Raw genomic sequence first — 71,731 nt, forward strand, 5'->3', positions numbered from 1 at the left:
TTCAGTCCCTTAACGTTTAGAGAGGTGACCTTGACTGAGTCTGCCATCGCTCCTCGGGGAGGGGGAGGGGGACGTTAGAGAAAAGCAAAGAAAGTTGAACCAAGGTAGGTTTTGGGTAGGTAATGGATGGCGGGAACTAAAGGGGGGAAAAAGGAAGGGCAAATGGAAGGAAAGGTAAGGGGAAAAAGAGGCCGGGCACCTCAACCCCAGGGGGAGAGGGAAATTAAGGGTTGTCCGCACTCAACAGTACAGGAAGGGTATACTAAAACAGCACAATTATGCTATAGCGCTTCCCAGATGTACACTGGGTTTAAAGCGCCATCCTACTTGGGTTGGTGGGTAGACAGGTCGGAGAGGGAGCCCCCGAATCCTAGTCTCCCCAGTCCCGGCAGTGGTAAATGTCACGTCTGATACCAGTATGCAAATAAAAGACAATCAGCAACATCATAGAACCAAAAAACAATAGTATAATCAAAACAGAGGTAGAGCATATAACTGTCAGCACTGAGGGGTCTCCTTAGCTCGCCCTAAACGTAGACATGCACGACGGAGCCCGTCACAACAGAAAAGGCATCACAGAATGGGATCCACCACCCCCTGTCCCATACCCCAAAAGTACATGCAGCCCCCGAACAAATACATTTCTCCCTTTGGCAGATTGTCCTCTCCTTAGGGGAAGGGGGGAAAAGGGGGGGAGGGGGAGGGAAAGGGGGGAGTGAAGGGGGGAAAGGAGGGAGGGGAGGGGAGGGGGAAAGGGGGAGGGAAGGGGGGGCAGCAAGGGAGAGGGGACAAACATGCGGAAATGTCAAGTCCTTTAGCGCACTCACACCAGCAACCACCCGGATGCCATAAATTTCAACTCCTCCCCTCCATGGTCACCACATCAAGATGAAAGAGGAGCAGCCCTGGTCGGTGCATGGAGAATCCGGCAGGCAAGGGGCTGGGGCCACCATCCCTCCATCCAACGAGAGACTTCACCCGAGCAGCAGTCCTGGGGCCCGCCAATTAGTGTCTCTCCTGCATCGCCATCGGAGGCTGAGTAGAGCATCCAGAGGGAGTCTGGGACCGCTCAAACAGTAAGGGGTAAATCCTTCAGGGGGGTCATGAGTCACACTGGAGGGAAGCAGTGTCTCGTACCAATAGGCTCAATAAATAAGTCATCCAGGGTGTCCCCGAAAGCTGCAGAAGGCAATGTCGGCAAAGAGTAGGTGGGCGCCAGAGGGGGGGGACGAGGGGCGCAACCAGGGGATGTCAAGCCCTTCCAGTACAGCACACTCGGTATCACTTAGACCCCCAAAGTGCAACTCCCCACTCTAAGGTCAAGACTCCAGAAGGGAAGATGAGCCGCCCTGGTCTGTACATGAAAGAACCTGCTGCCAAGGGGTTGGGACCATCACCCCTTCCTCCAATGGGAGATGCCACCGGCATGACAGCCCTGTGTCCTGTCAAGTGGTGCCCCTCCAACAATGTCGTTGGGGTATATGTGGAGCATCCAGGGGGAGGCCGGGACCACCCAAACAGTGAGGGGTAAAGCCTCCAAGGGGGACCAGTGTCAGACAGGAGGATAGCGGTGTGTTGTACAAGTTGGTTAATTAGACAAGTCATCCAGTGTGTTCCTATGAGCAGCGGAAGGAAAGGTCGGTAAGGATTATGAATGGGTGGGCGCCAGGGAGTGCATAAAACTGCCACCAGATGACCGGGGCAGAGAGGGCAAGGGGATGAAAGCCAGATCTGGTAGGTGGGGGCGGGGATGAAGAGTGTCCCTCATATTACTAACGTTGGCCATCCCTTGAAGCTGAGCACTCTGCATACCCAGGACGTTCTTCTGTATAATATAGCCTATCTGTATACATTAGCCTGTCTTTTGTACACATTAGTCTGTCTGTATCAACTAGCTGGTCCTCTGTATACACTAGTCCATCTGTATACACTAGTGTATACAGATAGGCTAGATTATACAGAAGAACGTCCTGGGTATGCAGAGATGGAGGCTAGGGTATACAGAGAGAGAGGCTAGAGTATGCATACTTGCTAGTGTATACAGATGGACTAGTGTATACAGAAGACCGGCTAGTTTATATAAAGAGGCTAATGTGTGGAAAAGAAAGGCTAGTGTATACAAATAGGCTAGATTATAGAGAAGAACATCTTGGGTATGCAGAGATGGAGGCTAGGGTATACACACAGAGAGGCTGGGTTACACAGAGAGGCTGGTGTATGCAGACTTGCTAGTGTATACAGACGGATTAGTGTTTACAGAGAGGCTTGGGTATACAGAGAGCTAAAGTATAAAGAGCAGCTAGTGTATACAAAAGACATCCAAGAGTATACAGAGAGACTCGTGTATGCAGAAGACCGGCTAGTTTATACAGAGAGGCTAAAGTGTACAAAACACAGGCTAGTGTATATAGATAGGCTAGATTATATAGAAGAACGTCCTGGGTATGCAGAGATGGAGGCTAGGGTATACAGAAAGAGAGACTGTTACACAGAGAGGCTAGAGTATGCAGACTTGCTAGTGTATACAGACGGACTAGTGTATACAGAAGACCAGCTAGTTTATACAGAGAGGCTAATGTGTACAAAAGACAGGCTAGTGTATACAGATAGGCTAGATTATACAGAAGAAGGTCCTGGTTATGCAAGAGATGGAGGCTAGGGTATGCAGAGAGAGAGGCTTGGTTACACAGACTTGCTAGTGTATACAGACGGACTAGTGTATACAGAGGACCGGCTAGTTTATACAGAGAGGCAAATGTGTACAAAAGACAGGCTAGTGTATACATATAGGCTAGTGTATACAGATAGGCTAGATTATACAGAAGAACGTCCTGGGTATGCAGAGATCCAGGCTAAGGTATACAGAGAGAGAGGCTAGAGTACGCATACTTGCTAGTGTATACAGACGGACTAGTGTATACAGAGGACCGGCTAGTTTATACAGAGAGGCTAATGTGTACAAAAGACAGGCTAGTGTATACAAATATGCTAGATTATAGAGAAGAACGTCCTGGTTATGCAGAGATGGAGGGTAGGGTATAAAGAGAGAGAGGCAGGGTTACACAGAGAGGCTAGTGTATGCAGACTTGCTAGTGTATACAGACGGACTAGTGTATACAGTAGACCAGCTAGTTTATACAGGGAGGCTAATGTCTACAGAAGACCAGCTAGTGTATACAGATAGGCTAGGTTATGGAGAAGAACGTCCTGGGTATGCAGAGATGGAGGCTAGGGTATACAGAGAGAGAGGTTGGGTTACAAAGAGAGGCTAGTGAATGCAGACTTGCTAGTGTATACAGAGAGTTTTGGGTATACAGAGAGATAATGTATAAAGAGATGCTAGTGTATACAAAAGACAACCAAGAGTAGACAGTGAGGCTCGTGTATACAGAAGACCGGCTACAGAGAGGCTAATTTGTACAAAAGACAGGATAGTGAATACAGATAGGCTAGATTATACAGAGGAAGGCATACGCAGAGATGGAGGCTAGGGAATCCAGAGAGAGACTGTGTTACACAGAGAGGCTAGAGTATGCAGAAGACTGGCTAGTTTATACAGAGAGGCTAATGAGTACAAAAAGGCAAGCTATTTTTTACAGATAGGCTTGTGTATACAGAAGAGAGGCTGGGACACCGAGACAATTGTAAAAAGAAGGCAGGCTAGTGTATATAGATTACGGGCACGTGTATACAGAAGACAGAGAGGCGAGTCTATATAGAGTGGCTGGTGTACACAGAGAAATTTATGTATACGGAAAGGCTAGCGTGTAAAGAAGACATGACTTTATTTTTTGCTAATGCAACTACTTCTGAAACATGTAAAGTTACAGTGCTTTTTTCATATTTTGGTGCTGTTAAAAAGTGGTGTGTTGTCAGTGGTGATATCAATGTGACAGTTAATGTGGAGAACTACAACTATACAAAATAGAGCAAAAGAGTGCTAAATTTATTTTGTTAAGTCATTGACTGATAGACGTTAAGTAATTGACCGTTATTGGTTTGGCAGTACATGGTTTATTTTGATGTAAGATAGTTTTATTCTCTACTTATGGCTGAGTTTTAGACGACTTTAATATTAGCATGATTCGTATTATTCATATTTATTATGCAGAGTGTAAGCGTTGCAGTGAGACGATATTGCTTTTGAAAGATGTGTATTATTATACATAGCATTGGTACCAGACCAATAGGACAATTTACATGGCTTAATATTGCAGAGCGTAATTTAACAGGAAAGAGATCCAAAGCGTTAGTTGCAATAGCTTCTAAAACTGAGAAATCATTGCATTACTCTAAATTTAAAGTTGTTCCGGTAGCACTGAGAAGACGATATTAGATGCGTGATCTACACATTTCGTTTTACTATTGCAGAGAGAAACCGGCTAAATGTTAATATCTTAATATGTGCTGCGTGTAAGGTAGAAATATGATGGTTTTGTGTGAGTTGGTTTACCAGGATTTAGAGATAGTAATCTGTTTATTCTAATAATAAATATAGCAAAATAACTCAAATTAATATTGAGACAGTATATACAGGTCGGGTTTAAGTGGAAATACACTAAATAACAGCAACGACGTGTGTAGGTTTTTATCAATCAGCCCAAATATAGCATAATGATGAGAAAGGATAATAACTGGCAGAGGATAACATGGCAAAAAGACAAACTGCATTATAAATCTGAATATGAATTAGAGATGAAATGTCAATCCCCATTGGTTACTTACAGGTATTACAGGTTAACAGGACTACGTACAGCAAAGTGTGAGCTAAGCAGCTAAATATTCTGCAATAGCAGAGATTAAGTATTGCAGTAGAAAAGCGTTAACTTCAAAATGACTGAGAAATAATTTCATTACTCTAAATGTAAAAGTTATCCCGGTAGCACTGAGTGAACTGATATTAGATGAGTGATCGTTGTAGTACAGATTCAGTTTTCTATAGCAGAGAGAGACTAGCTAAATGTGAGAAGAGCAATTAAACTGTTCACGGTAGCATTGCATTACTCTTAATATGTGCAGCGTGTAAAGAAGCAATAAGATGGTTTTGTATTATCCTAAAATTTGCAGTATACGTAATAAAAGTGAGTAGGTAACCTGGATTTAGACATAGCAAACTCTACAATCTAATTTAGCAAAATTAGAACGGATAATATTGAGACAGTATATACAAGTCGAGTTTAAGTGGAAATACACAAAATATCTAGCTTACCTTTACATTGTTCTTTAGAGCGTTGCAAAGTAATACCAAGGCAGAATGTCGGAATAGCAATTAGATGAGATGATTGCTGTAATCATGAAATATCAGCAACGACGTGTCTTTAAGGATGAGAAAGTATAATAACTGGCAAAGTATGACATGGCAAAGAGACAAATTGCATTAGAGATGTGAGATAGACATGAAATACCCATTGTTATTTACATGTAACCATTAATATATTTAACGCGAATAATACAGCAAAGTGTGAGCTAAGCAGCTAAAGGGTATACATTATTTAAGAGTAAATTGACGTAGCTTGAAAATTCCAACGTGTAAATCGTTCCATTAATTTTGTTACGCACGAAGACGGCTTACACTGACAGTTTTCCGTTTCCACTGGAAAGAGAATCCTAGCAAGAGATGGTGGCATTACTCTTAATGTGTATACATTAGCCTGGTTTTGTGTGAATTTTGCTTTAACGTAAAACTAGCTGTAGACATTATAACTATGGTTAGGTTTACAATGATTTAGAGATAGTTATCTGTATAATATAATAATAAGTATAGCAAAACAAATTAGGAAAATATTCAGGCAGTATATATAGGTCGAGATAAAGTGAATAAACAAAAGAGATCAAGGGAGAGTTGCAAAGTAATATGCTCATTAAGGCAGAAAGTCGGAATAGCAATGAGATTCGATGGTTGTAACATAAAATGAAATATGAGCATGGCTAAAATACAGAACAACAGTACATAATTTAAGAATACAGTATACTATAGTATAAATTACTTAAGATTAAATAGACTTAGCTTGAAAAAATCGTTGAGTAAATCGTGAGTAAATCGTACATTTATCAGCTTAGTTAACTTTGAGATTATGATTAATTTCACAGTTCCATTACGCGGCCCTTTTCCAATGATATAGTCATAATGGAATACCAGTAATTGCTATCAGTAAATGTTAAAATTGTAAGACGGTTCACGATTATGTGGAATTGATATGGATTTAAAAGCGGTACATTAATTCTCTGAAGCATATGGCAGAAAGACGGTTTACACTGCTTTTCTCACATTTTGCTGCGGTAAAAAGAAATGTTTTGTCACTGTGTTTTAACTATGACAGTTAAGGTGGAGAAAAAGAACTAATACAGAAAATAGAGTCAAAAAGTGGAAACGTTCATTTGCTTATGTCATGACAGCTGATACTGGTTGAGCAATAAGACTGTTTTATTAAGATGTAAACTAGTTTTTTTTTTCTCTACATATATGCTTTTCAGTGAGTTGTATAATATAGGCGACCAATAGGACATTTAAATGGCTTAATATTGCAGGGAGGAAGGATCGTTGTAAATCGGTAACAGATTGAAAGCTTAGCTTGAAAATGGCCGAGAAATAGCAGCGTTAGTCTACATTTAAAGGATATGCCGGTACGAATGAGAAAGCTTATATTAGACTAGTTGATCTTTGCATTACACAATTTGATTATGATTATATGATTATTATTAAGATCATAGTGCAGAGAGATACTCAGTTAATGTCAGAGATACTCGGTTAATGTCAGAAAAGCAATAAAACTGTTTACATCGTTAGCGAGCGATATGTGCAGCATGCCTGGTAGCAAATGGATGGTTTTGTGAACATTTTGCATTACCGTACAATTAGCGGTAGAACTCATCGAAGTGAATATATTTAACCGGATTTTGAGATAGTACACTCTATTTCTAATAAGAAATAAAACAAAATAAGTCAGGATGGTGTGTCAGGACTGTCACATACTCAATGTGACAGTTGATGTGGAGAATTACAAATATGCAAAATAGAGCAAAAGAGTACATGGTTTATTTTTTTTGCATGCTTGATGTGGATGATTAAAATCGTGTAGTGAGTGTAATCTATATATCTATAAGAATAAAAAAGCATAACATTGCAATGAGACAAACGCCATTAGAGATGTGAGCTAGATGAAAGGATGAAATGTTTTTGTATAGCCCAGATTGTCTTCTGTTATCACTTAGCCCACCCTCTAAATTCACTGGCCTCTCTATATACACCAGCATGTTTACACTAGCCGTTCTTCTGCATACAATAGTCTGTCTTTGATATACACTAGCCTATGTTCTGAATACACTAGCCCGTCTTCTGTCTTCTGTATACATTAGTCTCTTTGTATAAACTAGCATCTCTGTATACCCCAAACTGTCTTCTGTAAACACTTGTCTCTCTTTATAGCCTGTCTAGCCTTTCTTCTGTACACACTAGCTTCTCTGTATACACTAACCAGGCTTCTATATACAATAGCTTCACTCTATGCACTAGCCTCTCTGTATAATCTAGCCTCTCTATATACCCTAGATAGTGTTCTGCTACACTAGCCTCTCCGTAGAAGCCAGCCTTTATTTTGTATTCACTAGCCTTTCTTCTGTATGCTGTAGTCTTCTATATATACTAGCTTCTCTGTACACCCTTGCATCTCTGTAATACACTAAACCCTCTGTATACCACAGCCTGTCTTCTGTATACGCTAGACTGTAAAAACTAGCTAGAATACACCAGCCTGTCTTCTGTACCCACTAGAATCTCTGTATACACTACCCAGTCTTCTGTATACACTGTCAGCTTGGAGGTATACCCAAGCCTGTCTTCGGTATACACTAGTCTCTCTAAATGCACTGTCCTATCTGTATATACTCGACTCTCTCTATACACTAACCCCTCTATATACACTAACATCTTTGAATATACTAGCCTCTCTTTAAAGTAGCCTCTCTGTGTACCCTAGCCTCACTGTTTACTCTAGCATCTCTGTATACTCAAGCCTATCTGCATACACGAGTCTGTATTCTGTATTCACTAGCCTTTCTTCTGTATGCTGTAGTCTTCTATATATACTAGCTTCTCTGTACACCCTTGCATCTCTGTAAACACTGTGTAAACTAGCCAATCTTATGTATACACTCGCCAACTGTATACACTAGACTCTCTGAATACACTAAACCCTCTGTATACCACAGCCTGTCTTCTGTATACATTAGAATGTAAAAACTAGCTAGAATACACCAACCTGTCTTCTGTACCTACTAGACTCTCTGTATACACTACCCAGTCTTCTGTATACACTGTCAGCTTGGAGGTATACCCAAGCCTGTCTTCGGTATACACTAGTCTCTCTATATGCACTGTCCTATCTGTATATACTCGACTCTCTCTATACACTAACCTCTCTATATTCACTAACATCTTTGAATATACTAGCCTCTCTTTAAAGTAGCCTCTCTGTGTACCCCAGCCTCACTGTTTACTCTAGCATCTCTGTATACTCAAGCCTATCTGCATACACGAGTCGGTATTCTGTATTCACTAGCCTTTCTTCTGTATGCTGTAGTCTTCTATATATACTAGCTTCTCTGTACACCCTTGCATCTCTGTAAACACTGTAAACTAGCCAGTCTTATGTATACACTCGCCGACTGTATACACTAGACTCTCTGAATACACTAAACCCTCTGTATACCACAGCCTGTCTTCTGTATACACTAGACTGTAAAAACTAGCTAGAATACACCAGCCTGTCTTCTGTACCCACTAGACTCTCTGTATACACTACAAATTCTTCTGTATACACTGTCAGCTTTGATGTATACCCAAGCCTGTCTTCTGTGTACACTAGTTTCTCTGTATGCACTGTCCTTTCTGTATACACTAACATCTTTGTATATACTAGCCTCTCTTTAAACTAGCCTCTCTGTGTACTCCAGCCTCACTGTTTACTCTAGCATCTCTGTATACTCAAGCCTATCTACATACACGAGTCTGTATTCTGTATTCACTAGCCTTTCTTCTGTATGCTGTAGTCTTCTATAGATACCAGCTTCTCTGTACACCTTAGCACTGTAACAGTGCTAGGTTCCTGTATTACAGAAACAAAACACCAGCAATAAGGTGTATACTGTGCAGGAGGCACACAACACCCACTCTAACTTCTGCACTGCAGATGCATGTATTGCAAAAATTGAACACCAGTAATAAAGGATAGCTTCAGGTGTGTACTGTGCAGGAGGCACATAACACACACTGTAAAAGTGCTAGGTTCCCAAGCAGTAAAGACACTGTCCCTGCCTATCGTCCTCTTTCCCTGACCGCCGCAACACACTATACAAGGCCGCCGCAGTGGCGACCTTATATAGTGTGGGGTGTGTACTAAACCCCCCTGAGCTATAATTGGCCACAGGAATCCTGTGGTCAATTGTGGCTCTTCTCTCAGAGGATGTCACATTTGTTCTTATTATATAGAACTTATTATGCTCCTCGTAAACTTTTTCAATTTGGCCGAATGGCCGGACGCAAGTTGCCCCGGTGCGGGAACATGGGGGGAGACATGATGCACATGTTTTGGAGATGCCCGAAGTTGATCCGCTACTGGACGGAGGTGACAGGAACCATTGATCGGGTGTTTGGAACCTCCACCAGGATGAAGGCGAAGTATTGTCTCCTGGGATTAGTTGAAGGAGTTGGAAACCCGGGAAGCAGCCAGATGGCAGTTCTGAGATGCCTATTTCAGGCAAGGAAACTGATTGCCCAACCCTGCTTAGCCTCCAATGTTGGCAATGACTTGGTTTTTTTCACTTGTTTCCCAAGATGACCATGTTGGCGTTTCTCAAGATGGTTGAGAGTGCCCGAAGATATCGCCTATGGCCCCATCACCTTGAAAGTGCCTGATCTTGTCTGATCTCAGAGGCTAAGCAGGGTCTGTCCTGGATAGTACCTAATTACAGGTGCCATAGGAATCTTTTTATATTGTTGGCTTTGACCTGTTTTATTGCCTTGTTTCCCAAGGTGACCATCTTAGCATTTGTCAAGAGGGTTGAGAGTGCACAAAGAAATTGCCTACGGGCACAACACCCTGAAAGCACCCGATCTTGTCTGATCTCGGAGTCTAAGCAGTGTCGGGCCTGGTTAGTACCAGGATGGGAGAACGTCTGGGAATACCAGGTGTCATAGGCTTCTTTTTATGTTGTTGGCTTTGATCTTTTTTTTTTTCGCTTGTTTCTCTTGGCGTTTGTCAAGAGGGTTGGGCGTGTCTTGAAGAGAACGCTTACGGCCACATCACCCTGAAACACCCGATCTTGATTGGCTCTGATATCCATGCAATATGATCGTTTGTTTGTACTATTTGTATCACACATTCTGTGAAGTTGCCTTTGCACTGTATGTCGCATACTACTAAATAAATAAAAAATTCCCAAGGTGACCATCTTGGCATTTGTCAAGAGGGTTGAGAGTGCCCAAAAAGATCGCTTACAGCAGCATCACCCTGAAAGAGCCCTATCTCTTCTCTTCTCTGAGGCTAAGAAGGGTTGGGCCTAGTTAGTACCTGGATGGGAGATGGCGTTGGAATACCAGGTGCCATATTCTTCTTTTTATGTTGTTGACATTGACCTGTTTTTTTTCGCTTGTATCTCAAGGTGAGTATCTTGGCATTTGTCAAGAGGGTTGAGAATGCCCAAAGAGATTGCTTATGGGCACATAACCCTGAAAGCGCCCAATCTCCTCTGATCTCAGAAGCTAAACAGGGTTGGGCCTTGCTAGTACCTGGATTGGAGACCACCTGGGAATACTAGGTGCTGTAGGCTTCTTTTTATGTTGTTGGCGTTGACCTGTTTATTTTCGCTTGTTTCCCAAGGTGACCATCTTGGCGTTTAACAAGAGGGTTGAGAGTGCCCAAAGAGATCACTTACGGCCACATCACCCTGAAAGCGCCCAATCTTGTCTGATCTTGGAGGGTAAACAGTGTCGGGCATGGTTAGTACCTGGATGGGAGAACGTCTGGGAATACCAGGTGTCATAGGCCTCTTTTTTTTTTAAATTTTTTATTTATTTAGTAGTATGCGACATACAGTGCAAAGGCAACTTCACAGAATGTGTGATACAAATAGTTACAAACAAACGATCATATTGCATGGATATCAGAGCCAATGGTAAGAAGCCTGAGGAGAATAGCACGTGTGCAGCTTTGCGGTCATATCAAGATGAGATTAAAGCTCCATCTTGTTGGGATCCTCTACCACTTAAAATATTATTGATACTAGCCCTGCTACCCTCGAAGAGTTTAGATATCCATAGATAGGGGAGGTATTGTGTAGTAGTCAAATGGGGTCGGAACATACCATTTTCTTTTCCCTTTTTTGAGTTAAGAAGGGAAATAGTAGAACTGAAAGGAGGGAGAAGGGGAAAGAAAAGATTGGGGAAGGAAATGGCAGAAAGGGAAAAGAAGGGGTAAGGGGGGTGTCGTGGGTAGAGTGGATAGGGTGGGGTCCCCTCCCAGGGAGCAAGAGACGCTCTCGGCTCACCAGCTCATCAGCTGTCCAACGTTTGGAACAGCGATCTCCAACGATCACCATGAGATTACTATGTCTCGCGGAGGTATTCATCCGAAAAGCGAAACTGGGTCCAGTAGAACCATCTGTTCCCATGCTCCTCCGTTTTATCCCTCATTGTGGCAGTCAGGTCTTCCATTTGTTCAATATCATTTACCCTTGCGAACCACTGGGTCACCGTTGGAGCAGATTGCTGTTTCCACTGACTTGGGATGCAGACCCTAGCGGCATTGAGGAGATGTTTAAGTAAGGACTTATGATAACGCTTTCTCGACATAGGAGTTAGATTAAGAAGAACTGCTGCGGGATCATTGGCTAAGGAAATGTCTGTGAACTTGTGGATGAGTCTAAGGACAGGCTGCCAGAATGTTTGTAATTTAGGGCATTCCCAGAAAATGTGGAGAATGGTGCCAGCCTGTTGCTCACAGCGTCAGCAGCGGTCAGATTGACCGAGGAATATTTTGGCCAACACCACCGGTGTACGATACCAGCGTGTGATCAGCCTATATGAGATCTCCTGATATTTACTGCAGAGTGACGACTTATGGGTGAAAAAGAGTATTCTCTCCTTCTGTGGTTTGGAGAATGTAGTTTGTAAGTCCCTTTTCCATTTAGCTAGGAAGGGCGGATCCGTGGAGGATTGTGCGTCTGTCAGGATTTGGTAGGACCTAGAGAGGGAACCACGAATTGGACCATCATCCAGGCAAAGTTCCTCGAAGGGGTGGAATTGTCTGGAATTGAGAATGGGCGCTTTCAGGGTGATGGGGCCGTAGGTGATCTCTTCGGGCACTCTCAACCCTCTTGACAAATGCTAAGATGGTCACATTGGGAAACAAGTGAAAAGAAAAACAGGTCAAGGCCAACAACATAAAAAGAAGCCTACGGCACCTGTTATTCCCAGACGTTCTCCCATCCTGGTACTAACCCGTGTCGGTGTCTGCTTAGCCTCCGAGTTCAGACAAGATCGGGTGCTTTCAGAGTGATTGGGCCATAGGTGATCTCTTTGGGCACTCTCAACCCTCTTTTTAAACGCCGAGATGGTCACCCTGGGAAACAAGCGAAAATAAACAGGTCAACGCCAACAACATAAAAAGAAGCCTACGGCACCTCGTATTCACAGATGGTCTCCCATACAGGTATTAACCAGGCCGAACACTTTAAGGCCTCCGAGATCAGATGAGATTGTGTGCTTTCAGGGTGTTGTGCCCGTAGGCAATTTCTTTGTGCACTCTCAACCCTCTTGACAAATGCCAAGATGGTCACCTTGGGAAACAAGGGAAAAAAAACAGGTCAAAGCCAACAACATAAAAAGAATCCTACGGCATCCGGTATTCCCAGGCGATCTCCCAATCAAGACACTAACCAGGCCAGATCCTTCTATGTCACCTGGTCTTCCCAGGCAGTCTCCCATCCAGGTACTAACCAGGCCTGACGCTGCTAAGCCTCTGAAATCAGACGAGATCGGGTGCTTTCAGGGTGATGTGACCGTAAGCGTTCTCTTCAAGACACGCCCAACCCTCTTGACAAATGCCAAGATGGTCGCCTTGAGAAACAAGCGAAAAAAACAGTTCAAAGCCAACAACATAAAAAGAAGCCTACGGCATCTGGTATTCACAGATGGTCTCCCATACAGGTATTAACCAGGCCGTACACTGCTAGGCCTCCGAGATCAGATGAGATTGTGCGCTTTCAGGGTGATGTGGCCATAGGTGTTCTATTTAGACACTCTCAACCCTCTTGACAAATACCAAGATGGTTATCTTGGGAAACAAGTGAAAAAAACAGGTCAACGCCAACAACATAGACCCTGGCGGTTTCCCATCTGACCCAGAACCTGCTTAGCCTCTGAGATCGGGCGCTTTCAGGGTGATGTGACCTCAGGCGAACGCTTTGGGACATACTCAAAACTCTTGACTGATGCTAAAATGGTCACCTTGGGAAACAAGCGAAAGAAAAACAGGTCAAAGCCAACAATATAAAAAGATTCCTACGGCACCTTTAATTAGGTACTATCCAGGCCGGACCCTGCTTAGCCTCTGAGATCAGATGAGATCGGGCGCTTTCAGGGGGATGTGGCCGTAGGAGATTTCTTTGGGCTCTCTCAGCCCTCTTGACAAATGCCAAGATGATCACCTTGGGAAACAAGCGAAAAAAAAAACCATGTCAACGCCAACAACATAAAAAGAATCCTACGGCACCTGGTATTCCCAGTTGGTCTCCCATCCAGTTACTAATCAGGCCCGACAATGCTTAGCCTCCGAGATCAGACAAGATCAGGCACTTTCAAGGTGATGGGGCCATAGGCGATCTCTTCGGGCACTCTCAACCATCTTGACAAACGCCAACATGGTAATCTTGGGAAACAAGCGAAAAAAAACAAGTCATTGCCAACATTGGAGGCCTAAGCAGGGTTGGGCAATTAGTTTCCTTGCCCGAAATAGGCATCTCAGAACTGCCATCTGGCTACTTCCCGGGTTTCCAACTCCTTCAACTAATCCCAGGAGACAATACTTCGCCTCCATCCTGGTGGAGGTTTCAAACACCCGATCAATGGTTCCTGTCACCTCTGTCCAGTAGCAGATCAACTTCGGGCATCTCCAAAATCTGTGCATCATGTCTCCCCCCATGTTCCCGCACCGGGGGCAACTTGCGTCCGGCCGTTCGGCCAAACTGAAAAAGTTTACGAGGAGCATAATAGGTTCTATATAATAAGAACATCCTCTGTGAGGAGAGCCACAATTCACCACAGGCAGGATTCCTGTGGCCAATTATAGCTCAGGGGGGTTTAGTACACACCCCACACGGTATAAGGATGCCAGCGCGGCGGCCTTGTATAGTGTGTTGCGGTGGTCAGGGAAAGAGGACGATAGGCAGGGACAGTGTCTTTACTGCTTGGGAACCTGGCACTGTTACAGTGGGTGTTATGTGCCTCCTGCACAGTACACACCTGAAGCTACCCTTTATTACTGGTGTTCAATTTCTGCAATACATGCATCTGCAGTGCAGAAGTTAGAGTGGGTGTTGTGTGCCTCCTGCACAGTATACACCTTATTGCTGGTGTTCTGTTTCTGTAATACAGGAACCTAGAACTGTTACAGTGCTAGGGTGTACAGAGAAGCTGGAATATATAGAAGACTACAGAATACAGAAGAAAGGCTAGTGAATACAGAATACAGACTCGTGTATGTAGATAGGCTTGAGTATACAGAGATGCTAGAGTAAACAGTGAGGCTGGGGTACACAGAGAGGCTAGTTTAAAGAGAGGCTAGTATATACAAAGATGTTAGTGTATGTAGAGAGGTTAGTGTATAGAGAGAGTCGAGTGTATACAGAAAGGACAGTGCATATAGAGAAGCTAGTGTATACAGAAGACAGGCTTGGGTATACATCAAAGCTGACATTCTATACAGAAGACTGGGTAGTGTATACAAAGAGTCTAGTGGGTACAGAAGACAGGCTGGTGTTTACTAGCTAGTTTTTACAGTCTAGTGTATACAGAAGACAGGCTGTGGTATACAGAGAGTTTAGTGTATTCAGAGAGTCTAGTGTATACAGTTGGCGAGTGTATACATAAGACTGGCTAGTTTACACAGTGTTTACAGAGATACAAGGGTGTACAGAGAAGCTGGTATATATAGAAGACTACAGCATACAGAAGAAAGGCTAGTGAATACAGAATACAGACTCGTGTATGCAGATAGGCTTGAGTATACAGAGATGCTAGAGTAAACAATGAGGCTGGGGTACACAGAGAGGCTAGCTTAAAGAGAAGCTAATATATACAAAGATGTTAGTGTATATAGAGAGGTTAGTGTATAGAGAGAGTCGAGTGTATACAGTTTGGAAAGTGCATATAGAGAGACTAGTGTATACAGAAGACAGGCTTGGGTATACATCCAAGCTGACAGTGTATACAGAAGACTGGGTAGTGTATACAGAGATTCTAGTGGGTACAGAAGACAGGCTGGTGTATTCTAGCTAGTTTTTACAGTCTAGCGTATACAGAAGACAGGCTGTGGTATACAGAGGGTTTAGTGTATTACAGAGATGCAAGGGTGTACAGAGAAGCTAGTATATATAGAAGACTACAGCATACAGAAGAAAGGCTAGTGAATACAAAATAAAGGCTGGCTTCTACGGAGAGGCTAGTGTAGCAGAACACTATCTAGGGTATATAGAGAGGCTAGATTATACAGAGAGGCTAGTGCATAGAGTGAAGCTATTGTATATAGAAGCCTGGTTAGTGTATACAGAGAAGCTAGTGTGTACAGAAGAAAGGCTAGACAGGCTATAAAGAGAGACACGTTTTTACAGAAGACAGTTTGGGGTATACAGAGATGCTAGTTTATACAGAGAGACTAAGGTATACAGAAGACAGGCTAGGGCATACAGAAGACAGAAGACGGGCTAGTGTATTCAGAACATAGGCTAGAGTATATCGAAGACAGGCTATTGTATGCAGAAGATCGGCTAGTGTAAACATGCTGGTGTATATAGAGAAGCTAGTGAATTTAGAGGGTAGGCTAAGTGATAACAGAAGACAATCTGGGCTATACAGAGACATTTCATCATTTCATCTAGCTCACATCTCTAATGGAGTTTGTCTCATTGCCATGTTATGCCTTTTCATTCTTATGCTAAATATAGATCACTACACGATTTTAATCATCCACATCAAGCATGCAATAAAACTATCATACATATAAATAAACCATGTACTCTTTTGCTCTATTTTGCATATTTGTAATTCTCCACATCAACTGTCACATTGAGTATGTGACAGTCCTGACACACCATCCTGACTTATTTTTCTTTATTTCTTATTAGAAATAGAGAGTACTATCTCAAAATCCGTTTACATCTATTCACTTCGATGAGTTCTACCGCTAATTGTACGGTAATGCAAAATGTTCACAAAACCATCCATTTGCTACCAGACATGCTGCACATACTAAGAGTAATGTAACTATCGCTCGCTAGCGATATAAACAGTTTTATTGCTTTTCTGACATTAACCGAGTATCTCTGACATTAACTGAGTATCTCTCTGCACTATGATCTTAATAATAATAATAATAATAGTCTAATATAAGCTTTCTCATTGGTACCGGCATATCCTTTATATTTAGACTAACTATTTCTCGGCCATTTTCAAGCTAAGCTTTCAATCTCTTACCTTAAAACAGCGATACTTCCTCCCTACAATATTAAGCCATTTAAATGTCCTATTGGTCGCCTACAACTCTCTGAAAAGCCTATATGTAGAGAATAAAACTAGTCTTAAATCTTAATAAAACAGTTTTATTGCTCAACCAGTATCAGCTCTCATGACAAATAAACGTTTCCACTGTTTGACTCTATTTTCTGTATTACTTCTTTTTCTCCACCTTAACTGTCGCAGTTAAAACACAGTGACAAAACATTTCTTTTTACCGCAGCAAAATGTGAGAAAAGCAGTGTAAGCCGTCTTTCTGCCATATGCTTCAGAAAATTAATGTACCGCTTTTAAATCCATATCAATTCCACATAACCGTGAACCGTCTTACAATTTTAATATTTACTGATAGCAATTACTGATATTAAATTATGACAATTATGGAAAAGGACCGCGTAATGGAACTGTGAAATTAATAATAATCTCAGCGTTAATTTAGCTGATAAATTTACGATTTACTCAACGATTTACTCAACGATTTAAACTTAGATTTTTTTCATTCTAAGTCTATTTAATCTTAAATAATTTATACTATATTCTACTGTACTCTTAAATTATGTACTGTTGTTCTGTATTTTAGCCGTTCTCATATTTCGTTTTATGTTGCAACCATCGAATCTCATTGCTATTCCGACATTCTGCCTTAATGAGGATATTACTTTGCAACTATCCCTTGATCCCTTTTGTGTATTCACTTTATCTCGACCTATATATACTGCCTCAATATTTTCCTAATTTGTTTTGCTATACTTATTATTATTATATTATAGAGATTACTAACTCTAAATCATTGTAAACCTAACCATAGTTATAATGTCTACAGCTAATTTTACGTTAAAGCAAAATTCACACAAAACCATCTTTTTAAAACCTTTACACATTAAGAGTAATGCAACCATCTCTCGCTACCTGTATGCAATAGGATTCTCTTTCCAGTGGAAACGGAAAACAGTCAGCGTAAGCCGTCTTCGTGCGCAACAAAATTAATGGAACGATTTACACTTTGGAATTTGCAAGCTACGTCAATTTACTCTTAAATAATGTACCTTTGCATTTATCCCTTGACTTTGCAACTATCCCTTGATCCCTTTTGTGTAGTCACTATATCTCGACCTATACATACTGCCTCAAAATTTTCCTAATTTGTTTTGCTATACTTATTATTATTATTTTATAGAGATTACTATCTCTAAATCATTGTAACAAGTTATAATGTCTACAGATAATTTTACGTTAAAGCAAAAGTCACACAAAACCATCTTTTTAAAACCTTTTACACACTGCACATTAGGAGTAATGCAACCATCTCTCGCTACCTCTATGCAATAGGATTCTCTTTCTGACTCTATTTTGTGTATTACTTCTTCTCCACATTAACTGTCACACTGATAACCATTTGTAACACATAACACTTGCAACACATTTTTTAACAGCAGCAAAATGTGAGAAAAGCAGTTGGACGGTTTACTTGATTGAGAAGCTTAGCAATACAGGTTGATTACATTAATAACACATAATGCAACTACATTCACATCATGCATACATCCTAATGAAAGCTGTCTATCACTATTAATGTTCATGGTTACTGATACATTATGCCGATAACCAGTGGAAACGGAAAACAGTCAGTGTAAGCCGTCTTCGTGCGTAACACTTTGCTGTATGTAGCCGCGTTTACATGTAAGTAACCAATGGGGATTGACATTTCATGTCCATCTCACATCTGTAATGCAATTTGTCTCTTTGCCATGTCATACTTTGCCAGTTATTATACTTACTCATCCGATAGAAACCTGGTCGTTGCTGATATTTCATGATCATCTCATCTAATTGCTATTCCGACATTCTGCCTTGGTATTACTTTGCAACGCTCTTTGAACAATGTAAAGGTAAGCTAGATATTTTGTGTATTTCCACTTAAACTCGACCAATATATACTGTCTCAATATTATCCTTTCTAATTTTGCTAAATTAGATTATAGAGTTTGCTATGTCTAAATCTAGGTTACCTTTATTACGTATACTGCTAATTTTAGGATAATACAAAACCATCTTGCCATTGCCATACTTTGCCAGTTATTATACTTATTCATCCTTAAAGACACGTAAGGATCCTGAAAAACGATAGAAACCTAGTCACGTCGTTGCTGATATTTCATGATTACAGCAATCATCTCATCTGATATTCCGACATTCTGCTTTGGTATTACTTTGTAACGCTCTATTGAACAATGTAAAGGTAAGCTAGATATTTTGTGTATTTCCACTTAAACTCGACTTTTATATACTGTCTCCGTTATCTGTTATCCGTTCTAATTTTTGCTAAATTAGATTGTAGAGTTTGCTATGTCTAAATCCAGGTTACCTACTGACCTTTATGACGTATACTGCTAATTTTAGGGTAATACAAAACCATCTTATTGCTTCTTTGCACGCTGCACATATTAAGAGTAATGCAATGCTACCGTGAACAGTTTAATTGCTCGTCTCACATTTAGCTGGTATCTCTCTGCTATGGGAAACTGAATTTGTACTACAACGATCACTCATCTAATATCAGTCCACTCAGTGCTACCGGGATAACTTTTACATTTAGAGTACTGAAATGATTTCTCAGTCATTTTGGAGCTACTGCAACTAAAGCTTCCGATCTCATTTCGACTGCAATACTTAATCTCTGCTATTGCAGAATATTTAGCTGCTTAGCTCACACTTTGCTGTACGTAGCCGTGGGGATTGGCATTTCATCTCTAATTCATATTCACATTTCTAATGCAGTTTGTCTTTTTGCCATGTCATCCTCTGTTAGTTAATATGCTTTCTCATCCTTGTGCTATATTTGGGGTATATTCACTACATGATTAAAGACACGTAATGAACCTGATTGATAAAAACCTACACACGTCGTTGCTGTTATTTCGTGTATTTCCACTTAAACCCGACCTGTATATACTGTCTCAATATTAATTTTAGAGTTATTTTGCTATATTTATTATTAGTATAAACAGATTACTATCTCTAAATCCTGGTAAACCAGCTCACACTAAATCATCTCATTTCTACCTTACACGCAGCACATATTAACATATTAACATTTAGCCGGTATCTCTCTGCAATAGTAAACGAAATGTGTAGATCACTCATCTAATATCGTCTTTTCAGTGCTACCGGAACAACTTTTAAATATAGAGTAATGCAACGATTTCTCAGTTTTATGAAGCTACTGCAACTAACGCTTTGGATCTCTTTCCTGATAAATTACGCTCTGCAATATTAAGCCATGTAAATTGTCCTATTGGTCTGCTAACAATGCTATGTATAATAATACAAATCTTTCAAAAGCAATATCGTCTCACTGCAATACTTTCACTCTGCATAATATATATGAATAATGCGAATAATGATAATAATGCTAATAATAAAGTCGTCTAAAACTCGGCTATAAGTAGAGAATAAAACTATCTTACATCAAAATAAACCATGTACTGCCAAACCATTAACGGCCAATTACTTAACGTCTATCAGTCAATGACTTAACAAAATAAACTTAGCACTCTTTTGCTCTATTTTGTATAGTTGTAGTTCTCCACATTAACTGTCACATTGATATCACCACTGACAACACACCACTTTTTAACAGCACTAAAATATGAAAAAAGCACTTTACATGTTCCAGAAGTAGTTGCATTAGCAAAAAATAAAGTCCTGTCTTCTTTACACGCTAGCTTTTCTGTATACATTAATCTCTCTGTGTACACCAGCCACTCTATATAGACTAGCCTCTCTGTCTTCTGTATACACGTGCCCGTAATCTATATACACTAGCATGCCTTCTTTTTACAATAGTCTCGGTGTCCCAGCCTCTCTGCATACACTAGCCTCACTGAATTCCCCAGACTGTCTTCTGTATACACTAGCCTATCTGTAAAAAAATTACTCTAGCCTCTCTGTGTAACACAGTCTCTCTATGGATTCCCTAGCCTCCATCTCTGCATACCCAGGACCTTCCTCTGTATAATCTAGCCTATCTGTATACACTAGCCTGTCTTTTGTACAAATTAGCTTCTCTGTAGCCGGTCTTCTGTATACACGAGCCTCACTGTCTACTCTTGGTTGTCTTTTGTATACACTAGCATCTCTTTATACATTAGCTCTCTGTATACCCAAGCCTCTCTGTATACACTAGTCCACCGGTATACACTAGCAAGTCTGCATACACTAGCCTCTCTTTGTAACCCAACTTCTCTCTCTGTATACCTTAGCCTCCATCTCTGCATACCCAGGACGTTCTTCTCTATAATCTAGCCTATGTGTATACACTAGCCGGTCTTCTGTAGACATTAGCCTCCCTGTATAAACTAGCTTGTCTACTGTATACACTAGTCCGTCTGTATACACTAGCAAGCCTGCATACACTAGCCTCTCTGTGTAACCCAGCCTCCATCTCTTCATACCCAGGACGTTCTTCTCTATAATCTAGCCTATTTGTATACACTAGCCTGTCTTTTGTACACATTAGCCTCTCTGTATAAACTAGCCGGTCCTCTGTATACACTAGTCCATCTGTATACACTAGCAAGTATGCGTACTCTAGCCTCTCTCTCTGTATACCTTAGCCTCCATCTCTGCATACCCAGGACGTTCTTCTGTATAATCTAGCCTATCTGTATAATCTAGCCTATCTGTATACACTAGCCTGTCTTTTGTACACATTTGCCTCTCTGTATAAACTAACCGGTCTTCTGTATACACTCGTCCGCCTGTATACACTAGCAAGTATGCATACCCTAGCCTCCATCTCTGCATACCCAGGACGTTCTTCTGTATAATCTAGCCTATCTGTATACACTAGTGACCATCTTGGCATGTGTCAAGAGGGTTGAGAGTGCACAAAGAAATTGCCTACGAGCACAACACCCTGAAAGCACCCAATCTCGTTTGGTCTCAGAGGCTAAGCAGGGTTGGGCCTGGTTTGTACCTGGATGGGAGACCGCCTGGGTTTTCCAGATGCCGCAGGCTTATTTTTATGTTGTTGGTGTTTACCTGTTTTTTTCGCTTGTTTCCCAAAGTGATCATCTTGGCATTTTTCAAGAGGGATGAGAGTGCCCAAAGAGATTGCCTATGGGCACATCACCATGAAAGCGCCCAATCTCCGCTGATCTCAGAGGCTAGAAAGGGTCGCGCCTTGTTAATACCTGGATGGGAGACCGCCTGGAAATACTAGGTGTGGTAGGCTTCTTTTTATGTTGTTGGCGTTGCCTTTTTTTTTTCTTTGTTTGTTTCCCAAGGTGACCATCTTGGCGTTTGTCAAGAGGGTTGACCGTGCCTAAAAAAAATCTACTATGGCTGCATCACCCTGAAAGAGCCAAATCTCATTTGATCTCAGAGGCTAAGCAGGGTTGGGACCTGGTTAGTACCTGGATGGGAGACCGCCTGGGATTTCTCGATGCCATAGGCTTTTTTTTTAAGTTGTTGGCATTGACTTATTTTTTTTTTGTTTTATTCTTTTATTAAGTATAAGTAGAACAACATAAATATAACAGTCCATACAGACCATACAGCATGACCCAGGGTCACAATTACATGGTAACAAAAAATAGGCAGCCAAATAACTCTGGGTTCTCAGAGGGGAGTCCTAGAGTTTCATGCAGAAAAGAGAGAAACCCCACCTCGGACATGTAGTACAGTATAACTAATGCAGCTCCGTTTGGACTTTAGCCAAAAATTTTATATCTGCTTGCAGCAGCGAGATGGGGCGATAGGAATCCGGGGAGTGGGGATCCTTTCCTGGCTTGGGTATCACTATAATAACTGCCTGCCGTAGAGTATCAGGTAGGGACCCGGAGTCAAATATGTGTGTATATAATCTCAACAATTCTGGCACTAGTGTCTCAGAGTAGTGGGCATAGAAATCCAGGGGAATACCATCCAGTCCAGGGGCCTTAGCCGTTGCAAGGGATGCCACCGCTAGCCTAATCTCATCTGCCGATATCGGGGCCTCAAGAGACTCAACCTGAGCCTCAGACAGGTAGGGAAGAGAGATATCTCGGAGGTACGCCCCCGTCTCAGTTCTCGGCCTTTGCACCTGCGACTCATAAAGGGCAGCATAGTAAGCACGAAACATGGTGGCCACTGTTGGCGGATCAGTCACCTCCTCACCCCCATTGTCATTCAACGAAACCACCACCGGGGGCTTGGAGTCCCGATGCGCCAAGTAGGCCAGCAACTTTTCCGCCCTCTCTCCTTGTTCAAACACCGTTGCTTAACAAAAAACAACTTTTGCTTAGCCTGTTCAATGTGGAGGTGACATAATACCTGGGCCTTAGCAGGTGTGGGGTCAGTAGTGAAGTCAGTGGTCACCGAGTCCAGCTCCCGTAGGGCATTAGATAGCAAAGTCTTGGAGGTACGCTTCAACGGGTTAATCCGGTGTGTTAAATTGGAGCGTACGTGCAGTTTAAAAGCCTCCCAGGTACAGTCAACCGGAGCCGTCCCCTGATTAGTAGTAAAGAAAAACCCCCATTCGTCCCCTAAGTCTTCGCTGGCCGGGTACAACATGGCATACTTGAGGTGATGTGCCCTAAGGCGCCTCTTGACTTCCACGAATCGGGAACGACGTTTTTGAACTTCTGCGGAGAAGTCAGGAAACTCTGAGATATGTCCGTTCTGAAACAGGATGTTGCCTTTTTCACGAGTAAGGCGAAGGATGGCATCCCTATCCCGGTAATTTAACAGTTTAGCAATGCACGTGCGAGGAGGTGCCCCCTCCGTCGGCGGGCGGGTAGGCATTCTGTGGGCCCTTTCAATAATAAATGAGGTAGAGAACTCTTCCCTACCGTAGGCCTTAATCAGGATAGATTCCAAAAATGTCGCCGGGTCAGCCCCCTCGGAGCCCTCCGGCAGGCCGATAAAGCGGAGGTTAGATCTGCGGGCCCTATTCTCAAGGTCGTCCTGTTTCTGGGCCAGCTGCTGGAGCTGCCTTTGCACATCCTCTTGGGCATGCTGCAGAGGGAACAGGACATCTTCGGCCTGACTGATCCGGGTTTCAGTTTCCTTCACTCTGTCACGCAGTTTAGCCATGTCCTGTCGGATAAGTGAGACATCCACCCTAACCTCCTCAAGTTTAGTTGTCAGTGTGGTCTGGCAGGTAGAAATCGCCTCAAGCACCTTCGCCGTGTCTGAGGTAGCAGGTTCTGCAGCCGGAGTGGACTGTCAGCCATGTTGGCCCTCATAGTCCCGCTGGAACTTTTCTAGAGATGCCGCCGCTGCAGACTGCTTCTTCGTCGGAGACATCGTCCCAATGTATACACAAGAAGGTAGCGGGTATTACACCGGTAAAATCGTAGGTAAAACAGTTAGTGGGCACCCAGGATCACTACAGGAGATCGCGGTAGGAGCGGAGCTCAGGTCACAAGCGTCCTACTCCATTGCTGTCCAGGCCACGCCCCGTGCCATAGGCTTCTTTTTATGTTGTTGGCTTTGAACTGTTTTTTTCCATTGATCCATTGATCCATCCTCAATCTCCATCTCCACCCACTGCTTGTGTGGGCCATTACAATGCCAATCAACGACTCTCGCTAGCAGAGTCGCTCTGTAGTATTGTCTCAGATCTGGGAGACCCAGACCCCCCTTGTCCTTTGGTCTGGCAAGCAATTGCAAACGGGCTCTGGGCGGTTTGCGCGCCCAAATAAAGTCCCGGAGCAGCACCTGCAGTTGTCTGAAAAAAATTGGGGGTAACCGGATCGGTAATATCTGGAACAAGTATAAGATCCGCGGGAGGGCCGTCATTTTGAATGCATTACAGCGCCCGAACCAGGTCAGTGTTAAAGCATGCCAGTTTCCCAAATCTGATTTCAGTCTATTCAGGAGAGGGACAAAATTAAGCGGGTACAATTGCGCCAAATCCGCTGCGATGTCAACGCCCAGGTAACGTATCGATTTTTCAGCTCAGTAGAATGGAAAAGCGGAGCGTAGCCTCTTGGCCTCACCATCCGGGACCGATATATTCAATACAGCCGACGGTGCAATTGATTTTATAGTTTGATAGGCTGCCGTATCGCCGGAGAGCCGCGAGTATATTGGGAAGCGAAATGTGTGGATTGGAGACGAAAAAAATTAGATCGTCAGCGTACGCCGCAATTTTGTGGTGTGCCGAGGGTTTGGATATGCCAGTAATATTCGGGTCATTCCGAACGTGACACATAAGTGGATCCAGTGTCAGAATAAAAATTAGGGGAGACAGAGGGCACCCCTGCCTCGTCCCATTAGTGATGGGGAAAGAGTCCGAGCACCACTCGTTCACCCGTACCGCTGCCGACGGCGTGGAGTAAAGCGACATTACCCAGCTCATCATGTTGGGGCCAAGACCTATATGTTCCAGGGTGGCCTGCATAAAGTGCCAGCCCACCCTGTCAAAGGCCTTCTCCGCGTCTTTTTATGTTGTTGGCGTTGATTCATTTTTTTTTTTTTCGCTTGTTTCCCAAGGTGACCATCTTGGCATTTGTCAAGAGGGTTGAGAGTGCCCAAAGAGTTCGCTTACAGCAGCATCACCCTGAAAGAGCCCTATCTCTTCTCATCTCTGAGGCTAAGAAGGGTTGGGCCTAGTTAGTCCCTGGATGGGACATGGCTTTGGAATACCAGGTGCCGTAGTCTTCTTTTTATGTTGTTGACATTGACCTGTTTTTTTTTCCGCTTTTTTCCCAAGGTGACTATCTTGGCATTTGTCAAGAGGGTTGAGAGTGCCTGAAGAGCTCGCCTATGGCCACATAACCCTGAAAGCACCAGATCTCGTCTGATCTCAGAGACTAAACAGGGTCGGGCCTTGTTAATACCTGGATGGGAGACCATCTGGGAATACTAGGTGCTGAAGGCTTCTTTTTATGTTGTTGGCGTTGACTTGTTTTTTTTTTTTGTTTGTTTACCAAGGTGACCATCTTGGTGTTTGTCAAGAGGGTTGAGAGTGCCTGAAGAGCTCGCCTATGGCCACATAACCCTGAAAGCACCAGATCTCGTCTGATCTCAGAGACTAAACAGGGTCGGGCCTTGTTAATACCTGGATGGGAGACCACCTGGGAATACTAGGTGCTGTAGACTTCTTCTCATGTTGTTGGCGTTGACTTGATTTTTTTGTTTGTTTCCCAAGGTGACCATATTGGCGTTAGTCAAGGTTGAGAGTGCCTGAAGAAATCTCCTATGGCCACACCACCCTGAAAGAGCCCAATCTCATCTGATCTCAGAGGCTAAGTAGGGTTGGGACCAGTTTAGTACCTGGATGGGAGACCGCCTGGGATTTCCAGATGCCGTAGGCTTCTTTTTATGTTGTTGCCGTTGACCTATTTTTTTCCGCTTGTTTCCAAGGTGACCATCTTGGTGTTTGTCAAGAGAGTTGAGAGTGCCTGAAGATATTGGCTACGGCCACATCACCCTAAATCTGTTCCATCTCATCTGATCTTGGAGGCTAAGCAGGGTCGGGCCTGGTTAATGCCTGGATGGGAGACCGCCTGGGTATACCAGGTGTCGTAGGCTTCTTTTTTTTTCAAATATAATTTTTTCTCCAAATAGGGGAAGACGGTCCCCCGAGTACATAATGCAACAGAGAATTACAGAGAAAAAAGCAGCTGAACAATACTTGATACAGGTATATTCGCAACTGTGAGTCTGCCTTCCATCAATCACAATGATTCGAGGCACGGATAAAGTACTGTACCAAGATCCAGGGTCACACAAACCCCAGGTCCCTCCGGCATAATCCATCCAGAGGGGGGTGTGGGGCCGTCATTCCCAATTTTCCACTCTTTCGAAAAGAGAGAGGGGGTGGAGGGGGTGAGAGATAGGGGAGGAAGGCAGAAAAGAGAAGGGTTGAAAGATCAGAAAAGGAGAAGAGGGGACGAGACACGATGGCAGCCACTGTCCAAGGGGCCAGTCAAGGAAAGCTCAGAGCACTAAGGCGATAGCAGGCGACATCCTTCCAGCGAGAATATAAAGGTATTCCAGATGTCTCAGGTTTGTTTAAAAAATTCTTGTTTACCTTGTGATGTGAGGATCAAGTCCTCCATTTTTTTTAATGTCCTCTATTTTCCTAAGCCAGTGAGTAATGAAAGGGGGGGGACATTTTTTCCAATAGAGAGGGATGCAGGATTTCGCCGCATTTATCACATGCCGCAAAATTGATTTTTTTGTACTTCTTAATGGGAATCTGTGAATGGTGCAAGAGAAAGAATGCAGCCTCTTCCTGGATGGAGAAGTCTGTGAATTTTTGTGTTATGCATCGGATCTCTGTCCAGAAGTCCACCAAGCTGGGGCAGGACCAAAAAATGTGCAGCAACGTGCCCTCTTCTTCTCCACACCTCCAGCATATGTTCGAGGAAGAGGGGAAACATTTCTGCAGCTTTGATGGTGTCAAATACCACCTGGTGAGAAGTTTAAAATTTGTCTCCTGTATCTTCGTGCACAGCGACATTTTGAGAGCCAAAGTGATAATGCGTTGTCTCTGTGCTGGGGAAAATGAGCAATTAAGGTCCTTTTCCCAGTTGGACAGACAGGTTAAGTGTGGGTAATCTGTTTGAGAGAGAATGTGGGCCAAAGGGCCTTCGCTCCTGCATAGAGTCTCAAACTCCGTCTGAGGGCGGGCGAACGTTTGAGGATTGGGGATGGAATGGAGAAAATTATGTCGTTGCGATGCTCTCCAAAAAGGCAGTTGGAAAAGCCCTGTCGGATCTGTTAGGGTTGAGAAAGAAGGCCATTTTCCATCAATGACGAATTTAGACGCATTGTCTAGGTTGGAATTTCTAAGTGGGTCCCCAGTTCAAAGGTTGGATGGCCACGTATAGGGAATAGGGGGGAAGTCAAAGACGTGAGTGTGTTTTGGGTAGCGATCAGGTGACTGACTTTCAACTAAGCCCCTATAGTGGGATGTGACATAAATTCTGTGGGTAAATACTTATAGCACCACATGGCGCTTCTTAGCGGAATTTGGGAGTGAGCTTAGAAAGTTTGTTTCGATTCCAGTCCAATACATGCCCCAGATGGGAGGCCAGGTAGTAGCGTCGCAAGTCAGGGAGAACCAACCCTCCCTGTTGTTTAGACAATGTCAGCTGTGACCGCTTAAGTCTGGGATTTTTGTGGGCCCAGTTAAATTGAGTGAGCAAGGATTGAGCTTGCTTAAAAAACAGGACTGGAATCTGGATCGGGAGAGCTTGGAAAAGATAAGTAAATTTAGGGAGTATGTTCATTTTAATGAGATTGCATCTCCTGAACCAGGAATGGAGGCCAGAATGCCACCCGTGAAGCAAACTGCGGATCTTAGTGACAAGGGGTGGGGGGAAGTTCAACATAAACGTACGCGCGATGTCCGGTGGAATGTAAGTACCTAAGTACTTAAGGGCTGTATGGGTCCATTTAAATCGAAAATTGGACTGCAAGTCTATTAACGTTTGCGGGGGGACTGCAAACCCCATGGCCTTTGATTTCAAGAAGTATCCCGTATATCTGGAATTCCCGAAGGAGATTTGGCAAGGAAACTCTGGGATTCGTCAGCGAGAACAGCATGTCATCCACGTAGGCAGATATCTTGCACTCAATAGTACCCATTTGGAGTCCCGTTATGTCTGAGTTTTGTCGAATTGTGGAGAGAAAGGGTTCCAATGACAGTGCGAATAATAGGGGCGACAGGGGGCCACCCTGTCTGGTCCCATTCCCGATGTCAAGGGGAGATGAGAGAACCCCATTCGCTTTGACTTGAGCTGAAGGGCGTGAGTATATCTTACTTATCCATGCCAGCATCCGTTCACTCAGACCTATATGGCAAAGGACCGAGAACATTAATGTCCATTTGACCCGATCAAAAGCCTTCTCGGCATCAGTACTCATGAAAAGACAAGGGGTCCCAGATGACTTTGCTTTATGGATCAGGGTAAGCACCTTAATGGTGTTGTCCCTATCTTCCCTGGTGGGAATAAAACCTAACTGGTCATTATGTATAAGGGACTGCAAGTGATGTGCCAATCACGTGGCGAGGATTTTAGAGAATAGTTTTAGGACCGAATTTAGGAGGGAAATGGGTCTGTAGCTCCCACATAGGCCCGGGTCTTTGCCCTCCTTAGGTATCAACGAGATGTGGGCTCTAAGGGTATCCTCAGGAAAATCCCCATTCGAGCTCAGAGTATTAAATAAATTCACCAAGCGCGGGCCGAGAATAGGGAGGAAGGTCTTAAAGTATTGTGCGGTATATCCGTCAGGGCCCAGAGCCTTACCCACCTTCGGAGGTCCCACGGCCGTCTGGACTTCTTCCAGTGTGATCGGGTCCTCCAAGTACTCCCGTGATTCCGATGAGAGGGTTGGTAGACCAGAACCGGTTACATATCTGTCTATATTGTCCTGTCCAGACTCTGAATCGGGCAGGTTGTAGAGATCAGAGTAACATTTTTCAAAGACTTCGGCTATTTGGGTTGGAGTAGAGGCCCTCTGGCCATTCTCATCTATCAACTGTGGTATGTAAGAGCCATATTTCAACTCCTTTACCGACCTGGCTAAGATTTTTCCGCATTTGTCCCCTGACTCCTACGTCAGTTTACGACAAAACTGGAGTGCCGCTTTCGCTTTATAATGGAGTAGGTCAGCAATATGGGTACGGAGTGTCCCCAATTCAATCTCTAAGGTCCGTGAGGGGGTATGTTTATGTTTCGCTTCCACAGAAGCAAGTTCACGAAATAGAGTAGCAAGCTGTTCCTTCCGTGTTCGTTTGATGCACGCCCCGTGCCTGATAAGTACCCTGCGGAGTACTGACTTGTGAGCCTCCCAAATTATCCCCGGGTCACAGTCCTGCGTTTAGTTTTCTTGGAAATAAAGGTCCAATTCCCTGGTCACATCTGCTAAAACTTCCGGTATCTGGAGGAGGCTCTCATTAAGGTGCCAGAATAGAGACCTAGGTGAGGGGTTCCTAGAGAGGGTGTAGGTAAGGGCTACAGGAGCGTGGTCGGACCAAGTAATATGGCCGATGGAGGAAGAGCTCACCAAGTGCAGTTGGTCATGTGGAATCAAGAAGAAGTCTATCCTCAAGTATGATTTGTGAGGAGAAGAGCAAAAAGAGGGTAGTATTTTTAAAATGTGTTTCTTGTATAAAGGCCACATCAGTACAGGAAGTCTTCAGTTCTCACAGGAGGATCCACCGTTTTTCAGGGGAGTTCAGTCCCTTAACGTTTAGAGAGGTGACCTTGACTGAGTCTGCCATCGCTCCTCGGGGAGGGGGAGGGGGACGTCAGAGAAAAGAAAGAAAGTTGAACCAAGGTAGGTTTTGGGTAGGTAATGCATGGCGGGAACTAAGGGGGAGAAAGGAAGGGCAAATGGAAGGAAAGGTAAAGGGAAAAAGAGGCCGGGCACCTCAACCCCAGGGGGAGAGGGAAATTAAGGGTTGTCCGCACTCAACAGTACAGGAAGGGTATACTAAAACAGCACAATTATGCTATAGCGCTTACCAGATGTACACTGGGTTTAAAGCGCTGTCCTACTTGGGTTGGTGGGTAGACAGGTCAGAGAGGGAGCCCCCGAATCCTAGTCCCCCCAGTCCCGGCAGTGGTAAATGTCACGTCTGATACCGGTATGCAAATAAAAGACAATCAGTAACATCATAGAACCAAAAAACAATAGTATAACCAAAACAGAGGTAGAGCATATAACTTTCAGCACTGAGGGGTCTCCTCGGCTCGCCCTAAATGTAGGCATGCACGAGGGAGCCCGTCACAACAGAAAAGGCATCACAGAATGGGATCCACCACCCCCTGTCCCATGCTCCTAAAGTACATGCAGTCCCCAAACAAATGCATTTCTCCCTTTGGCAGATTGTCCTCTCCTTACCCCTTCTCTCCCGTCCACGCCCCGGGGGGAAAAGGGGCAGGGAAGGGGGGAAAGGGGGCGTGGAAGGGGGGAAAGGGGGAGGGAAAGGAGGGAAGGGAAGGGTGGGAAGGGGGGAAGGGAGGGGGGAAACAGGGGAGAGGGGACAAAAATGCGGAAATTTCAAGTCCTTTAGCGCACTCCCACCAGCAAACACCCGGACCCCATAAATTTCAACTCCTCCCCTCCGTGGTCACCACATCAAGATGAAAGAGGAGCAGCCCTGGTCGGTGCATGGAAAATCCGGCAGGCAAGGGGCTGGGGCCACCATCCCTCCATCCAACGGGAGACTTCACCCGAGCAGCAGTCCTGGGGCACGCCAATTAGTGTCTCTCCTGCATCGCCATCGGGGGCTGTGTAGAGCATCCAGAGGGAGGCTTGGACCGCCCAAACAGTAAGGGATAAATCCTCCAGGGGGGTCCAGAGTCACCCTGGAGGGAAGCAGTGTCTCGTACCAATAGGCTCAATAAATAATTTATCCAGGGTCCCCGAAAGCTGCAGAAGGCAATGTCGGCAAAGAGTAGGTGGGAGCCAGAGGGGGGGACGAGGGGCGCAACCAGGGGGAGGGGACACATATGCGGGAATGTCAAGCCCTTCCAGTATAGCGCACTAGGTATCACTCAGAACCCCCAAAGTGGCACTCTCAACCCTCTTGACAAATGCCAAGATGGTCACCTTGGGAAACAAGCGAAAAAAAAAACCGAATCAACGCCAACAACATAAAAAGAAGCCTACAATAACTGGTATTCCCAGGTGGTCTCCCATCCAGGTACTAACCAGGCCTGACTCTTCTTAGCCTCCAAGATCAGACGAGATTGGGTGCTTTCAGAGTGCTCGGACTCTTTCCCCATCACTAATGGGACGAGGCAGGGGTGCCCTCTTTCTCCCCTAATTTTTATTCTGACACTGGAACCACTTATGTGTCACGTTCGGAATGACCCGAATATTACTGGCATATCCAAACCCTCGGCACACCACAAAATTGCGGCGTACACAGACGATCTAATGTTTTTTCGTCTCCAATCCACACATTTTGCTTCCCAATATACTCGTGGCTTTCCGGCGATACGGCAGCCTATCAAACTATAAAATCAATTGCACCGTCGGCTGTATTGAATATATCGGTCCCGGATGGTGAGGCCAAGAGGCTACGCTCCGCTTTTCCATTCTACTGAGCTGAAAAATCTATACGTTACCTGGGCGTTGACATCGCAGCGGATTTGGCACAATTGTACCCGCTTAATTTTGTCCCTCTCCTGAATAGACTGAAATCTGATTTGGGAAACTGGCATGCTTTAACACTGACCTGGTTCGGGCGCTGTAATGCATTCAAAATGACGGCCCTCCCGCGGATCTTATACTTGTTCCAGACATTACCGATCCGGTTACCCCCAATTTTTTTCAGACAACTGCAGGTGCTGCTCCGGGACTTTATTTGGGCGCGCAAACCGCCCAGAGCCCGTTTGCAATTGCTTGCCAGACCAAAGGACAAGGGGGGTCTGGGTCTCCCAGATCTGAGACAATACTACAGAATGACTCTGCTAGCGAGAGTCGTTGATTGGCATTGTAATGGCCCACACAAGCAGTGGGTGGAGATGGAGATTGAGGATGGATCCATTCCCCTATTGACCTCCCCGTGGCTCCTGTCCTCCCTACCAAAAGACCTCAGAGATCACCCCGTAGTGGGAGCTACGTTGGCTGTTGTGCGGAGGTTGTTCCGCTGCACACACATTGCTCCCCTGCCGTCACCAATGACTCCGGTTATAGGTAATCCAGACTTCCCACCGGGATTTACCAACAAGAAACTGCGACAGTTGACAGTGGTGGGGAAACAGCGTCTGGGAGAGGTGTGGCCCTCGGGAGGGCTCCCGACCACGCAAACTGTCGCCGAGCTTTCTAACCCTCCGCTTGACTTATTTAGTGCTTATCAACTTCGTCACTTTCTTCTGGCCATACAAAGGGCCCCCTACACTCCTAGAGACCTGACGCCCTATGAATCCATCTGTCACAAAAAGGAACCTATGCGACACACCCTCTCCCTCCTGTACAACCTATTAAGTAGTCAGGAGGAGGAGTCGACCCCACCATTTATCCACAAATGGGAGAGGGACTTTGGCATCACATTTACCCCACAACAGATAGGGAAGATCCTGACCTTAGTACATAAAGCTTCCATCGCAAACCAATATCAAGAATCAGGATACAAGATAGTCTCACGCTGGTATAGAGTCCCATACCTTCTGAATAAAATGAATAGATCGATCCCGGATGTTTGTTGGAGGTGCAATTCAGATACGGGGACCATGGGACACATTTTCTGGGCATGCCCGGCCTTGAGGAACTTTTGGGTGGAGGTGACCGGGACGATAAAAACTCTACGAAATGTAGATATCGCAGACAACCCAGCAGCGTGCCTTCTACACTTGTCCGAACAGCCTGTTCGAAAATACAAAAAAACCCTCACGATGCAACTCCTGAACGCCGCCCGGGCCTGCATTCCCACACTGTGGAGGCAGCCTCAGCCCCCATCCAAGGTGCTGTGGTATTCCAAAGTCAATCATCCATTCTCCGGATGGAAGAATTGACCGCCACCCTTCACAACACTGAAGAGGCATTTGGTGTTACATGGAGGCCCTGGAGGTATTTTACTGGTACTTGAGACTACATTCGGGAGGTGAGCAGCGCCCCTGTCCCAGAAAAAGACTGAACATCTAACGTTTACCTACGTAGGCCATGTCTGCCCTGGGTGGCATTCCCCCCCCTCCCTTTTTGTCTTTATTATTCTATTTTTCCCCGCCGCCATCCCCCCCCCCTCCTCTCTCTCCGTCTTTGCACTCTCTTCTTCCCCCGTCCTCCCTTTTGACTATGCCTTGTCTCCTTACTAGCCTTTGGGACCCAGAAGAACCCCAGGGTTCTGGACACGTCCGGCTCATTTTTTACTCTGGTTCACATAGGTCATGATAAGCTGGCTCGCTGTGGTCCCAGTTGTTCTCCATGATTACATTTGTCCCAACGGAGCTGCATTAGTTATACTGTACTACATGTCCGAGGTGGGGTTTCTCTCTTTTCTGCATGAAACTGTAGGACTCCCCTCTGAGAACCCAGAGTTATTTGGCTGTCTATTTTTTGTTACCATGTAATTGTGACCCTGGGTCATGCTGTATGGTTGACTGTTATATTTATGTTGTTCTACTTATACTTAATAAAATAATAAAACAAAAAAAAAAAAAATAAGTCAATGCCAACAACTTAAAAAAAAAGCCTATGGCATCGAGAAATCCCAGGCGGTCTCCCATCCAGGTACTAACCAGGTCCCAACCCTGCTTAGCCTCTGAGATCAAATGAGATTTGGCTCTTTCAGGGTGATGCAGCCATAGTAGATTTTTTCAGGCACGCTCAACCCTCTTGACAAACGCCAAGATGGTCACCTTGGGAAACAAACAAAAAAAACAAGTCAACGCCAACAACATAAAAAGAAGCCTACCGCACCTAGTATTTCCAGGCGGTCTCCCATCCAGGTATTAACTAGGCCCAACCCTTCTTAGCCTCTGAGATCAGAAGAGATAGGGTGCTTTCAGGGTGATGCGGCTGTAAGCGATCTCTTTAGGCACTCTCAACCCTCTTGACAAATGCCAAGATGATCACTTTGGGAAACAAGCGAAAAAAACAGGTCAACACCAACAACATAAAAAAAGGCCTGCGGCACCTGGAAAACCCAGGCGGTTTCCCATCCAGGTACAAACCAGGCCCAACCCTGCTTAGCCTCTGAGACCAAACGAGATTGGGCGCTTTCAGGGTGTTGTGCTCGTAGGCAATTTCTTTGTGCACTCTCAACCCTCTTGACACATGCCAAGATGGTCACCTTGGGAAACAAGGGAAAATAAAACAGGTCAACGCCGACAACATAATGAGAAGCCTACGGCACCTGGTATTCCCAAGCTGTCTCCCATCCAGGTACTAACCAGGCCCATCGCTGCTTAGCCTCCGAGATCAGATGAGATTGGGCTCTTTCAGGGTGATTTGGCCGTAGGCACTCTCTTTGGGCACTCTGAAGCCTCTTGACAAAGGCCAAGATGGTCACCTTGGGAAACAAGCTAAAAAAAACAGGTCAAAGCCAACAACATAAAAAGAAGTCTACGGCATCCAGTATTCCCAGGCGATCTCCCAATCAAGACACTAACCAGACCAGATCCTTCTATGGCACCTGGTCTTCCCAGGCAGTCTCCCATCCAGGTACTAACCAGGCCTGACGCTGCTTAGCCTCTGAAATCAGACGAGATCGGGTGCTTTCAGGTTGATGTGGCCGTAAGCGTTCTCTTCAAGACACACCCAACCCTCTTGACAAACGCCAAGATGGTCGCCTTGAGAAACAAGCAAAAAAAACAGGTCAAAGCCAACAACATAAAAAGAAGCCTATGGGCTTACAGCGGACCCTAAAAGATGGGACCCACTAGCTCTGTCATGGTTCGGACGCTGTAATGTGTTGAACGCGAAGATGAACGCGATGCCACGACTTCTGTATCTACTACAAGCCTTACCTATCAAAATACCCCAGACTTTCTTTCATGCGGTTCGCTCAATCTTTATCAAGTTCCTCTGGCGCGGAAAACATATGCGTATTGGTAGGGCAATGCTATTGCGACCGAAATTGCAGGGAGGTATTGGCTTCCCGGACCCTGCTCTATATTACACAGCGACGCACATGACACCGGTGGTTGACTGGTGCCGGTGTTCTGCCATATACTGTCCGGCCATGATATAGTGTCTGCGCCGTACTGCGCATTGCTCGGCAATTTTCGGAATCTGTGTTGCTGTGTACTGCGCATTTGGGACCATATGTGATAAGACACCGGCATGGGGAACTGAAGCTATGGGTTAAGCTAGAGCAGGAGATGGCGCGGGTTCCACTGGCTGGTCTGCCTTGGGCGGGGAGGCCATTGGAGCCCTGTGTGACTACTCACCCGTTAATTGGCCCCTCGCTCGTCGAGATGGATAGTTTTTTTCACCTTTCCCACCTGACTAACTTCCCTTCTCCTATGACCCCAATTATTGGACATCCTAGATTCCCTCCGGGCCTGTCTGACCAGGCCTTTACCAGGCAAGCCCCGAAAGGGCTTCTGAGAGCAGCCCTATTTCTTGGACGGGCTTGATTCCCATGGGGACCATACTGCTAGAGCAAGTACCTGTTGCATTGGATAGCTGGAGAGCTAGACAGCTAATCCATTTCCTCGGATCACTACCTAACCATTCGTTCTTCTCTAGACAATTCCACCCCTTCGAGGAACTTTGCCTGGATGATGGCCCAATTCGTGGTTCCCTCTCTAGGTCCTACCAAATCCTGACAGACGCACAATCCTCCACGGATCCACCCTTCCTAGCTAAATGGAAAAGGGACTTACAAACTACATTCTCCAAACCACAGAAGGACAGAATACTCTTTTTCGCCCATAAGTCGTCACTCTGCAGTAAATATCAGGAGATCTCATATAAGCTGATCACACGCTGGTATCGTACACCGGTGGTGTTGGCCAAAGTATTCCCCGGTCAATCTGACCGCTGCTGTCGCTGTGGGCAACAGGCTGGCACCATTCTCCACATTTTCTGGGAATGCCCTAAATTACAAACATTCTGGCAGCCTGTCCTGAGACTCATCCACAAGTTCACAGACATTTCCTTAGCCAATGATCCCGCAGCAGTTCTTCTCAATCTAACTCCTATGTCGAGAAAGCGTTATCATAAGTCCTTACTTAAACATCTCCTCAATGCAGCTAGGGCCTGCATCCCAAGTCAGTGGAAAGAGCAATCTACTCCAATGGTGACCCAGTGGTTCGCAAGGGTAAATGATATTGAACGAATGGAAGACCTGACTGCCACAATGAGGGATAAAACGGAGGAGCATGGGAACAGATGGTTCTACTGGACCCAGTTTCGCTTTTCGGAAGAATACCTCCGCGAGACATAGTAAGCTCATGGTGATCGTTGGAGATCGCTGTTCCAAACGTTAGACAGCTGATGAGCTAGTGAGCCGAGGGCGTCTCTTGCTCCCTGGGAGGGGACACCATCCTATTCACTCTACCCACGACACCCCCTTACCCCTTCTTTTCCTTTTCTGCCATTTCCTTCCCCAATCTTCTCTTTCCCCTTCTCCCTCCTTTCAGTTCTACTATTTCCCTTCTTAACTCAAAAAAGGGAAAAGAAAATGGTATGTTCCGACCCCATTTGACTACTACACAATACTCTTCCCCTATCTATGGATATCTAAACTCTTCGAGGGTAGCAGGGCTAGTATTAATAATATTTTAAGTGGTAGAGGATACCAACGAGATGGAGCTTTAATCTCATCTTGATATGACCGCAAAGCTGTACACGTGCTATTCTCCTCGGACTTCTTACCATTGGCTCTGATATCCATGCAATATGATCATTTGTTTGTAACTATTTGTATCACACATTCTGTGAAGTTGCCTTTGCATTGTATGTCGCATACTACTAAATAAAAAAAAAAAAATCCCATCCAGGTACTAACCAGGCCTGACACTTTTTAGCATCCGAGATCAGACGAGATTGGGTGCTTTCAGAGTGATGTGGCCATAGGCAATCTCTTCAGGCACTCTCAACCCTCTTGACAAACACCAAGATGGTCACTTTGGGAAACAAGTGAAAAAAAAACAGGTCAACGCCAACAACATAAAAAGAAGTCTACGACACCTGGTATTCCCTGGCGGTCTCCCATCCAGGTACTAACAAGGCCCGACTCTTCTTAGCCTCCAACATCAAACGAGATCGGGTGCTTTCAGGGTGATGTGCCCATAGGCAATCTCTTCAGGCACTTTCAACCCTCTTGACAAACGCCAAGATGGTCACCTTGGGAAACAAGTGAAAAAAAAACAGGTCAAGGCCAACAACATAAAAGGAAGCCTACAGCACCTAGTATTCCCAGGTGGTCTCCAATCCAGGTACTAGCAAGGCCCAACCCTGTTTAGCTTCTGAGATCAGAGGAGATCGGGCACTTTCAGAGTTATGTGCCCATAGGCAATCTCTTTGGGCATTCTCAACCCTCTTGACAAATGCCATGATAGTCACCTTGAGATACAAGTGAAAAAAAACAGGTCAATGTCAACAACATAAAAAGAAGAATACGGCACCTGGTATTCCAACGCCATCTCCCATCCAGGTACTAACTAGGCCCAACCCTTCTTAGCCTCAGAGAAGAGAAGAGATAGGGCTCTTTCAGGGTGATGCTGCTGTAAGCGATCTCTTTGGGCACTCTCAACCCTCTTGACAAATGCCAAGATGGTCACCTTGGGAAACAAGCAAAAAAAAAAACGAATCAACGCCAACAACATAAAAAGAAGCCTACAATAACTGGTATTCCCAGGTGGTCTCCCATCCAGGTACTAACCAGGCCCGACTCTTCTTAGCCTCCAACATCAAACGAGATCGGGTGCTTTCAGGGTGATGTGCCCGTAGGCCATCTCTTCAGGCACTTTCAACCCTCTTGACAAACGCCAAGATGGTCACCTTGGGAAACAAGCAAAAAAAAGTCGGAAGCTAGAGACAATACGGCCCGAGTCCTCAATTTAATCCATGCGGCGCATGTACAGGGAAGGCCCTTGCTTATGTTGTCAACGGACGCAGAGAAGGCCTTTGACAGGGTGGCCTGGCACTTTATGCAGCCTGGAAATTATAGGTCTTGGCCCCAACATGATGAGCTGGGTAATGTCGCTTTACTCCACGCCGTCGGCAGCGGTACGGGTGAACGAGTGATACTCGGACTCTTTCCCCATCACTAATGGGACGAGGCAGGGGTGCCCTCTGTCTCCCCTAATTTTTATTCTGACACTGGAACCACTTATGTGTCACGTTCAAAATGACCCGAATATTACTGGCATAGCCAAACCCTCGGCACACCACAAACTAAACTTAAAACTAAAGCCTATGGCATCGAGAAATCCCAGGCGGTCTCCCATCCAGGTACTAACCAGGTCCCAACCCTGCTTAGCCTCTGAGATCAAATGCACGCTCAACACTCTTGACAAACGCCAAGATGGTCACCTTGGGAAACAAACAAAAAAAACAAGTCAACGCCAACAACATAAAAAGAAGCCTGCGGCATTTGGAAAACCCAGGCGGTCTCCCATCCAGGTACAAACCAGGCCCAACCCTGCTTAGCCTCTGAGACCAAACGAGATTGGGCGCTTTCATGGTGTTGTGCCCGTAGGCACAAAACGTAGGCATGCACGAGGGAACCCGTCACAACAGAAAAGGCATCCCATACCCCTAAAGTACATGCAGTCCCCGAACAAATGCATTTCTCCCTTTGGCAGATTGTCCTCTCCTTACCCCCTCTCCCCCGTCCACGCCCCGGAGGAAAAAGGGGCAGGGAAGGGGGGAAAGGGGGAGTGGAAGGGGGGAAAGGGGGAGGTAAAGGAGGGAAGGGAAGGGTGGGAAGGGGGGGAAGGGAGGGGGGAAACAGGGGAGAGGGGACAAACATGCGGAAATGTCAAGTCCTTTAGCGCACTCCCACCAGCAAACACCCGGACCCCATAAATTTCAACTCCTCCCCTCCATGGTCACCACATCAAGATGAAAGAGGAGCAGCCCTGGTCGGTGCATGGAAAATCCGGCAGGCAAGGGGCTGTGGCCACCATCCCTCCATCCAACGGGAGACTTCACCCGAGCAGCAGTCCTGGGGCCCGCCAATTAGTGTCTCTCCTGCATCGCCATCGGGGGCTGTGTAGAGCATCCAGAGGGAGGCTGGGACCGCCCAAACAGTAAGGGGTAAATCCTCCAGGGGGGTCCAGAGTCACCCTGGAGGGAAGCAGTGTCTCGTACCAATAGTCTCAATAAATAAGTCATCCAGGGTCCCCGAAAGCTGCAGAAGGCAATGTCGGCAAAGAGTAGGTGGGAGCCAGAGGGGGGGACGAGGGGCGCAACCAGGGGGAGGGGACACATATGCGGGAATGTCAAGCCCTTCCAGTACAGCGCACTAGGTATCACTCAGACCCCCCAAAGTGCAACTCCCCCATCTAAGGTCAAGACTCCAGAAGGGAAGATGAGCCGCCCTGGTCTGTACATGAAAGAACCTGCTGCCAAGGGGTTGGGGCCATCATCCCTTCCTCCAATGGGAGATGCCACCGGCATGACAGCACCGTGTCCTGTCAAGTGGTGCCCCTCTGACAATGTCGTTGTGGTATATGTGGAGCATCCAGGGAGAGGCAGGGACCACCCAAACAGTGAGGGGTAAAGCCTTCAAGGGGGACCGGTGTCAGACAGGAGGATAGCGGTGTCTTGTACAAGTTGGTTAATTAGACAAGTCATCCAGTGTGTTCCTGTGAGCATCGGAAGGAAAGGTCGGTAAGGATTATGAATGGGTGGGGGCCAGGGAGTGCATAAAACTGCCACCAGATGACCGGGGCAGAGAGGGCAAGGGGATGAAAGTCAGATCTGGTAGGTGGGGGCGGGGGTGAGGAGTGTCCCTTATATTACTCACGTTGGCCATACCTTGAAGCTGAGCGCTCTGCATACCCAGGACGTTCTTCTGTATAATCTAGCCTATCTGTATACATTAGCCTTTTGTACACATTAGCCGGTCCTCTGTATACACTAGTCTGTCTGTATACACTAGTGTATACAGATAGGCTAGATTATACAGAAGAACGTCCTGGGTATGCAGAGATGGAGGCTAGGGTATACAGAGAGAGAGGCTAAAGTATGCATACTTGCTAGTGTATACAGACGGACTAGTGTATACAGAAGACCGGCTAGTTTATATAGGGAGGCTAATGTGTGCAAAAGACAGGCTAGTGTATACAAATAGGCTAGATTATAGAGAAGAAGATCTTGGGTATGCAGAGAGAGAGGCTGGGTTACACAGAGAGGCTGGTGTATGCAGACTTGCTAGTGTATACAGACGGACTAGTGTATACAGAGAGGCTTGGGTATACAGAGAGCTAATGTATAAAGAGCAGCTAGTGTATACAAAAGACATCCAAGGGTATACAGAGAGACTCGTGTATGCAGAAGACCGGCTAGTTTATACAGAGAGGCTAAAGTGTACAAAACACAGGCTAGTGTATATAGATAGGCTAGATTATACACAAGATCGTCCTGGGTATGCAGAGATGGAGGCTAGGGTATACAGAGAGAGAGACTGTGTTACACCTGTTTTTTTTCCCTTGTTTCCCAAGGTGACCATCTTGGCATTTGTCAAGAGGGTTGAGAGTGCCCAAAGAGTTCGCTTACAGCAGCATCACCCTGAAAGAGCCCTATCTCTTCTCATCTCTGAGGCTAAGAAGGGTTGGGCCTAGTTAGTCCCTGGATGAGTGCACAAAGAAATTTCCTACGGGCACAACACCCTGAAAGCGCCCAATCTCGTTTGGTCTCAGAGGCTAAGCAGGGTTGGGCCTGGTTTGTACCTGGATGGGAGACCGCCTGGGTTTTCCAGAGCCGGTCATGTCCAGAACCCTGGGGTTCTTCTGGGTCCTGAAGGCTAGTAAGGAGACAAGGCATAGTCAAAAGGGAGGACGGGGGAAGAAGAGAGTGCAAAGACGGAGAGAGAGGTGGTGGGGGGATGGCGGTGGGGAAAAAAAGAAAAATAAAGACAAAAAGGGAGGGGGGGGAATGCCACCCAGGGCAGACATGGCCTACGTAGGTAAACGTTAGATGTTCAGTTGTTTTCTGGGACAGAGGCATAGCTCACCTCCCGAATGTAGTCTGGAGTACCAGTAAAATACCTCCACGGCCTCCATCTAACACTAAATGCCTCTTCAGTGTTGTGAAGGGTGGCGGTCAATTCTTCCATCCGGAGAATATGATTGACTTTGGAATACCACAGCACCTTGGATGGGGGCTGAGGCTGCCTCCACAGTGCGGGAATGCAGGCCCAGGCGGCATTCAGGAGTTGCATCGTGAGGGTTTTTTTGTATTTTCGAACAGGCTGTTGGGTCAAGAGTAGAAGGCATGCTGCTGGGAACCCAAAAGTTCCTCAAGGCCGGGCATGCCCAGAAAAGGTGTCCCATGGTCCCCGTATCTGAATTTTACCTCCAACAAACATCCGGGATCGATCTATCCATTTTATTCAGAAGGTATGGGACTCTATACCAGCGTGAGACTATCTTGTATCCTGATTCTTGATATTGGTTTGCGATGGAAGCTTTATGTACTAAGGTCAGGATCTTCCCTATCTGTTGTGGGGTAAATGTGATGCCTAAGTCCCTCTCCCATTTGTGGATAAATTGTGGGGGTCGACTCCTCCTAATGACTACTCAATAGGTTGTACAGGAGGGAGAGGGTGTGTCGCACAGGTTCCCTTTTGTGACAGATGGATTCATAGGGCGTCAGGTCTCTAGGAGTGTAGGGGGCCCTTTGTATGGCCAGAAGAAAGTGACGAAGTTGATAAGCACTAAACAAGTCAAGCGGAGGGTCAGAAAGCTCGGCGACAGTTTGCGTGGTCGGGAGCCCTCCCGAGGGCCACACCTCTCCCAGACGCTGTTTCCCCACCACTGTCAACTGTCGCAGTTTCTTGTTGGTAAATCCCGGTGGGAAGTCTGGATTACCTATAACCGGAGTCATTGGTGATGGCAGGGGAGCAGGGGAGCAACCTCCGCACAACAGCCAACGTAGCTCCCACTACGGGGTGACCTCTGAGGTCTTTTGGTAGGGAGGACAGGAGCCACGGGGAGGTCAATAGGGGAAGGGATCCATCCTCAATCTCCATCTCCACCTAGCAGAGTCGCTCTGTAGTATTGTCTCAGATCTGGGAGACCCAGACCCCCCTTGTCCTTTGGTCTGGCAAGCAATTGCAAACGGGCTCTGGGCGGTTTGCGCGCCCAAATAAAGTCCCGGAGCAGCACCTGCAGTTGTCTGAAAAAAATTGGGGGGAACCGGATCGGTAATGTCTGGAACATGTATAAGATCCGCAGGAGGGCCGTCATTTTGAATGCATTACAGGGCCCGAACCAGGTCAGTGTTAAAGCATGCCAGTTTCCCAAATCAGATTTCAGTCTATCCAGGAGAGGGACAATATTAAGCGGGTACAATTGCGCTAAATCTGCTGCGATGTCAACGCCCAGGTAACGTATAGATTTTTCAGCCCAGTAGAATGGAAAAGCGGAGCGGAGCCTCTTGGCCCCACCATCCGGGACCGATATATTCAATACAGCCAACTTGGCGCAATTGATTTCATAGTTTGATAGGCTGCCGTATCGCTGTAGAGACGCAAGTATATTGGGAAACAAAATGTGTGGATTGGAGACGGAAAAAATTAGATCGTCAGCGTACGCCGCAATTTTGTGGTGTGCCGAGGGTTTGGATATGCAAGTAATATTTGGGTCATTCCGAACGTGACACATAAGTGGTTCCAGTGTCAGAATAAAAATTAAGGGAGACAGAGGGCACCCCTGCCTCGTCCCATTAGTGATGGGGAAAGAGTCCGAGCACCACTCGTTCACCCGTACCGCTGCCGACGGCGTGGAGTAAAGCGACATTACCCAGCTCATCATGTTGGGGCCAAGACCTATATGTTCCAGGGTGGCCTGCATAAAGTGCCAGGCCACCCTGTCAAAGGCCTTCTCCGCGTCCGTTGACAACATAAGCAAGGGCCTTCCCTGTACATGCGCCGCATGGATTAAATTGAGGACTCGGGCCGTATTGTCTCTAGCTTCCGACTTATTTTTATTTTTTTTGCTTGTTTCCCAAGGTGACCATCTTGGCGTTTGTCAAGAGGTTTGAAAGTGCCTGAAGAGATTGCCTACGGGCACATCACCCTGAAAGCATCCGATCTCGTTTGATGTTGGAGGCTAAGAAGAGTCGGGCCTTGTTAGTACCTGGATGGGAGACCGCCTGGGAATACCAGGTGTCGTAGACTTCTTTTTATGTTGTTGGCGTTGACCTGTTTTTTTTTTTCGCTTGTTTCCCAAAGTGACCATCTTGGTGTTTGTCAAGAGGGTAGAGAGTGCCTGTAGAGAGTGCCTGTAGAGATTGCCTATGGCCACATCACTCTGGAAGCACCCAATCTCGTCTGATCTTGGAGGCTAAGAAGAGTCAGGCCTGGTTAGTACCTGGATGGGAGACCACCTGGGAATACCAGTTATTGTAGGCTTCTTTTTATGTTGTTGGCGTTGATTCGTTTTTTTTTTTTCGCTTGTTTCCCAAGGTGACCATCTTGGTGTTTGTCAAGAGGGTTGAGAGTGCCTGAAGAGATTGCCTATGGCCACATCTCTCTGAAAGCACCCAATCTCGTCTGATCTTGGAGGCTAAGAAGAGTCGGGCCTGGTTAGTACCTGGATGGGAGACCACCTGGGAATACCAGTTATTGTAGGCTTCTTTTTATGTTGTTGGCGTTGATTCGGTTTTTTTTTTCGCTTGTTTCCCAAGGTGACCATCTTGGCATTTGTCAAGAGGGTTGAGAGTGTCCAAAGAGATCGCTTACAGCAGCATCACCCTGAAAGAGCCCTATCTCTTCTCTTCTCTGAGGCTAAGAAGGGTTGGGCCTAGTTAGTACCTGGATGGGAGATGGCGTTGGAATACCAGGTGCCGTATTCTTTTTATGTTGTTGACATTGACCTGTTTTTTTTCGATTGTATCTCAAGGTGACTATCTTGGCATTTGTCAAGAGGGTTGAGAATGCCCAAAGAGATTGCCTATGGGCACATAACCCTGAAAGTGCCCGATCTCCTCTGATCTCAGAAGCTAAACAGGGTTGGGCCTTGCTAGTACCTGGATTGGAGACCACCTGGGAATACTAGGTGTTGTAGGCTTCCTTTTATGTTGTTGGCCTTGACCTGTTTTTTTTTTCACTTGTTTCCCAAGGTGACCATCTTGGCGTTTGTCAAGAGGGTTGAAAGTGCCTGGAGAGATTGCCTACGGGCACATCACCCTGAAAGCACCCGATCTCGTTTGATGTTGGAGGCTAAAAAGACTCGGGCCTTGTTAGTACCTGGATGGGAGACCGCCTGGGAATACCAGGTGTCGTAGACTTCTTTTTATGTTGTTGGCGTTGACCTGTTTTTTTTTTCGCTTGTTTCCCAAAGTGACCATCTTGGTGTTTGTCAAGAGGGTTGAGAGTGCCTGTAGAGATTGCCTATGGCCACATCACTCTGAAAGCACCCAATCTCGTCTGATCTTGGAGGCTAAGAAGAGTCAGGCCTGGTTAGTACCTGGATGGGAGACCACCTGGGAATACCAGTTATTGTAGGCTTCTTTTTATGTTGTTGGCGTTGATTCGGTTTTTTTTTCGCTTGTTTCCCAAGGTGACCATCTTGGCATTTGTCAAGAGGGTTGAGAGTGTCCAAAGAGATCGCTTACAGCAGCATCACCCTGAAAGAGCCCTATCTCTTCTCTTCTCTGAGGCTAAGAAGGGTTGGGCCTAGTTAGTACCTGGATGGGAGATGGCGTTGGAATACCAGGTGCCGTATTCTTTTTATGTTGTTGACATTGACCTGTTTTTTTTCGATTGTATCTCAAGGTGACTATCTTGGCATTTGTCAAGAGGGTTGAGAATGCCCAAAGAGATTGCCTATGGGCACATAACCCTGAAAGCGCCCGATCTCCTCTGATCTCAGAAGCTAAACAGGGTTGGGCCTTGCTAGTACCTGGATTGGAGACCACCTGGGAATACTAGGTGTTGTAGGCTTCCTTTTATGTTGTTGGCCTTGACCTGTTTTTTTTTTCACTTGTTTCCCAAGGTGACCATCTTGGCGTTTGTCAAGAGGGTTGAAAGTGCCTGAAGAGATTGCCTACGGGCACATCACCCTGAAAGCACCCGATCTCGTTTGATGTTGGAGGCTAAGAAGACTCGGGCCTTGTTAGTACCTGGATGGGAGACCGCCTGGGAATACCAGGTGTCGTAGACTTCTTTTTATGTTGTTGGCGTTGATTCGTTTTTTTTTTTTTTGCTTGTTTCCCAAGGTGACCATCTTGGTATTTGTCAAGAGAGTTGAGAGTGCCCAAAGAGATCGCTTACAGCTGCATCACCCTGAAAGAGCCCTATCTCTTCTCTTCTCTGAGGCTAAGAAGGGTTGGGCCTAGTTAGTACCTGGATGGGATACCGCCTGGGAATACCAGGTGCCATAGGCTTCTTTTTTCTTTTTTTTTTTATTTAGTAGTATGCGACATACAATGCAAAGGCAACTTCACAGAATGTGTGATACAAATAGTTACAAACAAACGATCATATTGCATGGATATCAGAGCCAATGGTAAGAAGCCTGAGGAGAATAGCACGTGTGCAGCTTTGCGGTCATATCAAGATGAGATTAAAGCTCCATCTCGTTGGGATCCTCTACCACTTAAAATATTATTGATACTAGCCCTGCTACCCTCGAAGAGTTTAGATATCCATAGATAGGGGAAGAGTATTGTGTAGTAGTCAAAAGGGGTCGGAACATACCATTTTCTTTTCCCTTTTTTGAGTTAAGAAGTTAAGAACTGAAAGGAGGGAGAAGGGGAAAGAGAAGATTGGGGAAGGAAATGGCAGAAAAGGAAAAGAAGGGGTAAGGGGGTGTCGTGGGTAGAGTGGATAGGATGGGGTCCCCTCCCAGGGAGCAAGAGACGTCGTCGGCTCACCAGCTCATCAGCTGTCCAACGTTTGGAACAGCGATCTCCAACGATCATCATGAGCTTACTATGTCTCGCGGAGGTATTCTTCCGAAAAGCGAAACTGGGTCCAGTAGAACCATCTGTTCCCATGCTCCTCAGTTTTATCCCTCATTGTGGCAGTCAGGTCTTCCATTCGTTCAATATCATTTACCCTTGTGAACCACTGGGTCACCATTGGAGCAGATTGCTCTTTCCACTGACTTGGGATGCAGGCCCTAGCTGCATTGAGGAGATGTTTAAGTAAGGACTTATGATAACGCTTTCTCGACATAGGAGTTAGATTGAGAAGAACTGCTGCGGGATCATTGGCTAAGGAAATGTCTGTGAACTTGTGGATGAGTCTCAGGACAGGCTGCTAGAATGTTTGTAATTTAGGGCATTCCCAGAAAATGTGGAGAATGGTGCCAGCCTGTTGTCCACAGTGACAGCAGCGGTCAGATTGACCGGGGAATATTTTGGCCAACACCACCGGTGTACGATACTAACCAGGCCTGACGCTGCTAAACCTCTGAAATCAGACGAGATTGGGTGCTTTCAGGGTGATGTGGCCGTAAGCGTTCTCTTCAAGACACGCCCAACCCTATTAACAAACGCCAAGATGGTCGCCTTGAGAAACAAGGAAAAAAAACAGTTCAAAGCCAACAACATAAAAAGAAGCCTATGGAACCTGGTATTTCCAGGCGGTCTCCCATCCAGGTACTAACCAGGCACGACACTGTTTTGCGTCTGAGATCAGATGAGATTGGGCGCTTTCAGGGTGATGGGGCCATAGGTGATCTCTTTGGGCACTCTCAACCCTCTTGTTAAACGTCAAGATGATCACCTTGGGAAACAAGCGAAAATAAACAGGTAAACGCCAACAACATAAAAAGAAGCCTACGGCACCTGGTATTCTCAGATGGTCTCCCATACAGGTATTATCCAGGCCGTACACTGCTAGGCCTCCGAGATCAGATGAGATTGTGCGCTTTCAGGGTGATGTGGCCATAGGTGTTCTATTTAAACACTCTCAACCCTCTTGACAAATACCAAGATGGCTATCTTGGGAAAAAAGTGAAAAAAAACAGGTCAACGCCAACAACATAGACCCTGGCGGTCTCCCATCTGACCCAGACCCTGCATAGCCTCTGAGATCGGGCGCTTTCAGGGTGATGTGACCGCAGGCGATCGCTTTGGGACATACTCAAAACTCTTGACTGATGCTAAAATGGTCACCTTGGGAAACAAGCGAAAGAAAAACAGGTCAAAGCCAACAATATATAAAGATTCCTACGGCACTGAGATCAGATGAGATCGGGCGCTTTCAGGGGGATGTGGCCATAGGAGATTTCTTTGGGCTCTCTCAGCCCTCTTGACAAATGCCAAGATGACCACCTTGGGAAACAAGCGGAAAAAAAAACCATGTCAACGCCAACAACATAAAAACAACAACAACATAAAAAGAATTATATGGCACCTGGTATTGCCAGTTGGTCTCCCATCCAGTTACTAATCAGGCCCGACAATGCTTAGCCTCCGAGATCAGACAAGATCAGGCACTTTCAAGGTGATGGGGCCATAGGCGATCTCTTCGGGCACTCTCAACCATCTTGACAAATGCCAACATGGTCATCTTGGGAAACAAGCGAAAAAAACCAAGTCATTGCCAACATTGGAGGCTAAGCAGGGTTGGGCAATCAGTTTCCTTGCCTGAAATAGGCATCTCAGAACTGCCATCTGGCTACCCGGGTTTCCAACTCCTTCAACTAATCCCAGGAGATAATACTTCCCCTCCATCCTGGTGGAGGTTCCAAACACCCGATCAATGGTTCCTGTCACCTCTGTCCAGTAGCGGATCAACTTCGGGCATCTCCAAAACATGTGCATCATGTCTCCCCCCATGTTCCCGCACCGGGGGCAACTTGCGTCCGGCCGTTCGGCCAAACTGAAAAAGTTTACGAGGAGCATAATAGGTTCTATATAATAAGAACAGATGTAACATCCTCTGTGAGGAGAGCCACAATTCACCACAGGCAGGATTCCTATGGCCAATTATAGCTCAGGGGGGTTTAGTACACACCCCACACTATATAAGGCCGCCAGCGTGGCGGCCTTGTATAGTGTGTTGCGGTGGTCAGGGAAAGAGGACGATAGGCAGGGACAGTGTCTTTACTGCTTGGGAACCTAGCACTGTTACAGTGGGTGTTATGTGCCTCCTGCACAGTACACACCTGAGGCTACCCTTTATTACTGGTGTTCAATTTCTGCAATACATGCATCTGCAGTGCAGAAGTTAGAGTGGGTGTTGTGTGCCTCCTGCACAGTATACACCTTATTGCTGGTGTTCTGTCTCTGTAATACAGGAACCTAGCACTGTTACAGTGCTAGGGTGTACAGAGAAGCTGGTATATATAGAAGACTACAGCATACAGAAGAAAGGCTAGTGAATACAGACTCGTGTATGTAGATAGGCTTGAGTATACAGAGATGCTAGAGTAAACAGTGAGGCTGGGGTACACAGAGAGGCTAATTTAAAGAGAGGCTAGTATATACAAAGATGTTAGTGAATATAGAGAGGTTAATGTATAGAGAGGGTCGAGAGTATACAGAAAGGACAGTGCATATAGAGAAACTAGTGTATACAGAAGACAGGCTTGGGTATACATCAAAGCTGACAGTGTATACAGAAGACTGGGTATTGCATACAGAGAGTCTAGTGGGTAAAGAAGACAGGCTGGTGTATTCTAGCTAGTTTTTACAGCCTAGTGTATACAGAAGACAGGCTTTGGTATACAGAGGGTTTAGTGTATTCAGAGAGTCTAGTGTATACAGTCGGTGAGTGTATACATAATACTGGCTAGTTCAGACAGTGTTTACAGAGATGCAAGGGTGTACAGAGAAGCTAGTATATATAGAAGACTACAGCATACAGAAGAAAGGCTAGTGAATACAGAATACAGACTCGTGTATGTAGATAGACTTGAGTATACAGAGATGCTAGAGTAAACAGTGAGGCTGGGGTACACAGAGAGGCTAATTTAAAGAGAGGCTAGTATATACAAAGATGTTAGTGAATATAGAGAGGTTAATGTATAGAGAGGGTCGAGAGTATACAGAAAGGACAGTGCATATAGAGAAACTAGTGTATACAGAAGACAGGCTTGGGTATACATCAAAGCTGACAGTGTATACAGAAGACTGGGTATTGCATACAGAGAGTCTAGTGGGTAAAGAAGACAGGCTGGTGTATTCTAGCTAGTTTTTACAGCCTAGTGTATACAGAAGACAGGCTTTGGTATACAGAAGGTTTAGTGTATTCAGAGAGTCTAGTGTATACAGTCGGTGAGTGTATACATAATACTGGCTAGTTCAGACAGTGTTTACAGAGATGCAAGGGTGTACAGAGAAGCTAGTATATATAGAAGACAGAAGAATGGCTAGTGAATACAGAATACAGACTCGTGTATGCAGATAGGCTTGAGTATACAGAGATGCTAGAGTAAACAATGAGGCTGGGGTAACACAGAGAGGCTAGCTTAAAGAGAAGCTAGTATATACAAAGATGTTAGTGTATATAGAGAGGTTAGTGTATAGAGAGAGTCGAGTGTATACAGATAGGACAGTGCATATAGAGAGACTAGTGTATACAGAAGACAGGCTTGGGTATACATCCAAGCTGACAGAGTATACAGAAGACTGGGTAGTGTATACAGAGAGTCTATTGGGTACAGAAGACAGGCTGGTGTATTCTAGCTAGTTTTTACAGTCTAGTGTATACAGAAGACAGGCTGTGGTATACAGAGGGTTTAGTGTATTACAGAGATGCAGGGGTGTACAGAGAAGCTAGTATATATAGAAGACTACAGCATACAGAAGAAAGGCTAGTGAATACAGAATAAAGGCTGGCTTCTACGGAGAGGCTAGTGTATGCAGAACACTATCTAGGGTATATAGAGAGGCTAGATTATACAGAGAGGCTAGTGCATAGAGTGAAGCTATTGTATATAGAAGCCTGGTTAGTGTATACAGAGAAGCTAGTGTGTACAGAAGAAAGGCTAGACAGGCTATAAAGAGAGACAAGTTTTTACAGAAGACAGTTTGGGGTATACAGAGAGACAGAAGACAGGCTAGGGCATACAGAAGACAGAAGACGGGCTAGTGTATTCATAACATAGGCTAGTGTATATCGAAGACAGGCTATTGTATGCAGAAGACCGGCTAGTGTAAACATGCTGGTGTATATAGAGAGGCTAGTGAATTTAGAGGGTAGGCTAAGTGATAACAGAAGACAATCTGGGCTATACAGAGACATTTCATCATTTCATCTAGCTCACATCTCTAATGGAGTTTGTCTCATTGCCATGTTATGCCTTTTCATTCTTATGCTAAATATAGATCACTACACGATTTTAATCATCCACATCAAGCATGCAATAAAACTATCATACATCAAAATAAACCATGTACTCTTTTGCTCTATTTTGCATATTTGTAATTCTCCACATCAACTGTCGCATTGAGTATTTGACAGTCCCGACACACTATCCTGACTTATTTTTCTTTATTTCTTATTAGAAATAGAGAGTACTATCTCAAAATCCGCTTAAATCTATTCCCTTCGATGAGTTCTACCGCGAATTGTACGGTAATGCAAATAGTTATAATGTCTACTGCTAATTTTACGTTAAAGCAAAATTCACACAAAACCATCTTTTTAAAACCTTTACACATTAAGAGTAATGCAACCATCTCTCGCTACCTCTATGCAATAGGATTCTCTTTCCAGTGGAAACGGAAAACAGTCAGTGTAAGCCGTCTTCGTGCGCAACAAAATTAATGGAACGATTTACACGTTGGAATTTGCAAGCTACGTCAATTTACTCTTAAATAATGTACCTTTGCATTTATCCCTTGATCCCTTTTGTGTATTCACTATATCTCGACCTATACATACTGCCTCAATATTTTCCTAATTTGTTTTGTTATACTTATTATCATTATTTTATAGAGATTACTATCTCTAAATCATTGTAACAAGTTATAATGTCTACAGCTAATTTTACGTTAAAGCAAAAGTCACACAAAACCATCTTTTTAAAACCTTTTACACACTGCACATTAAGAGTAATGCAACCATCTCTCGCTACCCCTATGCAATAGGATTCTCTTTCTGACTCTATTCTGTGTATTACTTCTTCTCCACATTGACTGTCACACTGATAACCATTTGTAACACATAACACTTGCAACACATTTTTTAACAGCAGCAAAATGTGAGAAAAGCAGTGGGACTTGATTGAGAAGTGGTTGCAGTAGCAAAGCATAGCAATACAGTTTGATTACATTAATAACACATAATGCAACTATTTTACATTCACATCATGCATACATCCTAATGTAAGCTGTCTATCACTATTAATCTTCATGGTTACTGATTCATTATGCCGATAACCAGTGGAAACGGAAAACAGTCAGTGTAAGCCGTCTTCGTGCGTAACAAAATTAATGGAACGATTTACACGTTGGAATTTTCAAGCTACGTCAATTTACTCTTAAATACACTTTAGCTGCTTAGCTCACACTTTGCTGTATGTAGCCGCGTTTATATGTAAGTAACCAAAGGGGATTAACATTTCATGCCCATCTCACATCTCTAATGCAATTTGTCTCTTTGCCATGTCATACTTTGCCAGTTATTATACTTACTCATCCGATAGAAACCTGGTCGTTGCTGATATTTCATGATCATCTCATCTAATTGCTATTCCGACATTCTGCCTTGGTATTACTTTGCAACGCTCTATTCAACAATGTAAAGGTAAGCTAGATATTTTGTGTATTTCCACTTAAACTCGACTTTTATATACTGTCTCAATATTATCCTTTCTAATTTTGCTAAATTAGATTATAGAGTTTGCTATGTCTAAATCCAGGTTACCTACTCACCTTTATTACGTATACTGCTAATTTTAGGATAATACAAAACCATCTTATTGCTTCTTTACACGCTGCACATATTAAGAGTAATACAATGCTACCGATGTGAACAGTTTAATTGCTCTTCTCACATTTAGCTGGTATCTCTCTGCTATAGGAAATTTGTACCACAACGATCACTCATCTAATATCAGTGCTACCGGGATAACTTTTACATTTAGAGTAATGAAATGATTTCTCTGTCATTTTAGAGCTACTGCAACTAACGCTTCCGATCTCATTTCGACTGCAATACTTAATCTCTGCTATTGCAGAATATTTAGCTGCTTAGTTCACACTTTGCTGTACGTAGCCGTGGGGATTGGCATTTCATCTCTAATTCATATTCACATTTCTTATGCAGTTTGTCTTTTTGTCATGTCATCCTCTGTTAGTTATTATGCTTTCTCATCCTTGTGCTATATGTGGGGTATATTCACTACATGATTAAAGCCCTGAACCTCATTGATAAAAACCTACACACGTCGTTGCTGTTATTTCGTGTATTTCCACTTAAACCCGACCTGTATATACTGTCTCAATATTCATTTTAGAGTTATTGTGCAATATTTATTATTAGTATAAACAGATTACTAGCTCAAAATCCTGGTAAACCAGCTCACACTAAACCATCTAATTTCTATATTAACATATTAACATTTAGCCGGTATCTCTCTGCAATAGTAAACGAAATGTGTAGATCACTCATCTAATATCGTCTTTTCAGTGCTACCGGAACAACTTTTAAATTTAGAGTAATGCAACGATTTCTCAGTTTTATGAAGCTAACTGCAACTAACTGCAACTAACGCTTTGGATCTCTTTTCTGATAAATTACGCTCTGCAATATTAAGCCATGTAAATTGTAATAATAATACAAATCGTTCAAAAGCAATATCGTCTCACTGCAATACTTACACTCTGCATAATATATATGAATAATGCGAATAATGATAATAATGCTAATAAAAAAGTCGTCTAAAACTCGGCTATAAGTAGAGAATAAAACTATCTTACATCAAAATAAACCATGTACTGCCAAACCAAACCAATTACTTAACGTCTATCAGTCAATGACTTAACAAAATAAACTTAGCACTCTTTTGCTCTATTTTGTATAGTTGTAGTTCTCCACATTAACTGTCACATTGATATCACCACTGACAACACACCACTTTTTAACAGCACCAAAATATGAAAAAAGCACTTTACATGTTTCAGAAGTAGTTGCATTAGCAAAAAATGAAGTCCTCTGTGTACACCAGCCACTCAATATAGACTAGCCTCTCTGTCTTCTGTATACACGTGCCCGTAATCTATATACACTAGCCTGCCTTCTTTTTACAATAGTCTCGGTGTCCCAGCCTCTCTGCATACACTAGCCTCACTGAATTCCCCAGACTGTCTTCTGTATACACAAGCCTATCTGTAAAAAAAAACAGCCGGTCTTCTGCATACTCTAGCATCTCTGTGTATCACAGTATCTCTCTGGATTCCCTAGCCTCCATCTCTGCATACCCAGGACCTTCCTCTTTATAATCTAGCCTATCTGTATACACTAGCCTGTCTTTTGTACAAATTGGCTTCTCTGTAGCCGGTCTTCTGTATACACGAGCCTCACTGTCTACTCTTGGTTGTCTTTTGTATACACTAGCATCTCTTTATACATTAGCACTCTGTATACCCAAGCCTCTCTGTATACACTAGTCCACCGGTATACACTAGCAAGTCTGCATACACTAGTCTCTCTTTGTAACCCAACTTCTCTCTCTGTATACCTTAGCCTCCATCTCTGCATACCCAGGACGTTCTTCTCTATAATCTAGCCTATGTGTATACACTAGCCGGTATTCTGTAGACATTAGCATCCCTGTATAAACTAGCTGGTCTACTGTATACACTACTCCGTCTGTATACACTAGCAAGCTTGCATACACTAGCCTCTCTGTGTAACCCAGCCTCCATCTCTGCATACCCAGGACGTTCTTCTCTATAATCTAGCCTATTTGTATACACTAGCCTGTCTTTTGTACACATTAGCCTCTCTGTATAAACTAGCCGGTCCTCTGTATACACTAGTCCATCTGTATACACTAGCAAGTATGCGTACTCTAGCCTCTCTCTCTGTATACCTTAGCCTCCATCTCTGCATACCCAGGACGTTCTTCTGTATAATCTAGCCTATCTGTATACACTAGCCTGTTTTTGTACACATTTGCCTCTCTGTATAAACTAACCGATCTTCTGTATACACTAGTCCGCCTGTATACACTAGCAAGTATGCATACTCTAGCCTCTCTCTCTGTATACCCTAGCCTCCATCTCTGCATACCCAGGACGTTCTTCTGTATAATCTAGCCTATCTGTATACACTAGCCTGTCTTTTGTACACAATAGCCTCTCTGTGTAAACTAGCCGGTCTACTGTATACACTAGTCCATCTGTATACACTAGCAAGTCTGCATACTCCTGCCTCTCTGTGTAACCCAGCCTCTCTCTCTCTGTATACCCTAGCCTCCATCTCTGCATACCCAGGACGTTCTTCTGTATAATCTAGCCTATCTGTATAAACTAGCCTGTCTTTTGTACACATTAGCCTCTCTGTATAAACTAGCCGGTCCTCTGTATACACTAGTCCGTCTGTATACACTAGCAAGTCTGTGTAACCAAACCTCTCTCTCTGCATACCCTAGCCTCCATCTCTTGCATAACCAGGACCTTCTTCTCTCTGCATACACTAGCCTCACTGAATTCCCCAGACTGTCTTCTGTATACACAAGCCTATCTGTAAAAAAAAACAGCCGGTCTTCTGAATACTCTAGCATCTCTGTGTATCACAGTATCTCTCTGGATTCCCTAGCCTCCATCTCTGCATACCCAGGACCTTCCTCTTTATAATCTAGCCTATCTGTATACACTAGCCTGTCTTTTGTACAAATTGGCTTCTCTGTAGCCGGTCTTCTGTATACACGAGCCTCACTGTCTACTCTTGGTTGTCTTTTGTATACACTAGCATCTCTTTATACATTAGCTCTCTGTATACCCAAGCCTCTCTGTATACACTAGTCCACCGGTATACACTAGCAAGTCTGCATACACTAGTCTCTCTTTGTAACCCAACTTCTCTCTCTGTATACCTTAGCCTCCATCTCTGCATACCCAGGACGTTCTTCTCTATAATCTAGCCTATGTGTATACACTAGCCGGTATTCTGTAGACATTAGCATCCCTGTATAAACTAGCTGGTCTACTGTATACACTACTCCGTCTGTATACACTAGCAAGCTTGCATACACTAGCCTCTCTGTGTAACCCAGCCTCCATCTCTGCATACCCAGGACGTTCTTCTCTATAATCTAGCCTATTTGTATACACTAGCCTGTCTTTTGTACACATTAGCCTCTCTGTATAAACTAGCCGGTCCTCTGTATACACTAGTCCATCTGTATACACTAGCAAGTATGCGTACTCTAGCCTCTCTCTCTGTATACCTTAGCCTCCATCTCTGCATACCCAGGACGTTCTTCTGTATAATCTAGCCTATCTGTATACACTAGCCTGTTTTTGTACACATTTGCCTCTCTGTATAAACTAACCGATCTTCTGTATACACTAGTCCATCTGTATACACTAGCAAGTCTGCATACTCCTGCCTCTCTGTGTAACCCAGCCTCTCTCTCTCTGTATACCCTAGCCTCCATCTCTGCATACCCAGGACGTTCTTCTGTATAATCTAGCCTATCTGTATAAACTAGCCTGTCTTTTGTACACATTAGCCTCTCTGTATAAACTAGCCGGTCCTCTGTATACACTAGTCCGTCTGTATACACTAGCAAGTCTGTGTAACCAAACCTCTCTCTCTGCATACCCTAGCCTCCATCTCTTGCATAACCAGGACCTTCTTCTGTATAATCTAGCCTATCTGTATACACTAGCCTGTCTTTTGTACACATTAGCCTCTCTGTGTAAACTAGCCGGTCTACTGTATACACTAGTCCATCTGTATACACTAGCAAGTCTGCATACTCCTGCCTCTCTGTGTAACACAGTCTCTCTCTCTGTATACCCTAGCCTCCATCTCCGCATACCCAGGACGTTCTTCTGTATAATCTAGCCTATCTATATACACTAGCCTGTGTTTTGTACACTTTAGCCTCTCTGTATAAACTAGCCGGTCTTCTGCATACACGAGTCTCTCTGTATACCCTTGGATGTCTTTTGTATACACTAGCTGCTCTTTATACATTAGCTCTCTGTATACCCAAGCCTCTCTGTATACACTAGTCCGTCTGTATACACTAGCAAGTCTGCATACACCAGCCTCTCTGTGTAACCCAGCCTCTCTCTCTGCATACCAGGTGCCGTATTCTTCTTTTTATGTTGTTGACATTGACCTGTTTTTTTTTCGCTTGTATCTCAAGGTGACTATCTTGGCATTTGTCAAGAGGGTTGAGAATGCCCAAAGAGATTGCCTATGGGCACATAACCCTGAAAGCGCCCGATCTCCTCTGATCTCAGAAGTTAAACAGGGTTGGGCCTTGCTAGTACCTGGATTGGAGACCACCTGGGAATACTAGGTGCTGTAGGCTTCCTTTTATGTTGTTGGCCTTGACCTGTTTTTTTTCTCACTTGTTTCCCAAAGTGACCATCTTGGTGTTTGTCAAGAGGGTTGAGAGTGCCTGAAGAGATTGCCTATGGCCACATCACTCTGAAAGCACCCAATCTCATCTGATCTTGGAGGCTAAGAAGAGTCGGGCCTGGTTAGTACCTGGATGGGAGACCACCAGGGAATACCAGTTATTGTAGGCTTCTTTTTATGTTGTTGGCGTTGATTCGTTTTTTTTTTTTGCTTGTTTCCCAAGGTGACCATCTTGGCATTTGTCAAGAGGGTTGAGAGTGCCCAAAGAGATCGCTTACAGCAGCATCACCCTGAAAGAGCCCTGTCTCTTCTCTTCTCTGAGGCTAAGAAGGGTTGGGCCTAGTTAGTACCTGGATGGGAGATTGCGTTGGAATACCAGGTGCCGTATTCTTCTTTTTATGTTGTTGACATTGACATGTTTTTTTTTGCTTGTATCTCAAGGTGACTATCTTGGCATTTGTCAAGAGGGTTGAGAATGCCCAAAGAGATTGCCTATGGGCACATAACCCTGAAAGCACCCGATCTCCTCTGATCTCAGAAGCTAAACAGTGTTGGGCCAGGTTAGTACCTGGATGGGGGACTGCCTGGGAATACCGGGTGCCATAGGCTTCTTTTTTTTTTTTTTATTTTTTTTTATTTAGTAGTATGCGACATACAATGCAACGGCAACTTCACAGAATGTGTTATACAAATAGTTACAAACAAACGATCATATTGCATGGATATCAGAGCCAATGGTAAGAAGTCCGAGGAGAATAGCACGTGTACAGTTTTGCAGTCATATCAAGATGAGATTAAAGCTCCATCTCGTTGGGATCCTCTACCACTTAAAATATTATTGATACTAGCCCTGCTACCCTCGAAGAGTTTAGATATCCATAGATAGGGGAAGAGTATTGTGTAGTAGTCAAATGGGGTCGGAACATACCATTTTCTTTTCCCTTTTTTGAGTTAAGAAGGGAAATAGAAAACGCAGATAAAAAAAATGGCAGGTGCTGTAGGGAAACCCGAAACAGTGTTTATGCAGAACCCTTTGATTAATGGAGAAGGAGAACCCACATTAAAGGAGGTGTTGGGGGCGGTTAATGTGTGTAAACAATCCTTAGTAGAGCTATGTGAACAAACAAGAGGCATTAAGGAGGAGTTAGCCTGGATGCGGCAAGACCTACAAAATACGGCTGATAGGATAACAGCAGCAGAGGGGAGAATATCTCAGATCGAAGATGAGGTATACCCATTGAATCAAGAGGTCAAAGACCTAAAACTACAGATGGGGAAATTTGCAGGGAAATTGGATGAAATGGAGAACAGGCTCCGGAGGGACAATGTGAGGCTGGTAGGACTCCCGGAAAAATGTGAAGGCCCTGATCCAATTATATTTCTGGAAAATTGGCTTGTTGAAACCTTTGGAAGAGAGACTTTTTCCCAACAGTTCGCAATAGAAAGGGCGCATAGAGTCCCGGCTAGAACCCTGAACCGAGGGGGCCAACCTAGATCCATTTTACTGAAATTTTTGAATTACAAAGATGTGCTCCGAAAGGCCAGAGAAATGGGTAGTATCACTTATAAAGGGGCCAAAGTTTCATTTTATTCAGATTTTTCTCCGGACTTGCAGAAGCGCAGAGCAGAGTTCATTGAAACCAAGTGCAGACTCCAGAAACTAGATGTTACATATGCTCTGCTGTATCCAGCCCGGTTACGAGTCGCATCCTTGGGAGAGACTTTATTTTTTGATTCTCCTGTTGGTGTGTCAGCTTGGATGGAGGAAAGGGGGGATCGGTTGACGAGGAGGTGAAGGGTTAGGGGGGAGGAAGGAAAGCCTCCTCCCCCCCTTCCTCATCTTCTCTGTGTTCTTTTTTCTTTTCTTTTTTTTTCTCTTTTCTCCTCTCTCTTGTTTAGTTCATTTTTTTCTTTCTTCCCTCCCTTTACTCTCCTTGCTCCCTCCCGCTCTCTCTCCCCCCTTACCCCTGACCTATGTTGTTGGGGCGGGGGGTTTGGACGGGGAGATATAGTGGGTACAATGCACCTGAATCACGGGCACAATGTATATACACATGCAACGGCGGGAGGTGGGACTCTCACAGTATAAAGGTATATGTGAATGAAATTAGGAAGGGTAAAAAATGAGGCACAGGTTGGGTTCAAGGGGAGATGGGCTAGGGAGGGGGGGAGGGGGGATGATGTAGTATGTGAATGGGTGGGAAAGAGAAGGGAGTTTGAAGGTATGGGTGAGGTTGTAATGGTCACAGGAAAAGCCCCTAGGGGTAACCCAGAAGGGTATGGGAAGGGGTGGCAAGGAATAAAAGGGGAAATAATGGACAGGAAAAGGGCGAAGATAGCACAGTAATAGAGGATAAATTAAAAATAACGTTGGGAATATATGAAAAGTTTATCTTTTCTCTTTCACAAAGGGGAAGTTTGGGACAGAATGGTATTACAATATTCAAAAGGACACATAAGGATATTAGGAACTCTAGCTTTTTTCTCTCCTTTTGTTCCCTCACATCTCTCAACTTTTTTCTAGAGGGGGGTATAGAGAACATCCCTATGAGATCAATTATAATATTGAGATAATTCCTTTTTCCTTTTTTTTTACTGTTTTTCTGGAAAGGTATGCAGGATAGAGTTATGAATATTGGCTCCTGGAACGTTAGAGGGATGGGTACATCAGTTAAAAAAGCAGCGGTGTTTGATGCCCTTGAAAAATGTGATATTGGGTTGATCTGCTTACAGGAAACGCATCTAACTGAGGACTCCAAGTTGGAGAATTATAGCAGGAAATTCCCCACTCAGTTTCACTCAGTCCACACCTCTTATTCAAGAGGTGTGGCTGTGTTGATAAGAAAAGAAGTAGCGTTTAACTGTCGGCAGACCAGCATTGATAAAGAAGGGAGATATGTATTTTTGCATTGTGTAATTGAAAATCGGGAGTATGTCATTGCAAATATTTATATTCCACCCCCGTTTAAACTGGATGTTTTATATAATCTAATGGAATTTATAGTAGGTAAATCTGGGATCCCAGTGGTAGCAGTGGGAGATTTTAACGAGGTTATAAATAAAAATCAGGATAGGCTCCCACCAGGGACAAATCTGCAGAGAGAGGGTGAGAGTCGGTTATCCAGGTTTATGCAAGAAGGGGGACTATCTGATTTGTGGAGAGTTCGGAATCCGGACCTCCTACAATATTCGTGTTTTTCAAGCTCCTACTCCTCACTCTCAAGAATCGATTTAGTGCTGGGGAACAAAGAAGCTAACCAAGTGGTAAGGGAAATAGTATACCAACCCAGGGGGGTGTCGGATCACTCATTGGTGACGGTATCGGTTAATTTAGAGGGGAGGGGTCCCTCGAAAGTATGGAAACTGAACCCAGTGTGGCTTGAGATAATTGGAGATGCAAATAAAGTATTATCCCAGCTAGAAGAGTTCATAGAGCTCAATAGGGATACCGCTGCGAGTGGAGTGATATGGGACGCATTAAAGGCCTACCTCAGGGGTATCCTTATTCAACAGGTAGTGAAAATTAAGAAAATATCTAGAGAATGGCACAATACTGTTAAAAGGGAGTTAGTAGGTGCAGAAAGAGAATATATAGTAAATCCCTCCCCAGAGAAACGAAAGGTATGGTTAGATACACAGCAGAAGTATAAAGCAATGATTATTAGGAAAGCTGAGAACAAAAAACTATTTCAGAAACAAGTGGCGTTTGGGGAGGGGGAAAGTGTCGGGAAGATGCTGGCACACTTAGTGAAGACCAACTCCTCGCCATCCATCGTCCCCGCGATCAGGACAGAGAAGGGAAAAATCTCAACTCAGAATTCAGTGATTATAGATGTTTTCAGATCATATTATGCAAAATTGTACAGATCGCAGGGGATGAGGGAAGACGAGGAGATGGACAAGTTTTTTGGAAATATTAAAGTCCCTTCCCTCACCGAGGAGGAGAGAGAGACAATGGAAGCCCCATTAACATTAGAAGAAATTCAATCTGCAGTGACAGCAATGGCTAACCAGAAGTCACCAGGACCAGACGGACTTCCATTGGAAATCTATAAATACTATGGGAAAGTACTGCTTCCAGAGTTTCTCAGAGTATTAAATAGGGCAAAGGAGGAAGGGAGATTGCCTACCTCGATGACGGAGACAACGATAATTGTTCTGCACAAGGAGGGGAAGGATCCGTTGGAAACTAAATCTTACCGACCTATCTCACTTCTGTGCACGAACGCAAAAATACTAGCTAAGGTACTGGCGGCCAGACTGAATAAAATTATCTCCAGATTAATACACCCTGATCAAACAGGATTCATTCCTGGTAGATCAACTAGCATGAATATTAGAAGACTATACCTTAACCTACAGATACCAACGGAAAACATAGGGAAAAGGGCAATTATGGCTTTGGATGTAGTCAAAGCCTTTGACAGTCTTGAATGGAGATACATCTGGCGAGTTCTGAGAGAATTTGGCTTTGGCTCCTCATTCATTGAATGGATCAAAATTTTATATAATGGCCCTAGTGCTAGAATTAGGGTAAATAACGAGTATTCAGATAAGATACTATTAGAAAGAGGTACAAGACAGGGGTGCCCTCTGTCACCCCTGATCTTCGCCCTCGCAATGGAACCATTAGCCATTGCAATAAGATCTAATGCTGACATGGAAGGTTTTAAAAGAAAAGCGAGGGAAGAAAAGATCGCGCTATACGCCGATGATATTCTCCTCTATCTGGGGGACGTTGAGAAGTCAACCAGGCAGGGGATGAAAGTCCTCTGGGATTTTAGCAGCTTCTCGGGATTAACATTAAACTGGGAAAAATCATCTCTGATGCCTGTAGACACACTGGAGAGTCAAACTATATTGACAATCCCGCAGTTAGAAGTGGTGGAGAAAATAAAATATTTAGGAATATACATACAAAGTGATGCAAAAAGGTATATAAGTGATAATGTCGCCCCCTTACTAGGTAAATTTAAAAATAAAATAGAAATCTGGAAGAAACTCCCTCTTTCGGTCGCAGGGAGATGTAATCTTATTAAAATGCTATGGATGCCACAGTTATTGTATCTGTTGCATAATTCGCCGTTATGGATAGATATAAAGTGGTTTAAAAAAATAGAAACACTATTTAGAGAACTCATATGGAGCGGAGGTACCTCAAGAATAGGCCTACAAATTCTGCAATTACCGACAAGGAAAGGAGGAATGGCAGTACCTCACCCAAGAAGCTACTTTTTAGCCGCACAATTGCAACATCTGGGGATGAGCAATGAGCTTAGTGGAGATATAAATAGGAAGTTAATGATTACTGGGACATCTCATAAAACCATAGTAGAGGCCTTGGAGGCAAACTCATTTCCCTATAGAACGTCCACAATAAAACTTGCTCTAAAAGTATGGAAGGCAGTAAAAGCGATAAAGGGTCTGGAAGGGATGACCAAAGAAACCCCATTATGGAACAACCTGAACCTACAGGAAATGGGAATGATAGGGAGGCATAAAGACTGGGAAAGTAGGGGGATTGACAGACTGGCGCAGTTGTATGAAGGAAAAATAATAAAAACATTTAATACACTGAAAATGGAATATGATTTACCAAAACATTCATTTTATAAATATTTACAAATCAGACACGCATTATCAAAACAATTTGGTACACCGGGGCCAGTGTGGAGCAAATCCCCCATCTATAATAGATTAAAATCTGAAGATAGTGCAAGAGGGTTTATAGCAGAAATATATCCATGTATTTGTGAAGGGAGTATAGAAACCCCAGATAAACTTAAAAGTAAAATAAAATGGGAGGAGGAAGTAGGAACATTCTCAGATGAGCAGTGGATGAGGATACTGGAGGGGGGACATTTGATATCTGTCTCGCCAGCCCAGAGGGTTTCACATCTGATGCTGCTACATAGAGCCTATTATACACCGAAGAGGCTATACAGGTTTAGGCGAAGGGAAGATGATGGATGTCCGAGATGCCAGGCGACAGGGGATCTGATGCACATGTTCTGGAGGTGCCCTAAATTGTTCCGTTACTGGTCAGAAGTTATTGCTGATCTGAACGAAACATTTAGAGTGTCGGTTGATGGGAACCCCAGAATGTGCTTATTGGGCCTGAATGAGGGAATAAGAGGGCCGGCCTGTATAAATACAGCAGTAATAAGATGTATGTTCCAGGCAAGGAAGCTAATAGCGCAAAGGTGGCAGGCAAAAAAACCCCCGTCGGTAGCGGAGTGGAGACAACTAATAACAGAGACGATCTGCAAGGAAAAAGTAGTATATGTAAGGAGAGGGAATTTTAGGGAATTTAATAAAATGTGGAAACCATGTTTAGATAAGTTGGGATACACAGTATAAAGACTTGGAGTGAATGGGGACTGGAGGGAGAAAGGAGAGAGAGAACATGTGGTATAGGTGATAAGAAGCTAGAGGTATAGAGAGTAACACGGTCACAGTTTGTGCACGAGGGGCCCACTGCTTCTTCCTGTTATGTACGTGAAGAGGGGGAGAGGGGGAGGGAAATGTCAATGTGGAAAAGGGAGTGTTTAACTGTATAAAGTTTGTGAATGGAAAAACTATTATGAAAATAAATAAAGATTATGTAAAAAAAAAAAAAAAAAAAAAAAAAAGAAGGGAAATAGTAGAACTGAAAGGAGGGAGAAGGGGAAAGAGAAGATTAGGGAAGGAAATGGCATAAATGGAAAAGAAGGGGTAAGGGGGTGTCGTGGGTAGAGTGGATAGGGTGGGGTCCCCTCCCAGGGAGTAAGAGACGCCCTCGGCTTACCAGCTCATCAGCTGTCCAACGTTTGGAACAGCGATCTCCAACGATCACCATGAGCTTACTATGTCTCGCGGAGGTATTCTTCCGAAAAGCGAAACTGGGTCCAGTAGAACCATCTGTTCCCATGCTCCTCCGTTTTATCCCTCATTGTGGCAGTCAGGTCTTCCATTCGTTCAATATCATTTACCCTTGCGAACCACTGGGTCACCATTGGAGCAGATTGCTCTTTCCACTGATTTGGGATGCAGGCCCTAGCTGCATTGAGGAGATGTTTAAGTAAGGACTTATGATAACGCTTTCTCGACATAGGAGTTAGATTGAGAAGAACTGCTGCGGGATCATTGGCTAAGGAAATGTCTGCGAACTTGTGGATGAGTCTCAGGACAGGCTGCCAGAATGTTTGCAATTTAGGGCATTCCCAGAAAATGTGGAGAATGGTGCCAGCCTGTTGCCCACAGCGACAGCAGCGGTCAGATTGACCGGGGAATATTTTGGCCAACACCACCGGTGTACGATACCAGCGTGTGATCAGCTTATATGAGATCTCCTGATATTTACTGCAGAGTGATGACTTATGGGCGAAAAAGAGTATTCTGTCCTTCTGTGGTTTGGAGAATGTAGTTTGTAAGTCCCTTTTCCATTTAACTAGGAAGGGTGGATCCGTGGAGGATTGTGCGTCTGTCAGGATTTGGTAGGACCTAGAGAGGGAACCACGAATTGGGCCATCATCCAGGCAAAGTTCCTCAAAGGGGTGGAATTGTCTAGAGAAGAACGAATGGTTAGGTAGTGATCCGAGGAAATGGATTAGCTGTCTAGCTCTCCAGCTATCCAATGCAACAGGTACTTGCTCTAGCAGTATGGTCCCCATGGGAATCAAGCCCGTGAGTCCAAGAAATAGGGCTGCTCTCAGAAGCCCTTTCGGGGCTTGCCTGGTAAAGGCCTGGTCAGACAGGCCCGGAGGGAATCTAGGATGTCCAATAATTGGGGTCATAGGAGAAGGGAAGTTAGTCAGGTGGGAAAGGTGAAAAAAACTATCCATCTCGGCGAGCGAGGGGCCAATTAACGGGTGAGTAGTCACACAGGGCTCCAATGGCCTCCCCGCCCAAGGCAGACCAGCCAGTGGAACCCGCGCCATCTCCTGCTCTAGCTTGACCCATAGCTTCAGTTCCCCATGCCGGTGTCTTATCACATATGGTCCCCCATCGCATTCGCAGTACACAGCAACACAGATTACGAAAATTGCCGAGCATGAACGGCGCTTGCGCACTGAGTCCAGGTTCTATCCCCGCTATCCAAGTGGACATAGAGTAAGAGTATAAAAGAGCCGAGCGCAGCGTGGCCGAGCCCGAAGCGTGGCGAGCAAAGCTCGCCTGCGAGGAGCCCTCTAATATTCACAACCCTATGTCCGCTTGGATGGTGGGGCTACCACCTCCACTCACCGCGCAGGCGCCGTTCAGCTTGGGAGATTTTCCGAAGCTTCATCTGCTCCGTACTGCGCATGCGCAGTACGGCGCAGACACTATATCATCGCCGGATAGTATATGGCAGAACACCGGCACCAGTCAACCACCGGTGTCATGTGCGTCGCTGTGTAATATAGAGCAGGATCCGGGAAGCCAATACCTCCCCGCAATTTCGGTCGCAATAGCATTGCCCTACCAATACGCATATGTTTTCCGCGCCAGAGGAACTTGATAAAGATTGAGCGAACCGCATGAAAGAAAATCTGGGGTATTTTGATAGGTAAGGCTTGTAGTAGATACAGAAGTCATGGCATCGCGTTCATCTTCAACACATTACAGCGTCCGAACCATGACAGAGCTAGTGGGTCCCATCTTTTAGGGTCCGCTGTAAGCCCATAGGCTTCTTTTTATGTTGTTGGCTTTGACCTGTTTTTGTTGCTTGTTTCTCAAGGCGACCATCTTGGCGTTTGTCAAGAGGGTTGGGCGTGTCTTGAAGAGAACGCTTACGGCCACATCAAACTGAAAGCACCCGATCTCGTCTGATTTCAGAGGCTAAGCAGTGTCAGGCCTGGTTAGTACCTGGATGGGAGACTGCCTGGGAAGACCAGGTGCCATAGAAGGATCTGGTCTGGTTAGTGTCTTGATTGGGAGATCGCCTGGGAATACTGGATGCCGTAGGCTTCTTTTTATGTTGTTGGCTTTGACCTGTTTTTTTTAGCTTGTTTCCCAAGGTGACCATCTTGGCCTTTGTCAAGAGGCTTCAGAGTGCCCAAAGAGAGTGCCTACGGCCAAATCACCCTGAAAGAGCCCAATCTCGTTTGGTCTCAGAGGCTAAGCAGGGTTGGGCCTGCTTTGTACCTGGATGGGAGACCGCCTGGGTTTTCCAGATGCCGCAGGCTTATTTTTATGTTGTTGGTGTTGACCTGTTTTTTTCGCTTGTTTCCCAAAGTGATCATCTTGGCATTTGTCAAGAGGGTTGAGAGTGCCTAAAGAGATCGCTTTCAGCCGCATCACCCTGAAAGCACCCTATCTCTTCTGATCTCAGAGGCTAAGAAGGGTTGGGCCTAGTTAGTACTTGAATGGGAGACGGCCTTGGAATACCAGGTGCCGTATTCTTCTTTTTATGTTGTTGGCGTTGACCTGTTTTTTTTTTTTTGCTTGTTTCCCAGGGTGACTATCTTGGCATTTTTCAAGAGGGATGAGAGTGCCCAAAGAGATTGCCTATGGGCACATCACCCTGAAAGTGCCCATTCTCCGCTGATCTCAGAGGCTAGAAAGGGTCGCGCCTTGTTAATACCTGGATGGGAGACCGCCTGGAAATACTAGGTGCGGTAGGCTTCTTTTTATGTTGTTGGCGTTGACTTGTTTTTTTTGTTTGTTTCCCAAGGTGACCATCTTGGCGTTTGTCAAGAGGGTTGAGCGTGCCTGAAAAAATCTACTATGGCTGCATCACCCTGAAAGAGCCAAATCTCATTTGATCTCAGAGGCTAAGCAGGGTTGGGACCTGGTTAGTACCTGGATGGGAGACCGCCTGGGATTTCTCGATGCCATAGGCTTTTTTTTTAAGTTGTTGGCATTGACTTATTTTTTTTTGTTTGTTTTATTCTTTTATTAAGTATTTGTACTCAGAGTCACTCTGTGGATGGTGAGGAAAGGAACAAAGAGCAACAAGGAAACAAAGACCTGAAGTGTGCCAAAGGTCACGTGGTCAGTATGCCTAAAAGGGGGCATACCCAAGTATGAAATGTAAAGAATGAAATTAAAAGAAAAAGGGAATGGGTGGGTGGGACACGAGACCCGACGTCCAACGAGAAGGAGGCAGAGGAGGGCAGGCTTTATGCAGCCTGACTCCTCCTACAAATACAGGCTTACTCTGCGGTCAGCCTTTACACTTGTACTCAGAGTCACTCTGTGGATGGTGAGGAAAGGAACAAAGAGCAACAAGGAAACAAAGACCTGAAGTGTGCCAAAGGTCACGTGGTCAGTATACCTAAAGGGGGCAAAAAATAACACAGTAGGAAGAAAGCTCAACAACCAGATGACCCAGTGAATAACGTCTAACCTGAAGTGGCGGCAAATGAGTTATGCCTTTGCCGCAGAGAAGGAAACACTAAGAAAGGCAGTAGCCCCTCCCCCGGCTTCAGGAACCACAAGGCCAGCTATAGCACCCCCTTGAGCCCAACCCAGCGACCAACGCAAGATAAACCTGAGAGTACGTGAACGTCATGAAACCCACAATGGAAAGTCAGCTAAGCACAGCAGGGAGTCCCCACCGCTGGAGACCTGGATGGCCTCAAACGGAAAAGCAGAAAATAAACAACCTGACAGATCATTCAGCATGAAATGCTGGGACTTAACTGGATACGCCCAGAAAGTGCTGAAGGCTGATACAAGCTGGAGGAGGCAAAAAAGGAAAACTAAACAAAACAGAAAAGCAAAAAGGAACTAGATGTTTCATCATCAGGACTGGAAACCTAACCTGGAAACATGCCAAGCAGTGTCATGGGCCTTCCTAGAATTTAAAACAAAACCCAATGATCAAGGCTGCAGTACCAACCAAATGGAAAACCAATCTACCACAACTGGAACTGAAAAGAAACTGGAACCTGCTTCTGAGACCCGAGCCTACAGATACTGGCCCGGGCCCCGTGATCCACGAAAGTCCCTGAGCCAGTAGAAACTGTGGATCAGTGAAAAACTGACTAACCAAACTTCCATACCCCAGGGCAACTCCTGGCCGGACGCAGCTAGGAAATTAAAATAAATAGTGAGGAATGGCACCCAACTGATCAGGAACACAACTAGCGAGAGAATCGTGATCAGACAAAAAATACCTGCGACAAGAACGAAACCTGCGATAAGGAAACGTGACTGAACGAAAACATGAGTAGCGTGATCTGATCACCGTGAGCGGCTTAAGAACCGTGGCTGCTGGAAAACACGACCTGCCTAGGAAATGCAGGTTGCACAAGAAACGCAAATCGATGAAAAACACAAGAGAAAACCCTGGGGGGTACACAAGAGAAAACCCTGGGGGGTACCCTAAGAGAAAACCCTGGGGGGTACCCTAAGAGAAAACCCTGGGGGGTACCCAAGAGAAAACCCTGGGGGGTACCCAAGAGAAAACCCTGGGGGGGTACACAAGAGAAAACCCTGGGGGGTACACAAAAGAAAAGAAAAGCATAAGACACGAAACGTGCGGCATATAGGAATATGTAAGAAACACGAGAAAAGGCAAGGAAACACGAGAAACAAAAGAAACATGGGAAACGCGAGAAGATGCATGAGACACGTAAATAGCATCAGACACATACAATACATCCGACACTAACAAGCATGAGGAACGTAAAAAAGCCTGAGAATCATGAAATAACACAAGGGTAATGACATGAAAGGCATAAGACAAGAAACGTACGGCACATGGGAAATACGGAAGGAAACGTGAATACGTCAAAACCATGGAAATACGTCAGAAAATGCTAGAAAAACATGGGGAAACGTCAGAAACAAGGGAAACACAAGAAGTTGCATCACGTAAATAACAGCCACGAACATTACATCTGACAACACGTAAGGAAACATGATAAATTCATGAGAACCATAAAAGCGTAAGAACTGTAAGTCGTTTAAAAACCATCAACTGCCAGCAAAACACACGAGAACGCAATTGTATGAGAAACCGTAAAATTGCATGGAAAAACCATCAAATGTATGAGAAACACCAACTTCATATGTAAATCACATGAGAGACCTAAATCACATGAAAAACCAAAATTGCGTAAGAACCGTAACTTCATGAAACACCAACTGCATGGAAACCGTGAATTGCATAAACTGAATTGCATGAGAAACGGCAATTGCATGTAAAACCGTAAAACTAGTGAGAACCGTGCGTGAAAACAAAGCATAAGAACGTCAAATCGAATGAGAACATAATCGCATGAGAACGTAAAACGAAATGAGAACATAAAATGCATGAGAACATAAAACGAAAACGAGAACATGATTGCATGAGAATGTAAACGAAACGAGAACATGAGTGCATGAGAACGTTAAAACGAAACGAGAACATGAGTGCATGAGAACGTAAACTGAAACGAGGACATGAGTGCATGAGAACGTAAACGAAACGAGGACATGAGTGCATGAGAACGTAAAATGAAACGAGGACATAACTGCATGAGAACGCAAAACATGAAATGTAAAACACATGAAACGCAAAACGCATAACGCTGGGACGCGATAGAGAAACCTGGAAAGCGAGAGAAAACCTGGAAAGCGAGAGAAAACCTGGAAAGCGAGAGAAACCATAAAAAAGCACGAGAAACCGTGGTTGCATGAACCATCAACTGTACCACGACACGTAAATTACATCTGATACGTAAATTGCATGAGAAATTTAACATGCCTGAGAACCATAAATTCATGAGAACCATAAATGCGTAAGAACTGTACATCGTTTAAAACCGCCAACTGCCTGCGAAACGCCCGAGAAACGCAATTGCATGAGAAACCGTAAAATTGCATGGAAAATCATCAATGTATGAGAAACAACAACTTCATAAGAAAAGTAAATCACGTGAGAGACCCAAATCACATTAAAAACAAAATTGCATAAGAACCGTAAGCAACGTGCTTGAAACCAACAAGCATGAGAATGTCAAATCGAATGAGAACGAAAAACGAAACGAGAACATACCTGCATGAGAATGTAAACGAACGAGAGCATGACTGCATGAAAACGCAAATGCAAGAAATGCAAATGCAAGAAACGCAAATGCAAGAAACGCAACTGCCTGAGAAATGCAACTGCCTGAGAAACGCAACTGCAAGAAGATGCAACTGCCTGAGAAACGCAACTGCTTGAGAAACGCAACTGCAAGAAGATGCAAATGCATGAAAAACGCAACTGCGAGAAGCTGCAACTGCCTGAGAAACGCAACTGCCTGAGAAACGCAACTGCTCAAGAAAACGCAACTGCTCGAGAAAACGCAACTGCTCAAGAAAACGCAACTGCAAGACACGCAACTGCAAGATGCAAATGCATGAAAAACGCAACTGCAAGAAGATGCAAATGCATGAAAACGCAAATGCATGACAACGAAACTGCTTTGAGAACGTGACCGCTATGAGAACGTGAATGGCCTGAGACCGGAAATGCATGGGACCGAATCGCATGGGAAAACCATAACATGCACCAGAACGTAAAACTGCATGAGAAAACCGTGAATAGCACGAGAACATGAATGGCACGAGAATATTAAATAGCACCAGAACGCAAATAAATTGCCCAAGAACGTAAATAGCACAAGAACGCAAATAGCACATGGTACGTGGAGCTCAGGCGGGGGGAAGCCCGCCACGTGGAGCTCAGGCCGGGGGGGGGGGCCGCCACGTGGAGCTCAGGCGGGGGGGAGGCACGCCACGTGGAGCTCAGGCGGGGGGAGGCACGCCACGTGGAGCTCAAGCGGGGGGGAGGCACGCCACGTGGAGCTCAAGCGGGGGGAGGCACGCCACGTGGAGCTCAGGCGGGGGTTGGGCACGCCACCTGGAGTTTAGGCGGGGGTTGGGCACGCCACGTGGAGCTCAGGCGGGGGTTGGGCACGCCACGTGGAGCTCAGGCGGGGGTTGGGCATGCCACGTGGAGCTCAGGCGGGGGTTGGGCACGCCACGTGTAGCTCAGGTGGGGGGGGGCACGCCACGTGTAGCTCAGGCGGGGGGGCATGCCACGTGGAGCTCAGGCGGGGGAGGGGCACGCCACATGGAGCTCAGGCGGGGGGGCATGCCACGTGGAGCTCAGGCGGGAATAGAAGTCAGAATACCATTTTGAATTGAACAAATTTATCCAAATGTGGCATCTCTTCCCCCAGTAAAAGCAGCACATAGTACACAAAATCACTGGCTATGCACACAGTTGACCCTTTGATCGTCCCTGATGTTTAACCCCTTCCCAGCCAGCCTGTCATTAGTACAGTGACCTATTTTTAGCATTGATAACTTTATGCAGCCTGACTCCTCCTACAAATACAGGCTTACCCTGCGGTCAGCCTTTACACAAGTAGAACAACATAAATATAACAGTCAACCATACAGCATGACCCAGGGTCACAATTACATTGTAACAAAAAATAGGCAGCCAAATAACTCTGGTTTCTCAGAGGGGAGTCCTAGAGTTTCATGCAGAAAAGAGAGAAACCCCACCTCGGACATGTAGTACAGTTTAACTAATGCAGCTCCGTTCGGACAAATGTAATCATGGAGAACAACTGGGACCACAGCGAGCCAGCTTATCATGACCTATGTGAACCAGAGTAAAATATGAGCCGGTCGTGTCCAGAACCCTGGGGTTCTTCTGGGTCCCAAAGGCTAGTAAGGAGACAAGGCATAGTCAAAAGGGAGGACGGGGGAAGAAGAGAGTGCAAAGACGGAGAGAGAGGAGGGGGGGGGGGATGGCGGCGGGGAAAAATAGAAAAATAAAGACAAAAAGGGAGGGGGGGGAATGCCACCCAGGGCAGACATGGCCTACGTAGGTAAACGTTAGATGTTCAGTCTTTTTCTGGGACAGGGGCGCTGCTCACCTCCCGAATGTAGTCTCAAGTACCAGTAAAATACCTCCAGGG

The 71,731-nt window shown here is 44.9% G+C and overlaps 22 pseudogenes; 15 read left to right on the forward strand and 7 right to left on the reverse strand.

The window, feature by feature from the left end:
* The first annotated feature begins 10,079 nt into the window (after positions 1-10,079).
* LOC143989069 (5S ribosomal RNA) lies at positions 10,080-10,198 on the forward strand (annotated as a pseudogene).
* Positions 10,199-10,708: 510 nt separating this feature from the next.
* LOC143989250 (5S ribosomal RNA) lies at positions 10,709-10,827 on the forward strand (annotated as a pseudogene).
* Positions 10,828-13,757: 2,930 nt separating this feature from the next.
* Positions 13,758-13,876, reverse strand: LOC143989139 (5S ribosomal RNA; annotated as a pseudogene).
* Positions 13,877-25,536: 11,660 nt separating this feature from the next.
* Positions 25,537-25,655, forward strand: LOC143989081 (5S ribosomal RNA; annotated as a pseudogene).
* A 102-nt stretch (positions 25,656-25,757) lies between these two features.
* On the forward strand, positions 25,758-25,876 carry LOC143990000 (5S ribosomal RNA; annotated as a pseudogene).
* A 95-nt stretch (positions 25,877-25,971) lies between these two features.
* On the forward strand, positions 25,972-26,091 carry LOC143989214 (5S ribosomal RNA; annotated as a pseudogene).
* Positions 26,092-34,147: 8,056 nt separating this feature from the next.
* On the reverse strand, positions 34,148-34,266 carry LOC143989175 (5S ribosomal RNA; annotated as a pseudogene).
* Positions 34,267-34,583: 317 nt separating this feature from the next.
* Positions 34,584-34,702, reverse strand: LOC143989353 (5S ribosomal RNA; annotated as a pseudogene).
* A 2,664-nt stretch (positions 34,703-37,366) lies between these two features.
* On the reverse strand, positions 37,367-37,485 carry LOC143989291 (5S ribosomal RNA; annotated as a pseudogene).
* A 100-nt stretch (positions 37,486-37,585) lies between these two features.
* LOC143989119 (5S ribosomal RNA) lies at positions 37,586-37,704 on the reverse strand (annotated as a pseudogene).
* Positions 37,705-38,023: 319 nt separating this feature from the next.
* Positions 38,024-38,142, reverse strand: LOC143990015 (5S ribosomal RNA; annotated as a pseudogene).
* A 5,277-nt stretch (positions 38,143-43,419) lies between these two features.
* LOC143989262 (5S ribosomal RNA) lies at positions 43,420-43,538 on the forward strand (annotated as a pseudogene).
* Positions 43,539-43,653: 115 nt separating this feature from the next.
* LOC143989386 (5S ribosomal RNA) lies at positions 43,654-43,772 on the forward strand (annotated as a pseudogene).
* A 103-nt stretch (positions 43,773-43,875) lies between these two features.
* LOC143989211 (5S ribosomal RNA) lies at positions 43,876-43,994 on the forward strand (annotated as a pseudogene).
* A 317-nt stretch (positions 43,995-44,311) lies between these two features.
* Positions 44,312-44,430, forward strand: LOC143989135 (5S ribosomal RNA; annotated as a pseudogene).
* A 321-nt stretch (positions 44,431-44,751) lies between these two features.
* Positions 44,752-44,870, forward strand: LOC143989383 (5S ribosomal RNA; annotated as a pseudogene).
* A 316-nt stretch (positions 44,871-45,186) lies between these two features.
* LOC143989022 (5S ribosomal RNA) lies at positions 45,187-45,305 on the forward strand (annotated as a pseudogene).
* Positions 45,306-46,925: 1,620 nt separating this feature from the next.
* LOC143989239 (5S ribosomal RNA) lies at positions 46,926-47,044 on the reverse strand (annotated as a pseudogene).
* A 9,651-nt stretch (positions 47,045-56,695) lies between these two features.
* Positions 56,696-56,814, forward strand: LOC143989911 (5S ribosomal RNA; annotated as a pseudogene).
* Positions 56,815-56,915: 101 nt separating this feature from the next.
* On the forward strand, positions 56,916-57,034 carry LOC143989268 (5S ribosomal RNA; annotated as a pseudogene).
* A 320-nt stretch (positions 57,035-57,354) lies between these two features.
* On the forward strand, positions 57,355-57,473 carry LOC143989377 (5S ribosomal RNA; annotated as a pseudogene).
* An 8,139-nt stretch (positions 57,474-65,612) lies between these two features.
* Positions 65,613-65,731, forward strand: LOC143989158 (5S ribosomal RNA; annotated as a pseudogene).
* Positions 65,732-71,731: the final 6,000 nt, after the last annotated feature.

This window comes from Lithobates pipiens, unplaced genomic scaffold (assembly GCF_037356315.1).
Source record: "Lithobates pipiens isolate NorthernLeopardFrog02 unplaced genomic scaffold, aLitPip1_a1.2 Scaffold_1, whole genome shotgun sequence".
Lineage (NCBI taxonomy): Eukaryota > Metazoa > Chordata > Amphibia > Anura > Ranidae > Lithobates > Lithobates pipiens.